Genomic DNA, 72089 nt, shown 5'->3' on the forward strand with positions numbered 1-72089 from the left:
AAAATGTTGTATCTAATAAAGTGGGTATTAGCAAAAATGAACTATTAACAACATGTGTTTTAGAGCCCAAAGGGAAAAAATAAACTCCATAAATTTCCAAAAACAGAATATTTATAGAGAACATTTTCTAGCTCTAAAGCAGGAAATCATAAATTACTAATAAAAGTACTTCTAGGTTATAAGCATTAGAGCTTACTATGGCTCTTTTAAGCAGCAAAGAAATTTATTAGAAGGATCATAGGGAACTTACAGAGTTGATTGGAGGCAGGAGAACCAAGCAAGATGCAAGAAAGCCAGACCAGACACCACAAATCATGGTCAGGGACTAGCTTAGGTGTCATCTTATACACTGATATCATTTGACACTTGATGGCACTCCAATCTTGCTGCTGTTCTCAACACTGAAGACTCTACTGAAACTCACCCAACAGAGGCTTACTTTAAAATCAGATAGGTGGCTGGATGCTTGCTAAGGAGCACAAACAACAAACATCCACTACTAGGGAAAGTAACAATAGAAACAACAACAACAGAAAGAAAATACAAAGAAATGCCCTTTACTATTCACATGAATATTTTTCAAAAAAAAATTCTTTTAAATAACTCATGTGAAAGGAGAAACCAATTTTCAAATGACAATCTATTTGGAAAGAAATGTCCATGTGAGTAAAACACCAAAACTGCCAAAGTAAAAATCAAATTTTTATTTTTATTTTATTTTTATTTTTATTTTTTTGACAGAGTCAGAGAGAGGGACAGATAGGGACAGACACACAGGAAGGGAGAGAGATAAGAAGCATCAATTCTTTGTTGTGGCTTCTTAGTTGTTCGTTGATTGCTTGTTCATTGATTGCTTTCTCATATGTACCTTTACTGGGGGGCTACAGTAGACCGAGTGATCCCTTGCTCAAGCCAGCAGCACTGCGCTCAAGCTAGCGAGCTTATGCTCAAGGCACTCAAGCCATGATGCCCACACTCAAGTCGGTGACCTGGAGGTTTCTAACCTGGGTTCTCCGCGTCCCAGTCCAATGCTCTATCCACTGCAGCACCACCTGGTCAGGCAGTAAAAATTGAGTTAAAAAATATATATATTAGGAAAAAAATTGACGGTATAGAGTATACTCAATAAGCTAGAAAATAACCAGTGTTTCAATAAGGACAAAATCTAAAGATATTGTTAATGAAAGGAAAACAAATCGAGCATAAATCTTCTGTCTAAATAAAGCAATAGGACTACATTATTGAAATGAATTTTACCAAGTCTTGAAGAGGTAAGCATTTCTACTTGAATTGTTCAAACAGAAAAAGATGAGAAGTTCTCTAAGTCTTAGGTGGTTACAGAATCTTCATGAGATTAACGGGACAAAAAGAACATAAGGAAAACTATAGATCAGTTTCACTTGTGTGCATTAATGCAAAAAATATGTGTATGGTATTTTCAAATTAGATACAGCAATGAAATAATAGATTAACCACATTCTAAGCATTGTTTATCTCAAGTTTGTAAGAATGATTCAACAATTGGAATCTGTTACTCTAAATTAACATATTTATTGAAAAAAACAACACATTATATTATCTTCTCAACAGATGCCCCAAGAATTTTGATATCATTTAACATTTTTTCCTAATTTTAAAAGGCCTCATAAAGCTAAGAACAGAAAAAAGCTTCTTCAGGCTGATAAAACTATCAGCAAATTACTGCATTTATCCTAATAATTTCTAAAACATTAAACACATCCCCTAGAAAGTCAGTGTGGCAGACATTTGTTGATTGTCTATCCATTATCCATTCCTCCCTTTTTATTTTCTTACTAACAAAATATTGACATTCTTTCTGGGATCTAAGGTGCCCAGTTAAATACTTGTTTTCTAATTCTCTCTTATAGAGGTCATAGAATCAAGTTCTGTCCACTCAGTTGTATATGGAAGTGCCTATGCATTTCAAGAAAGCCTCTTTTGCTTTCTTTTTTTTTTTTTAAATAAATTTTTATTTTAATGGGGTGACATCAATAAATCAGGGTACATACATTCAAAGAAAACATTTCCAGGTTATCTTGTCATTTAGTTCTGTTGCATACCCATCACCCGAAGAGAGATCATCCTCCGCCACCCTCCATCCAGTTCTCTCTGTACCCCTCCCCCTCCCCCTCTCCCTCCTTCCCTCCCCCCACCCCCTGTAACCACCACACTCCCGTCCATGCCTCTTAGTCTCGCTTCTATGTCCCACCAATGTATGAAATCCTGCAGTTCCTGTTTTTTTCTGATTCGCCCCTTTCACCCCACACAATGCTACCAAGTCTCCACCATTCCGCTGCAAGTGATCCGATGTCATCATTTCTCCTAGCTCATTTCTCAGACCCAGGATCCTTCTTTTGCTTTCTTGATAAAGGTATCAGACTGTCTACATTCACTCCTCATATTTTTGCCTTGATTGTGGGAATAAGCCATTTTGCAACCTATAAATAGTGAACCTAAGGAAAACCCAATGTATTAAGGAAGATGCAAAGAAAGATATAAAGAGCATGACTTCCTGTTAGCACTCCCTTGAGCAGCTGTACCACCACCCCAACAACCTGTGACCTCCTCACTTTTGAAGAACAGAGAAAATCTTTCTTTTTTTTTCTTTTTTTTTTTTTGCATTTTTCTGAAGTGAGGAGCCGGGAGGCAGAGAAACAGACTCCCGCATGCAGCTGACTGGGTTCCACCCAGCAAGCCCACTAGGGGGCGATGCTCTGCCCTACTGGGGCCATTGTTCTGTTGCAACCAGAGCCAGTTTTTAGCACCTGAGGCAGAGGCCATGGAGCCATCCTCAGTACTTGGGGAAGAGAGCGATAGAGAGAAATGAGAGGGGGAAGGGTGGAGAAGCAGATGGGTGCTTCTTCTGTGTGCCCTGGCCAGGAATCAAACCCAGGACTTCTGCACGCCAGGCTGACACTCTACCACTGAGCCAACTGGCCAGGGCAAGAACAGAGAAATTTTATTTTACTTATTCATGGATGAACACATTTCTAAATGAAACAGTCAGAAATAAGACAAGAATGTCCACTATAGCCAATTATTTAATGGTGTATTGGAGCTTATAGCCAATGTAAGTAAGATGAGAAGAATATAACTTCACTTACATGTGAAATCTAATGAACAAAATTAACTAGCAAACACAATAGAAACAGACTCATAGATATAGAGAACAGACTGACAGCTGTCAGAAGAGAGGGGTTTTGGGGGCTGGGTGGAAAAGGTGGAAGAATTAAGTAGGAAAAACAAAACTTATAGACAACAGTATGGTGATTATGGGAGATAAAGGTGGATGGGGGAGGTAGAAGAAGGTGAAGAGGGGACCAATGACAATGCAGGAAGTGAATGTGTGATACAGTGTACTGATGATGTGCTATGGAATGGTATCATATATCTGATACATAAGTAATTTTATTAATTAATGTCACTCCAATAAATTTAATTAAAAATTTAAGCAATAATAATAAGACAATTTTCCACCATTGAAAGACAGTATATCTTCCAGGAAAATTCAAAAGAGTAAAAATAAAAACTACTAGGACAAAAGAGAATAATGAAATGGCTGATTATAGTATCAACTGCAATGATTAATAACTTTCTTAATCAGTATTTACAATCTACTAGAAAATATAATAAACAGTCCCATCCATAATGGTAACAAAACCATAAAATAGTTAACAGAAAATGCACCCGATCTATTGTAAGACAACATTAAAACTTTGCTGAAGAACAAAATAAAGACAGGAACATGCCATGTTCTTGGATAGAATGAGTCAATATTGTAAAGATGCCAATTATTGCAAAACTATTTTAAAAATGTGATGAAACATCAAGTTGAAATATTTAACAGGATATTTTATTAAACTCAATAAGCACTTTTTAAAGTTTTACAAAGAGGTAAAATGTACAAAAAAGGCAGGTATATTTGAAAACAACATGAAAATATGAGTGGATATACCCCATCATATGCCAGTGAATTACAAGGCTATAATAATGAAAATAAGGTGGAATTGTCACAGTAATAAATTAAAAGAATAAATGATGTCAAGAAATAGACTTATGTTTATGATAAAGGTGTGTGGTGTGTGTGTGTGTACATATGTATGTGTGCTAAACTCTTCCATGCCTGAGGTAAAGGATAACATACAACTTTGGAGAATGTTTTCTTTATTAAAGGAAAAATTATTTAGATGGACTACATTAGCTATGCAACTGTCAGTGACCTATAACCCTGGTAGAAGGTTATGAAAGGTGCTAGTCAGAATACTGTTAAATTAATTAACATATGGGAGGGAAAGTCAGACCTCCAACACTTTTTTCTTGTGGTCCAGTGTTGTTATAACCTATCTGATGTCTTGAAATAGTCCCACTCAAATCTATTTGACTCAAAAGACACCAAGAAGGAATAGCATGTGTGTGTGTGTGTGTGTGTGTGTGTGTGTGTGTGTGTGTCAGTAGGGTGGGGGATTCCCTGCATGGGCCAACAGAGCTCCGCAGCAGAGCTGGATTGCCAAAAGGGGTGGGAAGCTATTTTTCCCACCACCTGTGGCTGTGGGGAACCTGCTTCAAGCTCTTCCACTTTGACAAAGTGCTGTGGTTTGAAGGTGAGAATTGAGTAGTGAGTGGGCATCCACAGAATGACACCCTTGGAGGACAAAGTAACAGCCACCACAACCTTGGCAACATCTGAGCCAGGGAAGGCACAAACACAAGAGTGGACATGTGTGTGTGTCGGTCATTGTGTAAGAGCGATGCTGATAGCAAGGACAAAAGTGATGCTACTGGTGGATTGATCAGCTTTTCTAGTGCTCTTTCTCTGCCTGGTGTTGGATGTAGGCTTGAGGAAGACCTCCCAGATTTCTATGAAATTTAAAGTTAGGAAGGTGAGAAGCCTCGCAGGAAGATACTGAATTTTCTACTGGTAGGACAGTTAAGTTTTGGCGATTGGAACAATAAACTAATTATAACTAGTATATATAACTATATATGTTTCCCAAACTGATGAAAATATTTACAATGGTGCAATAGATGAAAGTTGTATTTTCTCTTTAAAATTCCAAATAAAATTACAGTAGAAACATATTGTTATAAAATTTAACTTTTCACGCCATATATATCTTAGACTTTTTCTATATTGATACACATAGGTATAATCAATTCTTTTGAAGTGCTTTCTAAATCTTATTATAAAGATATACAGAAATGTACCTATTTTTTCCCCTATTGATGAATATGTAGATTTCTTCTAGGTTTTTGCTCTTATAAAATGCAGCAAAGAATATTCTTGTAAATACATCTTTGTAGGAAGAATTTCTAGAAGTAAAACTGCTTGATCAAAGTGTATGCATAAAAACAATATTAAAGCTACTGCCAAACTGCAAATTTTGTTTCAGTTTATAGTCATCAAAACAACTTTTGAGTGGCATTTCTCTACAGCAAACATTGAATATTCTCAATCAGCTTTGCCAATCATATATGGAAAACTGCATCTTTATCATCTTCTTATAAATTTCTTGACAGATGAGTGGCTGAGAATTTTTTTTGATTCATAGGCCATTTGTAATTTCTTTATACATGGGCTGCCTGAACTACTCTTTGAGCTGAATATTGAGTTAGTATTAATATTACCATTTTTATTTCTTTTTATTTTATTTCACTGATATGTATTTTCCAGATTTTATTTTTAACCTTTGTATGCCTTCCTGTTTTATATATTTCCCTTGGAAATAATAATGAGCTATTTTTTTAACCTGATATTATCTTCTAGATTTTTAACACAAATTAAAATTATTCATATGTAGTATAGCTTCTGATCTGTTTGGTCCTTTATAAGGCATCTTATTTTATTTTACTTCTGCACATTGTGCTTTTTAAATTTAATGTCCTTTCACTTAGCATTTAACTTAGTGAGTTTAATACATTTTCTGTTTCTGCTTTGTTCCTCAGTGGTCCGTGAATAGTCTAGTGATAGTTTTGTGTACATTTTTTAACAGACTCTTTTGAATTACCTATCAAAATGAAGAATGATAGTATCAGTAGCCTTCCCTCTGTGAACATAATAGATTCTAACTTCCTTGTTTTGCTTATCACCTTTTCTTAAGAAATAATCTAAGATTTTAGTTTCAGTTTGTTATTCTTTTTCTTTTTCCTCTTCCTCTTCCTTTCCTCCTCCTCCTCCTCCTCCTCCTCCTCCTCCTCCTCCTCTTCTGTCTTCTTCTTCTTCTTCTTTCTCCTCCTCCTCCTCCTCCTCCTCATCCTATTCTTATACTTATTCTTTTTTTTTTAACAGGGACAGAGAGAGAGAGAGACAGAGAGAGGGATAGATAGGTACAGTAACAGAGAGAGATGAGAAGCATCAATCATCAGTTTTTCGTTGTGACACCTTAGTTGTTCATTGATTGTTTTCTCATATGTGCCTTGACCGCGGACCTTCAGCAGACTGAGTAACCCCTTGCTCGAGCCAGCGACAATGGGTCCAAGCTAGTGAGCTTTTTGCTCAAGCCAGATGAGCCAGCGCTTAAGCTGGCGACTTCGGGGTCTCGAACCTAGGTCCTTTTGCATCCCAGTCCAATGCTCTATCCACTGTGCCACCGCCTGGTCAGGCTTATTCTTATTCTTATTCTTATTCTTATTCTTATTCTTATTCTTATTCTTATTCTTATTCTTCTTCAATGCTTTATAGTTCCCAATTGTATTTGAATAGTTCTTTGTCTAATTATAACAGTTAATTTCACAACATCATCAAAAATTGTTTGACTTATAACTTACCATTATTTTGGCTATAGCATGTATTCTACCTTTTTGAAATGTTGCTCAGATTTAATTTTGCTTATTTAGTACACTTCAACTATTTCCCCCCAAAATATATGTAGATAGTATTCTTTTGAGTTTTATATATCTAAAAATATCTTTATTTTCCACTCACATGGCAAAAGAATCAAATTTTCCTGTTTATAGCTTTTAAATGTCACAATCCTTGAACTGAGTGTTGAGGAACGAGTTTGAGTTTGTCTCTATGTCAATGGAAAGAGAAGGGGACATTCCAGACAAAAGGAATGACATTTGGAGAAATATTAGGAATCTAATTTTTATTAGAGTTATCTTTGGATCCAAAGAATGAAGAAACGGAATATATTAAAAATAAAAATGTAGTTAGCAAAGAAAACTAATGGAATGGTTTGGGAAGTAGAGGCAAAACCATAAATGTAATGTTTTATGACATCTTAGAGTTAAAGAAATTGGTGAAAGTTGTTAGATTGCACAGTAAGAAGACAGGCTGTATAAATAGGAGCCAAGATCAAAGAGAAGCATTAAGAGTAGTTCAAGAGATCAGAAGATATAAGAAAGATTCAGACTTATAAAACTGAAAGGTGGATAGGTAACAGATAGAAAGAATTGAATTTAGCTAGCAAGACTTAATTAGTGGTCCAAAGAAAACAGTGATGAACATGGATACTATACAATGTCTGTTTGAGAAACTTGGTTTACAAGAAGGAGTGGTTTAGACTAGTTGAAAATCAATCTTCATGCTGAAATAGTGAAATGACTGTGATTGTCTTGTTCTCCACAATGTGTGGGTGAGTCTGGAAATAGGTCTAACGTTGGACTCTATCTACTCTTCCAAACAATTCTTCTCTCTCTTGACCTAAAATTTATATTTCATTCTATTTTTACTTTTCTGGTGAATTCTCAGAAAGGTATAAATTCTACTATTTGGGAAATATCCCAGACTGGAGCACCAGTTTTGGTCTTATTGTTGCACCGATTGCTAGCACAGGTCAAGCCTGCTCTGAGAGGCCTCTCTTGTTAACTCTATTGACCGTATGCATTTTTTTCTAGAGCAAAATAATTACTGGGAATGAAGACTCTTGTCAATAAATTTCCTATGGCATTCTTTGAGCGACCTTGGTTTACCTCTACATGAGAAATTTTCAAGAATTCCTCAGAGACTGGGATTAACATAGCTCAGATTATCTGTCCTTGGTAGTAAAAAATATTTTCTCTCTATTTGGATGCTTAGATTCTGCCTCATGGGCTTTCTCTTAGATAAAACAAGGACATCAGGCTTAGTTACAGCTGGGGTCTCCCCAGCTGTTGGCTTAGCTTATCTAAAATTGCTCAGGGATATAGTAAATGTCATTGAGCTGGTAAAAGCCAAGAGGTCCATCAGCAACACTGTGAGTGTGCTATCTGGTTTTATGTATCAGGCATTGCAAAACAATTAAGCCATCTTAAGTAAACTATTTTCCTCCATTTTCAAAGAAAAACCAAGTAATGCAAATGATGAGATATTCATTCTAAGAATAGGTATTCTAACTTTGAGGTTTACTTCATGAGACAGAGTTAATGAAATCTCTTCTTATCCTGCTCCCTTAAACTCTTGGCACAAATATCTTGTCACTGGCCAAACAAGTGGGTCATATTGGAAACATTTTCTCCTGTCCTAGGGTAACATTTCTCATTGGCCAGATATCCTTCCCATCTCATTATCACACCCCCTTTGTAAAGCAGTATAAATGCAAATGAGGTTGAGTGATTTACAGTTCTTTGCACTCATAAAACTGGAAAAAATTGCTTTTTTACAGAGCTGAGTCTCACTTAGTACCCTTACATATTTTCTGATTTTTCCATAAGCAGGTTACACTGACCAGAAAGAGAGGTAGGACATAATCCTTCATTACTGACAGCAGAAAATCATTTGACAAATCATAGCATCTCAACTCCAGGCATTGTGTGAGAGGTGACCCTGTGTCTTTACAGGGAAACCGGGAATGAGAGAAGGTGTTGTTTTTCCTGAATGAAAGCTAGAAGAAAAAGACACATTATATCAAAAACTGTATCAAATGCTTCCATTTTGCCATTAGTTATTACATTAACATTCTGTGAAGTATGAAGTAGTATTCTCAATTTTGAAGATGAGGAAACTGAGGCACAGGAAGTTTAAGATTTTTGCTAAGGCTACATGGTGACGTTCTTTGACCTACAACAGCCGCTTATAGTTCAGAATAGTGCACCTGATTGTCTACTGGTGAATGCTATTGGAAGCAAGAAGTGTTGGACTAATTCAGACTGATAATGCTCCTTTGTTTCAAAAATAGTCAAGAAAAGTTTTAAAAGCTTCTTCCACCTCATAATCACACAGTAAACACTCCTCAAGGTCAATGAGCTTTAAACATGTCTTAAAAACTCATTTTATATTGTGAGCCATAACCCCACACCTGTTGTCCATTTCATTAGAAAAATGCAGGTTGATATACCACTAAACAGATTTCATGATTGCTTCTATGGTGAGCTGCCATTCCAAAACCACTCTCTAAACCACAAAAATGGAAAAAAAAGTTCAATTCCTACCCTCATCCAATCTTTTAAATTATTTCTTCAACTTTTTCTGGCCTCCCACTAATGCTCCTTGTCTCAAGATCCAACTACTCAATCCACTTTTTCCTTCACACTGTTCTGTTTCACTGGAGATCTTTGACCACCTTGGGTAAATTTGGTCAAAGTTAAATCCTGACTTTCCCTAAAGAAAGAACAAGATTTGAACTCAGAGCCATACTTTAAATCTTAACAAAAGGTATAGGCATTTGGTTTGTTTCACTTTGTGGACTCCATTTGTTTGAATCTTGAACCATATAGTATACTCTGATACTTTGGAAGATGTTGTGGAATTCAAATTTGAAAATATCTCATGAATGTTCTGCAGTTGATAGGAAGGCCTGCAACTGGAACAGAAGTTTAACTTATGTGGCTTGAATGATGGTCTCTCGAAGCTGTATCATTATGAAAAGCCACAGGGGTACCTAGTGCTCCTGGGTACAAACTTTGGAATTCATGATTATGCCATGAGGCTCATTGTGAGGCAGAAGGCTCAAGAGGTCACCTTATTGCCTTTTATTTTGAAATGAGTTATGAGCAGGCTTTGACACTGGCCTCATCATTCTGTTTCCTTTGTTTGCAAAGTGAGTTTGATAATTAAGAATAGATGTGAAGTGTAAGGCAGAACCATCCTGGATAAATGTTAGTATAAACATGTGGCCTTCTTTGCTCAACTGTCCTAGACGAAGTTTTAGAGCCAAAAAGAATTTGCAGTCTTTCTGTTGCTGGTGGGGCAGGGGTCTCTAGGACTGCTCATTTTGTACCCTGTCTCTGGGAGCCACGGACAGAAGCCCATGTGCCTCAGTGGGAGGGGCTTATCATCAGGCTCTGCTGGACTCCTGTCTGCTTCTTTGCACCGAATTCCATGCAATTTACGAATTCAACAAATAAATATATATTTATAAATATATTAAGGAGTTAGGTTTTATAAGCAAATTTTAAAAAGGGGTCTTCATTTTGATGAATATTTAATAAGAGACAGGCATTGAGATGTGAGTTGAGAGGTACTTTCTTTCAATTTCTGCCTGAAGTTAATTGTCCAAAAAAATCTCATTAACATTTTGTTTCTATTTTCCAGGGGTTCTCAAAATTTCCTGAACTGTCATCCCCTCACTTCATTCAAATATTTATAAAATTCATTGATTAATTTTAATTATATATTATTTTTGGATTCCAGATATTATGCTAGGGACTACCTAGGAAAGGACTTTTGAACACAGTCTCTTGTACAAGTAATTTAGAGTATATGAGGAAATATAAAAATAACTCTATTTTCTTTCTTTTTAAATTCATTCATCCTTTTAAAATTTTTATTTATTTATTTTATTAATTTTAATGGGGTGACATTGATCAATCAGGGTACATAGGTTCAGAGAAAACATCTCCAGGTTATTTTGACATTTGATTATGTTGCATACCCCTCACCCAAAGTCAAATAGTCTTCCGTCACCTTCTATCTGGTTTTCTTTGTGCCCCTCCTCTCCCCCAACCCCTACCTCCCCCACCCCCCATAACCACCACACTCTTGTCCATGTCTCTGAGTCTCATTTTTATGTCCCACCTATGTGTGGGATCATATAGTTTTTAGTTTTTTCTGATTTACTTGTTTCACTCAGTATAATGTTATCAAGGTCCATCCATGTTGTTGTAAATGATCCGATGTCATCATTTCTTATGGCTCAGTAGTATTCCATAGTGTATATGTACCACATCTTTTTTATTCAACCATCTATTGAAGGGTTTTTTGGTTGTTTCCATGTCTTGGCCACTGTGAAAAATGCTACAATGAACATGGGGCTGCATAAGTCTTTACGTACCAGTGTTTTTGAGTTATGGGGGTATATATCCAGTAGAGGGATTGCTGGGTCATATTTTTAATTTTTTAAATTAAAAATGGTGGCTCCATTTTTAATTTTTTGAGGAACAACCATACTTTCTTCCATAGTGGTTGTATTACTTTACATGAATGAGGGTTCCTTTTTCTCCACAGCCTCTCCAACACTTGCTATTACCTGTTTTGTTGGTAATAGCTAATCTAACAGGTGTGAGGTGGTATTTCATTGTAGTTTTGATTTGCATTTTTCTAATAGCTAATGAAGATGAGCATCTTTTCATATATCTGTTGGCCATTTGTATTTCTTCCTGGGAGAAGTGTCTGTCCTCTTCCCATTTTTTTATTGGATTGTTTGCTTGTTTGTTGTTGAGTTTTATGAGTTCTTTGTATATTTTGGATATTAGGCCCTTATATATGCTGTTGTTTGAAAATATCATCTCCCATTTAGTTGGCTGTCTGTTTTGTTGTCATTTCTTTTGCTGTGCATAAACTTCTTAGTCTGATGTAGTCCCATTCATTTATTTTTGCCCTCACTTCCCTTGCCTTTGGAGTCAAATTCATAAAGAGCTTTTTGTAACCAAGGTCCATAAGTTTAGTACCTATGTTTTCTTCTATGTAATTTATTGTTTCAGATCTTATATTTAGGTCTTTGATCTATTTTGAATTAATTTTAGTACAAGGGGACAAACTGTAGTAAAGTTTCATTCTTTTGCATTTGGCTTTCCAGTTTTCCTAGCACCATTTGTTGAAGAGGCTTTCTTTTCTCCATTGTGTGTTGTTGGCCCCTTTATCAAAAATTATTTAACCATATACATGTGGTTTTATTTCTGGGCTTTCTATTCTGTTCCATTGGTCTGAGTGTCTATTTTTCTGCCAATACCATGCTGTTTTGATTATCATGGCTCTATAATATAACTTGAAGTCTGGCATTGTATGACTTTGTTTTTTTTCCTTAGGATTGCTGTGGCTATTCGAGGTTTTATATAGTTCCATATAAACCTGATGATTTTTTGTTTCATTTCTTTAAAACATGACATTGGAATTTTGATGAGAATTTCATTAAATTTATATATCACTTTGGGTAATATGTTTATTTTTACTATATTTATTCTTCTTATCCAAGAACAAAGAATATTTTTCCATTTCATTATATCTTTTTTTGATTTCCCTTAACAATGCTTTGTAGCTTTTATTCTATAGGTCCTTTACATTATTTGTTATGTTTATTCCTAGGTATTTTATTTTTTGTTGAAACCATGAAGGGGATTGTTTTTTTGAGCTTGTTTTCTGATGTTTCATTGTTAGCATATAGGAAGGCAATGGACTTTTGTATATAAATTTGTATCCTGAGAACTTACTGTATTGGTTTATTGCTTCTATTAGTCTTTTTGTGGAGTCTTTGGGGTTTTCGATGTATAGGATCATATCATCTGCAAAAAGTGAGACCTTTACTTCTTCTTTCCCAATATGAATGCCTTTTATTTCTTTCTCTTGTCTGTTTGCTCTGGTAAACTTCCAGCACTACATTGAATAAGAGTGGAGAGAGTGGACAACCTTGTCTCGTTCCTGATTTTAGGGAAAAGTCCTTAGTTTTATGCCATTTAATATGATGTTAGCTGATAGTTTATCATAGGTGGCCTTTATTATGTTGAGATATTTTCCTTCTATACCCATTTTGTTGAGTGTTTTAAACATAAAATGTATTTTATTGAATGCCTTTTCTGCAACTATTGATAGGATCATATGATTTTTGTTCTTTGTTTTGTTGATACGATGTATTATGTTAACTGTTTTATGTATGTGAACCATCCTTGTGATTCTGGGATGAATCCCACTTGATCATGATGAATTATTATTTTAATGTGTTGTTGTATTCAATTTGCTAGTATTTTGTTTAGTATTTTAGCATCTGTATTCATTAGTGATATTGGCCTGTAGTTTTCTTTTTTAGTGTTGTCCTTGCCAGATTTTGGTATAAGGGTTATGTTGGCCTCATAAAATGTGTTTGGAAGTATTACTTCTTCAATTTTTTGGAAGACTTTGAGTAGAATAGGAACCAAGTCTTCCTTGAATGTTTGATAGAATTCACTAGTATAGCCATCTGGGCCTGGAATTTTATTTTTGGGGAGGTTTTTAATAGTTGTTTCTATTTCCTCCCTGCTTATGGGTCTATTTAGGCTTTCTGCTTCTTCATAACTCAGTCTAGGAAGATTGTATTGTTCTAGGAATTTATCTATTTCTTCTAGATTGTTGAATTTGGTGGCATATACTTTTTCATAATATTCTATGATAATTCTTTGTATATCTATGATATCTGTGGTGATTTCTCTTCTTTTATTTTAGATTTTGTTTATATGAGTCCTTTCTCCTTTTTCCTTGGTAAGTCTTGCCAAGGGTTTGTCAATTTTGTTTATCTTCTCAAAGAACCAGCTTCTTGTTTTATTAATTTTTTTCTATAGTTTTATTGTTTTCTATTTCATTTATTTCTTCTCTGATTTTTATTATTTTCTTTCTTCTGCTGGTTTTGGGTTGTCTTTGTTCTTCTTTTCTTGTTCCTTAAGGTGTGAAGTTAAGTGGTTTACTTGGGCTCTCTGTTGTTTGCACATATAGGCCTGTACTGACATAAACTTCCCTCTTATTACTGCTTTTCCTGTACCCCAGGGATTATGATATGTTGTATTGTTATTTTCGTTTGCCTGTATGTATCTTTTGATCTCTGCGCTTATTTACTCTTTGACTCACTCCTTTTATAAAAGTATGTTGTTTAGTTTCCACAGTTTGTGGGTTTGTTTACCTCTTTTTTGCCGTTGAATTCTAGTTTCAAGGCTTTATGATCAGAAAATATGCTTAGTATAATTTCAATCTTTTTGAATTTGTTGGTGTTATTTTTGTAGCCCAACATATGGTCAATTTTTGAGAATGTTCCATGTACACTAGAGAAAAATGTATACTCTGGCACTTCGGGATGAAATGTCCTGTAGATGTCTATCATATCCAATTGCTCTAGTGTTTCATTTAAGGCCAATAATTCTTTATTGATTTTCTGTTTGGATGAATGATCTAGAGCCATCAGCAGTGTATTGAGTTCTCTAAGTATGATTGTATTTTTGTCAGTTTTTGTTTTTATGTCAGTCAGTAGCTGTCATATATTTTGGTGCTCCTTGGTTTGGTGCATATATATTAAGAAATATTATGTCTTCTTGATTCAGTGTCCCCTTTATCATTATGAAATGACTGTTTTTGTTTGATTACCTTTGCTGCCTTGTAATCAGCATTGTTGGATATAAGTATTGCTACACCTGCTTTTTTTTGAATGTTATTTGCTTGGAGTATTGTTTTCCAACCTTTTGCTTTGAATTTGTTTTTATCCTTGTAGCTTAGATGTGTTTTTGTAGGCAGCATGCAGTTGGATTTTTTTAATCCATTCTGCTACTCTGTATATTTTTATTGGTGAGTTCAATTCATTTATGATTAGTGTAATTATTGACATTTGAGGGTTTCCTATTGTCATTTTACATATTGCATTCTGATAGTTTTGTACCTTGTTTGATTCTTCTCTTTTGTTTTTCTATCATTTGTTTTTGTTTGGTTGTAATCCATACTTTTTTTCTCTGTTACTTCTTTTTTCAAGCCATGTGCTTTTTGTGGTGTTTTTTTCAGGGGTGGTTACCATTAAGTAATGGAAAGGATACATATCATGGTCATTGTAGTACATTATCTCATGAGTGCTTCTGCACTTCATCCTCCTTTTCTACTCTTAATCTTTGTCCTCTCCCCTTTTTTGTTTCTTTGTCACAGATTAATCTTGTTTTTATTTGGATCTTGATGGAGCTTTTACTTGTAGTTTTCTTTTGTTTTGTTCTTTGTGCCTGGTCAGAAAACCCTCTTTAGTATTTCCTGAAGTGGGCATTTTCTGGTGATAAATTCCCTCATCTTTTCTGTATTTGTGAATGTTTTTATTTCCCCTTCATATTTGAAGGATAGCTTTTGGCTGGAAGTTCCTCTCTTCAGAACTTGATATATTGAGGTCCACTCTATTCTAGCTCATAGAGTTTCTGCTAAGAAATCTGATGATAGCCTAATGGGCGTTCCTTTATATGTTGTATTCTTCTTTTCTCTGACTGCCCTGAGAATTTTTTCTTTGTCATTGGTTTGTGCCAATTTCATTATGATGTGCCTTGGAGTAGATTTGTTAGGGTTAAGATAATTCAGTGTTCTATTTGCTTCTTGAATTCAAGGCTTTGGTTCTTTCAACAGGCTTGGGAAGTTCTTATTGATTATTTGTTTGAATATGTTCTCCATTTCATTTTCTCTCTCTTCTCCTTCTGATATACCCATTATTCTTATGTTGCTGTTTATGATGGAGTCAGACAATTACTGTAGAGATATCTTTTTTTTTTTTTTAATTCATGAGTCTCTCTCCTCTTCTCTCTGTAGTGCCTCTAGTTGCCTGTCTTCTATGTCACTAATTCTCTACTCTATCTGGTCTGTTCTATTGGCTAAGGTTATTACCTCATTTTTCAGTTCAGGAATTGAGTTTTTTATCTCTGTTTGATTTGTTTACATAGTTTCAATTTCCTTGGTAAAGTGTTCTTTCTATTCATTGAATTGTTTTTTCAGCTCTCTAAATTTCCTTTCTGTGCTTTCTTGTATATCCCTGAGTATTTTTAGGACTTTAATTTTAAATTATCTGTCAATTAACTGTCATTTAAGGTTTCTAAACTATTGAAATTTTTTCTATGGATTTTTTCTCATCTATCTGAGCTACATCTCTGTCTTTTGTATCCATGATATTTGATTTCTTTTTCTTTAATAGCTTTTGGGAGTGGTATTGTTAATAACACTAATAAGAGTTGATAAAATTTTTTTTTTGAGAAAATGCAATGAAAAACTGAAAATTCTATTGTGCTAAGTGGAACAAAAATACATAGAATGGAGGGCCTGGGTCGGGGGGGGGGGAGTGACAAAGAGGCAAAAAATGAGGCAAGAACCTACACAATGCCACAAGGAAAAAATCTGGATTAGAATAAAATAATTTGTTTGTAAATGATGTTGAATGAGAGAAATAGTATAAGACGAAAAAGAGAAAAGAAAAAGATAAAAAAGAAAAAATACAGTGAAAAATGAAAATTCTATTGTATTAAGTGGCACAAAAACTATAGAATGGAGTTCCGGAGTTGGGGGAAATGCTAAAGAGATAAAAAGCAAAGTAAAAAGCACACAAAATGCCACAAAGAAAAATTTGAATCCAGAATAAAATAATTTTTTTGTGGGTGAGATTCAAATGAGAGAAAAAGTGAAAAAGGAAAAAAAAAGAAACAAAAAGAGAGACAGAAAAAGAAATTGAGTTAAGTATTTTGGAATGTGACACTCATAGGTAAAAAAATTGAAAATGTAACACCTATGGGTAGTAAAGTTCAAAATGAAAAGAAAAGAATAAAACAAAAAGAGGATAAAATGATGAAGGTGGAAGAAAAAAAAGATAAAAAATACAAAAAAATGGAAAAAGTTATAAAGACTGTGGTTTTTTTATGGTTTTGAGAAGTTATCTTCTTTCTTTTTCTTTCTCTCTTTTTTTGGCCGGTGGCACTGTACCCCAGGTTCTGCCCCTGTGGCACTCTTAGGCAGAGATTTGCTGGTGTGTCGCTATGGTGATGACATAAACTAGGCCTCAGTCCCATTGGTAGGCGGAGCTTGTTAACATTTGCAGGCTCCAACAATGGGAGAGTTCGTTTTCCAGAGCCTTTTCCCAAATCTCTCCTTCCTGAACCAACAGTCTGGGGACCCAGTTGTGAAGTTGTCCCAGCCACTGCCTGGGAAGCAAGAGGCTCTAAGAGCTGCCAAATCCCACCCTCTATCCCCACTCAACACAGGGTTTTGGGTAAGACTTTGCCAAGCCAGAGCCGCCAGCGTAATCAGGCAGAGCTGGGAGCTGATCCCCTTTCAGGTGTCTTTCTATGAGCCTCCAGGCTTGTCTAGTATGCCTCAGCAGTCCGCCAGCTGCTCTCCAGGGGCTGTCTGCAAGCTACCTGCGCACCCTTCCCCTCACCACTTGCACAGTTCTCTTTCCCAGCAATGTGCTTTGTTAGCCTGTATGGCTGGTGGAGGTGCCGTGCCCAGACAGGTCCGGGTGTAGGGAAGCCGACTTTTGTGCACTTCTCGTGCACTGTTGTTTGGGAAGCCAGGATTATTCAGAAACTCTGGTCACAGCCCATACAGAGGGCCACTACTGACAGTCTCTGACCCAGCCCCTCCACCCGGGAACATGGGCACTTAAGCCCGAAGCACCTGGTGGATCCACTTGCACACTGCCTGTGCTCGCCAACCAGGATACTGGGAGTAAATAAGGCAACTGCTCACCCACCTCTGCCAGGGTCTGTTGCTGGCGTTAGCTTCATGTGGGCTGAGCCGCGGGTACATTCTCTCCTTGGCTTAAATGTCTCTGCCCTAGCCCAGCTTTTTCTCTCAGTCCTAGCCCTCCCTTTCTCTCAGTTCCAAGTGAAAGCAGTCCTTCCTCAGATCAGTGAGGAAAACAGAATACTTCATTCTCCGTCTTATTACCTTCAGAGTGGATTATATATTCAGCCACCTTTTCACCCAATCATACTTTTGTTTGATGTATGTGTATTTCAGATGCTTCTGAGATTGTTTTTCTGTCTCTAATTGTTGAATTTGTTGAAGTTTCATGGAGAGGTATCGGGAGCACTCCTGATGGCGCCATTTCTCTGACATCACTTCTACTCTATTTTCAAAGTAGCATCTGTATAAGCAAAAATCTGTAAAGAAATTATGAGAAAAGCAGAACCCAGGAATACCTGCAGGAGACTTGATACCTTTATGGGGACAGATATTCAACAGAACTCTCAAGCATGTAACATTTACCTGCCTGCTTATTTCCCAGGAACAGGACAAATATAAGCTGTTATTAGTCTTCTAAAGACTGGGACCACTGGAGTAGTGCTTAAATACTAATCATAAAGAATATGGGGCAGGTAACTCTGTGCTGTGAAGTGTAATGCAGATGCAAACTAAATGCCTAAGTGACTTTTATTATTAACAAAACCATCACTGGCTATTTCAAAACTGATCAGCTGTTTTGTGGAAATCTTCCTCCTAAAAGACAGAAGGCATAAAACAGGTCTGTCAATGTTCCATCTCCATTTTTTTAACTTGAAGCAGAGAAATCTACCTAGGCTTGGATGTCTTTCTCACATTGTTTTTTTTTTTTTACATACTACAAGCCTTAATTTATTAACCAGAAAATTGCAAAAAAACTTGTTTGCTACTGAAATATATTTTGTTTTGTTGCCTTGGAAATAGATTAATTTCTAATGCAAGTAAAAGCTCTCTTAAAACTAATTTCTCTTTTTGAATTGAGAGAGATAAGTTGGTTGGAAAAAATATCATGCTATAGGAAGAGATATATGACTCAAGACTTGATTAAATGTGAGCCCTGCCCCCACCAAGAATTGGTATCTTTGCTTTGTTCACTGATGTATCTCAACCACCTAGAGCCTTGTCTGACATATAATTGATGCTCAAAATAATGTGTTACATCATTTGCTAACCTGTGAATCTTCAAAAGTCTAGTTGAATATTTCTCAGGAGCATGACAAAATGAAATCTAGATCTGCAAATGAAATTAATCATACAGTGGGAATTTAGGAAACATCTCATAGGTATGCATTCCACAGCATGAAAAAAAAAGTTTGTAGAGAGAAAAGGCATTGAGATTGCCCTCAGTTAAAATATGGAATAAAAGTGTTTTTTTCACATCTCTTAGATTCTATTTATCTGCTTCTGTCTAGAGTGATCACCCTGTTACTCATTATTCTTTCTTCTGTTTAAAGAACATGTAGATCGATCATTTACTTAATAGTTTGAAGTTAGGTGAAAAAAAGTAATGAATGGAAATATCTAACTAAGTAGGTCTAGATAAGCATGTATTTCTCAGCTCTAGCATCACTGCCATTTTGGACTAGATACTTTTGTTTTAAGGTTCATCCTGTGCATAGTAGGATGTTTAGCAGCATCTCTGGCCTTTGCCTACTAGATGCCAGTAGCACTTATATTCATTCCACTCCCTCTTTCCCTGTTTGCCAAGCAAAAATGTTCCCAGACCTTGCAGATGTCTCCTATGTGACTGGATCACAGTATCCTCCTGGTTGAAGACTAAAGCTTTAGAGAAATGTGTGATTTCTCCAAGGATTTTCAAATCTGAGTTTCTGCTACAGGAATTTCAAGAAACTGCAATAGCTATAATAGGGAGATATTTGTTAGAAGGTACTTTGAAATGCTTTGAAGGTGAATACTTATTTAATGTACCTTTTAGCACAGCTCTGATTCAGACTTTTATGCTGTTGGCCCTGGGGCAGAGGTTGAGTAATAAAGCACCTGTGGTAACTTATCTGAGGACTTTATGGACTGGATCTTGCCCTCATCCTCATCTTCAGTGACTCTGCCCTGTTTGTAGGATTGTTGGGATATATTATTTTCCTGTACTTGATAATACTATAGTTATGATCTAATTATGATACTATCATAATTTTAATAATATCATTAGTGAGTGCTTTAACTGTGTTAACTGCTTTATATAAAATAACTTAACCCTTTCAGCAACCCACTGTGATGGATGATGATAACTGGGTAGCAGGTAGGGGAGCTTATATGCTAATAGTTGTCATTATTAATACCTGATTGCAGAAAACTTCCTGAACAGTTGATATGGGCAGACTATTCTTGGAAATAAAAGGAATTTTATCACATATTGGCTGTCTTTAAATAGTTGTTGAGATGGTTTGCTGAATTATTCACCCTTTGGCATTGTAACAGCTTGTATACACGTTCGTCTCTCTCCACTAGACTTTTAAACCACTTGTGAAGGTTTGAATTACTGCTGCTGGTATCCCCCATGCTTGCACATAACAAGTACTTTATTACGTTAAATGTCTAAAGAAATGGGGAAGCAGGCCCTGGCCGGTTGGCTCAGTGGTAGAGCGTCAGCCTGGCATGCGGGAGTCCCGGGTTTGATTCCTGGCCAGGGCACACAGGAAAGGTGCCCATCTGCTTCTCCACCCTTCCCCCTCTCCTTCCTCTCTGTCTCTCTCTTCCCTAACCGCAGCCAAGGCTCCACTGGAGCAAAGTTTGCCTGGGTGCTGAGGATGGCTCTGTGGCCTCTGCCTCAGGTGCTAGAATGGCTCTGATTGCAGCAGAGCGACACACCCAAGATGGGCGGAGCATCGCCCCCTGGTGGGCATGCCGGGTGGATCCCAGTTGGGTGCATGCAGGAGTCTGTCTGACTGCCTCCCCGTTTCCAGCTTCAGAAAAATACAAAAAAAAAAAAAAAAAAAAAGAAATAGGGAAGCAAATGGAGGATGTGCAGTGTTCAAGGAAGCAACCAAGTTAAGGGAATTCTACTGGCTGGCTATTTCCAGATTAATTTGGCTCAGACATCAAGGCTCTTAAAAAGTACTCTCTTCCCTGCCTCTTGTGGGGATAGAAAGTTCTTAAAGACTTACTTTATAATGCCATACTTGTAAACTTGTGAGTCAGAATGAAAGGGCGACATATCTGCATCACCCATTCTGTGTTAAGAACATCCTCAGATGTTATTTTTTCCTTGCACGGTCCCAGATATTTCCATCAGTTTAAAGATTAAACAAGCAAGGCTCAGAGAAGCTGTTAAATTTCTTTTGTTTCAGACTGATAAGTATCCTTAGAGGGGATTTCACTTACAATTAATTCTTTTTTTTTTTAAACATTGATTTTTAGAGAGCAAGAGAGAGAAAGAAAGTGAGAAACATTGACTTACTTGTTCCACTTATTCATGCCACAATTTGTTGATTCTCTCCATTTAAAATTTTTTTCCATTGATTGGAGAGAGAGAGAAAAAAGGGGGGTCAAGAGAGATAGAGAGAGAAGCATCAACTAATTGTTCTACTTTAGTTGTACACTCATTGGTTGCTTCTCATATATGTCCTGACCAGGGTTGAAACTGTGACATCAGCATGTCAAAATGACTAACCAACTAAGCTACTTGATGAGGGCCTAAATTCTTTATTTATGCACATTGATCTGACCTTTATTATTCCCCTAGAACACTCTGTCATATAAAATAACCAGATTTCATTATTGCTTATTTTTATTTTACTTACTGTGGGATTCTGGTGTCTCATTTTTCTCATCCTTAAAACATGCATTGTTCATGTTCATGTTTTATCATCAGATCATGCCAGTGATCTGAGGTCCTTCAATGAAAGGCTCTATGTACACAACAAACATGGTATGACAGTGGCAGTGAACAATATAGAGAAAGTAATGTGGGGCTTAAGTGTCAAGCTGAATCATTTAAATCTTTTTATCTCCAAACAGAGCCAGGGTGGGTACATCTTTCCCCAAACTTCCCAAGAACCACTCGCCAAAGAATTGGGAATTCTGTTTGTTCTAAAGATAAAGAGCTAAGTAAATTGCATCAGGATTCTAGCCTGTAGCTCCAAGGAGTCTAGGTACAACAAACACATGTCCAGACCACTGAGCCATGCCCTCCAGTTGTCCTAAGAAAACATTTTTTTAGAATAAGAATGAACATCTTATGTGTCATCATTGAGCTGCATGCAGCTTTCAGCAAAGGGAAGGCTGGTACTACTTTTAATTTATTTTGCTTACGTTAAACTTGGTTTATTCTTATGGTCTACTGGACTTGTGTATGTGTGAGAGAAAGGCTTTAAAAACCCACATATTTGCTCTCTATCTTTCTTTTGATATTTTCTTGAGGACAGTCTAATTGAGGACAATTGGGGATTTGCCCATTAGTCAGTAAAAGTCATGAGACTGTTTTCTTGTTTTCTAGTAAAGAGGATAAGGCTCAGCAATGGCTTCCTTCTCAAAATGTTCAATATGTAGTAATTTCTGGGCCCAGTTTTTTTTGGATGTTATCTTCAGCATTGTAGAAAATATCATTTTTGTCCTTGAGCCATCCAGAACACCTCCACCTTTTGCTCTTCTGTCCTCATGCTGACTGAAGCTTCACCAGTAGAAAGATGAAACAGCTGGAGCACGGCATTAATAAAAAGCAGAAAAGACATCTGAATTCACTTATCTTTTGGACAGCTGCCTTTTTTCTTGTGTCTAATCCAGCATGCATGCGTTTTGGGTACCAGGTTAGAGGATAGAATGTCCTAGGACATTGGTGTCTAAGATATTTTCCTTCTTCATGATATTAGAAAACATGAAATCATCTGAAAAGCATTTTCCCCCTCTTTCAACTAGCAACTGTGCAATAGAAATTAGGTTAAGTTCCAAACCAGTGCTTTGCTAAAGCTGATGCCCAACAAAATAAATGGGGTAGGTATAATTCCCCTCCACCCACCCCTTTCAGATGGCAGTTTTGACAATGGAAACGTTGTTACCTTAGAAATATGCACCATTGCGTAAAAGCCTTTTATCTTGGGACCAAAATAAATGCCTTTGTGGTTATAAATACACTAAAAGAAACCTCAAGAAAAGCTGGAGCAAATTAGTCAATTGATGTCAAAATGACAGGGCTGGTATACTTGCCTTCTCACTGTCACAGCCTGGCTGCAACCTTCTGAGTTCCTTTCCGTTAGCTTTCCTCCTCGTAACTTACAGTAGTTAATGCATTTTTATTTTTAAATGCGAGGTATTGTTTACTTCCATCCTTTGGCAGACCATCTCGTTATATGATTTTTTGTTCCAAAAATGACATAAAAGGAAGAACTATGCCCTTTCATGTTAAATCCTAAGATTTTTCAGAAAGTAAAACAGAACTTCAGTAATACACACTTAAGGGAAGTCAGCATCCCTGCTTAGAAAAACCTATGTTTTGCCGCATCTTTGAATCTTTCAACATCCTTTGTCTGGCATCAAGTCAGGCAAACTTGTGCTGGTATTTGAGACCCAGGAAGCCCCCTTCCATTTCAAAAGTGGGTGACATTGTAATACTTTCCCTTGCCAGCTCATCTGAAATGAGTTTTGGATGTTACTGATGGCCTCAAAGTGCCCATGTGGGGAAATTCATAACTGGAGACAAATATCTCTAAGGAATGCTTTCTCAAAATGACTTGACTTAAGCCAGACTTTTTTGAGAAACAGCATGGTACTGGTGTGCTGCATGAGGCCCCCATCACATTTTCCTGGTTTTCTGCCCTCTCACATGTCTCACTCTGCCTCCCACTGTTCTTCCATTCTTTATTTAGACCACATGGAAATGTGTGGCCTTTTAGTTCGTCTTGTGATTTGGAAATAGGACAAACACCAGAAACCTTAAAACTCTTCAATTATGGGCAATGACAACTTTCAATAAAATGAACATGGAAGTTTAATAAACACATTTCACTGCTGAAACTTGCCTCCTCAAACTTCTTTTTTTTACCTCTTCTCACCATCCTGAATCATTCATTGGTTTCACATTTTATTTGGCGGGGAGGCTACCGTTGCTCATGAAAATCTGAGACATGCCATTATTTTGGTATGGTATACACGGTGACAGAATTCAGGTAAGTATCCTTGTTGGGGAAGAGGGCTGTGACTTTTCCATCATTGCACTGACCAGCACTAAGCTTCATTAGAATATTAGCAATAAGCTGACCCATTAGGTTTCTTTATTAACATGTATAAGATCATTATTATAATCTCATCTAAAGCATTATGGTCTATAGAGCACACAGCAAAGAGCAATTTAATAAGATCCATCACTTCTATATGAGCTTATGCTCACTGATGCACTTCAACTTGATCTGGTGGAGGTAAAGGTTGAATTAGAAATTATAGCCCAATTCTTCTTGCCTTTGTTTACCCATTCAAGAAATATTTAATGAAAAAAACAGCCCCATGTGGCAGTATCTTAGAGCACATTATTATAGATACAGAAGTGTGATGTAGAAACTGTCAAGTCTCTTAAGTTAGACCAATGGGATATGCAAAAAATGCAAACAAACAAAAATTACAAGAAGATGATATGAAAGTCACAGCATCAACAATCTTTCTGCCAAGTGTTTCTAAATGAATTTTGGGAGGTATAAAATAATGAACTTAACTAAATAGAAAATATAGGGGGAAACTGCAGAATTCTTTATATATTATAAAATCACATTGTTGACCAGGAGTAATTATATCAAGATTGTGCACACTAAAAGGCAGAAACATTCAAGGTGCTTCAATCTCTGAATGTAAAGAAGTTTAGGCACAAGTCTTTGGATGTGGAAAAAGTTAAATTTATTTATATAAATAAATATTTGTTATTACCGGTCTCATCTATTGTATATGCCTATTCTAAATGTAGTGTTTCTTCTCTCCAAAAAACTTATTTAAATTGGAAGTAAGAAAGTTTGAGGGTAAATTAAAAAAAGAAAACAAATATTTAATATAAATTCTGAGGGTATGACAGTGATAAAAGTCCCTGTTCTCATGGAGTTAATCTGATTAGAAAAAAAACAAGAGAAAAACCTCACCTTCATAGAGGCTATTTATGGCTTAATAAGTAATAAACTATACAGAAATAAATTGACTTGACTTGGTAATACATGCTGTGGGATAAATTAACCAGGCTGTCAAGTAAGCTATTTTATCTCTTTAAGCCTCAGCCTCCTCATCTGTAAAAATGAAGGTATTGATTTGCCTGTTCTTTAAGCTTACCTCCAGCTCTAACAGTCTCAAAATCTGTTGGATGCATATATTAATAAAATATAAAAGCTCATATAAATTTAAAAAGATGCATAAAATCATTACAATTGCATTTGATGTAGTCAGAGAAGTGGTTACTGTCCAGTGTTCATGGGAAATTTAGCACTGTGAGGATCAGCACCACTTCTACACCCAGACTTTGAGGAGAAGCTGCAAACTCAGAGATAGTTAGAATACTTGCTCAGAACTAATGCATTGGTATAGAGTGAGCAGGTGTTGTAGACTGAATGTTTGTATCACTCACAAATTTATATGTCAAATCTCTAAACCTCAATAAGATGGTATTTAGAGGTGGGACCTTTTGAGATATAATTAGATTTAGATGATGTCATGAGATGGGAAGCTCATGATGGGGTTGGTGTCTTTACAGAAGAGGAAGAAAGACCAGAGCTCCCTCTCTCTGTGAACAAGCCAACGAGCCCACACTCAAGCCAAGGAACCTGCTCTCTAGCAGGTAACCTCAGGGTTTCAAACTGGTGACATCAGCATTTGGAATCAACACTCTTCGCTGAGCAACCGCCCATCAGGTGTGATCATGAGTTCTTAACTGTGGACCACTGGGTGTGCTGATGACAACTTCTCTGCTTTCCCACAGCTTTACTTTGTTAACTGTTATCTCTGCTGTCCTCAGGTCTTGGATAATAGATCATTCTTCCTAGGAGGCTTTCTCTGACCTCTTGGACTAAATGAGAAATCTAGTACCTCTTGTGTTGTCCTGTAGCAACCTTTAGTTCATCTTTCGTGGAACTCATATTGACACATAGTAGGTTTTCAGTAAGTGACAACTATTATGTTGACTATGAAGTGTTCTTGAGAACTCTAAACAGAAATATCAAGTAGAAAATTGGATATATGAACCTAAACCTCAGAAGAAAAAGTTAATTGGAGGTAAAATTGAGACATGTGGGCAAAACAGCTAGTAAAACCCATAAGAAGAGAGTATGAAATATAAGGAAGCCCAGGATGGAGCCTCAGGGACCACAGCATTCAGTGACCCTGTAGCAGATTTCCCATTCTGTCCTATCCCCACAAATGTGTGGCCTCCCGCATTAGCAACCTCTCTCATCAGAGTACATTTGTTACCAAGTATGAACCAACATTGACACACCATAATCACACAATGTTGTCCATAGTTTACCCTGGAGTTTACCATTGGTGACGTACATTCTATGGGTTTGGACAAATGTATAATGACATACAGTTATCATTATAATATCATACAGAGTATTTTCACTGTGGTGAATAGTCTTTGTGATCTGCCTATTCATTCTTTACCCTCACTCAGAAACCACTAATCTTTTCATTGTCTCTATAGTTTTGCTTTATCCAGATTATCATATGATTGAAATCATATAGTACGTGTGGCTTCTCTCACTTAGTAATATGCATTTAAGTTTCCTCCATTTGTTTTCCCATGACTTGTAGTGCTAAATAGTATCCTATTGTCAGGATGTACTTCAGTTTATATATCCATTCACCCACTGAAGGGCATCTAGAAGTTCTAAGTTCTGGAAAATATAAATAAAACTTTTATAAACATAGGTGTACCAATTTTTGTGTGGACATACATGAAGGACTTAACTCCTTTTAGTAAATACAAAGTTACATGATTGTTGAATCAGTGCACTTCTTTTTCAACTAGAACTTGAATTATTAATGTTACCAATCCCCACAATGAGTCTTTATGTAATTATTTAAATTTAGTTTATAAATCTTATTTTGCTATTTATTTATATTTTATTACAACATTTTTATTATGGTTAAAAAACACATAATTGAAATCTACCCTCTCAAAATATTGTATGTGTATACTACAGCAGCAGTTTTTAAGTGCATATAGACTCTATAATCATTGCATCTATAATCTCCATGCAACATCAGAGTGGTTAACTCTTTCACAAACCAGCACGAAGTTTCTGGTATGCTGATACCAGTCTTTGTACCAGCATTTGAAAAACACTACAATACAGTGCTATTAATCATATGCATATTGTTATACAGTAGATCTCCAAACATTTTCATCATGTAAGATTAATACTCCATAGTCACTGAACAGCAGCTCCCCATTTACCCCTCTCCCGAGCTCCTGGCAACTACAGTTTAACTTTTTGTTTTTATAAATTTGGCTACTTTAGGTACTTCATATAAGTGGAATCATGGAGTATTTGCCCTCTTGTGATTGGATTATTTCATTTAGCATAATATCCATGCATATTGTAGCATATTACAGGATTTCTTTGTTTTTCAAGACTGATAACTATTCCACGTATGTATGTATTATATTTTTTTAATCCATTCATCTATTAACATCAGGGTGTTTTCAGCTTTTGGAAATTATGACTAATACTGCAGTAAAAACAGGAGTACAAATATCTTGGAGAGACTAATTTTGATACTTAGGGATAGATTTCCAGAAGTGCAATAGGCAGATCTTATAGTAGTCTTATTTTTAATTTTTTTAAAAAAACTTCATACTGTTTTTCATAGTGGTTGTACTATTTTACATTCCTACTAACTACACACAGGGTTCCAATTACTCCACATCCTTAACACTTGTTGTTGTTTTTTTCTTTTTTTCTTCACTCCTTTTTCTCCCTCTTTTTCCCCTCCTCCCTCCTTCTTCCTCCCTCCCTTCCTTTCTTCCTTCTGTCCATCCATCATGGACATTCTAAGAAATATGAAGTAATCTCATTTTGGTTTTGATTTATATTTCTCTGATGATTAGTGATGTTGAGAATCTTTTCATATACTTTTTGGCCATTTATGTATCTTTGGAAAAATGTCTATTCAAATCTTTTGCACTTGTTTAAGTATGGTTATTTGGTTTTTGCTACTGTCTTGTATGGATTCCATATATATTTTAGATATTAACCCTTAAATGGATATATGGTTTGCAAATATTTTCCTCCATTCTGTAGGTTACCTTTGCAATGTTTTGATTATTTCCTTGGCAGAATGTTTTGTTTGACGTCACACTTATCTGTTTTGTTTTTTTTTCTTTTGGCTTTTGTTGCCTGCTTTGGGATCATACCTAAAAAATCATCTTCAAAACCGATGCTATAGAACTTTCCCCCTTTGTCATCTTATAGGAGTTTTATGGTTTCAGTTTTTGTGTTGAAGTCCTTAATTTCTTAATCCATTTTGAGTTGATATTTGTGTGTGATGTAAATTAAGAGATCAATTTTATTCTTGTGTATGTGGACATCCAGTTTCCCTAACACCATTTGTTAAAGAGAATATTTTTTCCTCTTTATGTATGTAGACTTGGCACCATTGTAGAAGATGATTTGACCACATATGTCTGGGTTTATTTGTAGGCTCTCTATTCTGTTTTATTGATCTGTATGACTGTCTTTATGCCAGTATCAGACTGTTTTGATTATTGTAGCTTTTTAATATGTCTTTGAAGCCAAGAAATGTGATACTCCAGATTTGTTCTTCTTTCTCATGATTGTTTTAACTATTCAGGGTCCTTAGTGGAGCCATATAAATTGAGCCCTAGCAGGCTAGCTCAGTTGGTTAGAGAGAGTATTGTCTCAAAATGGCAAGGTTGCAGGTTTGATTCCCGGTCAGGACACACATGGGAAACAACCAAAGAGTGCACAACTGAATGAAATAAATGAATATTTTCCTTCCCCTCCTCTTTCTCCCTTCATATCTCTCTCTCTCTCTCTCTTTCTCTCTCCACACACACACACACACACACACATACACACACACACACACACACACACACAAATTAAGCCATGGCTGGACAGCTCGGTTCATTGGAGCATCATCCCAAGGTGTAGAGGTTGGGTTGTTGGTGTGATTCCTCGTCAGGACACATACAAGAACAGCTCAATGTTCCTGTCTTTCTGTCTCTCTTTCTCTGCCTTTCTCAAACAAACAAAGAAAACATAACAAAAATATTTATAAATTGTTTTCTTCTATTCTTAAAAAAATGCCATTGAAATATACCATCCTACTTTCTTTTTATTTTATTATTTATTTATGATTTTAATTTATTGTGCTTACATAGATTCAAGTGTTCCACCGAATACATCTCCCCTTACCCCTGTGTTCCCCTCTGCCCCCCCTTTTGCCCCCTCCCCCAATGCCTTCCCCCCTTTCCTCCAGAATTTGCTGTCCTGTTCTCTATAATGCTGTGTTATGTATATATAATTTCACTAATCTCTTTCCCTTCTCTGATCCCATATTCTCTTCCATTTTCTCTCTGACTGCTTTCACTCTGGTCCCTTTGATCCTGCCTCTGTCTCTGTTCCGTTCCTCAGTTCACATTTTTCATTATATTCCTCAAATGAGTGAGGTCATATGATATTTTTCTTTCTCTGCCTGGCTTATTTCACTTAGTGTGATAGTTTCCAGGTTCATCCATGTTGTCGCAAAAGGTAAGATTTCCTTCTTCCTCACGGCCGTGTAGTATTTGATTGTGTATATGTACCACAGTTTTTTAATCTACTCATCCACTGAAGGACACTTGGGCTGTTTTCAGATCTTGGCTATTGTAACAATGCTGCAGTAACCATGGGGGTACATTTCTCCTTTTGAATCATTGATTTGGTATACATAGGATAAAGGGCAGTTCCATTTTTAATTTTTTGAGAAACTCCATACTGTTTTCCACAGTGGCTACACCAGTCTGCATTCCCACCAGCAGTTCAGGAGAGTTCCCTTTTCTCCACATCCTCACCAGCACTTATTGTGTGTTGTTTTGTTATTTAGCACCATTCTGACTGGTGTGAGGTGGTATCTCATTGTAGTTTTAATTTTCATTTCTCTAATCATTAATGATGTTGAACATTTTTCATCTGCCCATTGGCCATTTGTATGTCCTCTTTGGAGAAGTGTCTATTCATTCCTTTTGCCCATTATTTGATTGGATTGTTTACCTTTCTGGTGTTGAGTTTTACAAGTTCGTTATAAATTTTGGTTATTAACCCCTTATCAGACATATTGGCGAATATAGTCTCATTGTGTGGGTTGTTTATATTTTTTTAATGATGTCTTTTGCTGTGCAAAAGCTTTTTAGTTTCATATAGTCCCATTTGTTCATCCTGTCCTATATTTCACTTGCCTGTGGGGATAAATCTGCAAAAATATTGCTACAAGAGCTATCGGAGAGTTTACTGCCTATGTTTTCTTTCAATATGTTTATGGTTTTACAACTTACATTTAAGTCTTTATCTATTTTGAGTTGATTTTTGTGAATGGTGTAAGTTGATGATCCAGTTTCATTTTTTTGCAGGTAGCTGTCCAATTTTCCCAACACCATTGGTGAAAGAGACTGTCTTTACTCTATTGTATGCTCTTACATCTTTTATCAAATATCAATTGTCCATATAGGTGTGGGTTTATTTCTGTGTTCTGTGTTCTGTTCCATTGATTTGTATGCCTGTTCTTATGCCAGTAACAAGCTGTTTTGAATACAATGGCCTTGTAGTATAACTCGTTTTCAGGAAGTGTGATACCTCCCACTTTATTCTTCTTTTTCAGGATTGCTGAGGCTATTTGTGTTCTTTTGTGTTCCATATAAATTTTTGGAATATTTGTTCTATATCTTTGAAGTATGAAATTGCTATTTTAATAGGAATTGCATTGAATTTATAGATTGCTTTGGGTAATACAGACATTTTAATGATGTTTATTTTTCCTATCAATGAACATGGTATATGCTTCCAGTGTTTGTATCTTTCTTGTTTTCTTTTATCAATGTTTTATAATTTTCCAAGTACAAATCTTTAACCCTTTTGGTTAAATTTACTCCTAGATGCTTTATATTTTTGTTGCACTAATCAAGGGGATTGTTTCTTTAATTTCTCTTTAAGACAGTTTATTGCTGGTATATAAAAATGCTTCTGATTTCTGAGTATTAATTTTATATCCTGCCACCTTGCTGAATTTATTTACCAGGTCCAGTAGTTTTTTGACTGAGACTTTAGGGTTTTCTATGTACAGTATCATATCATCAGCAACTAATGATACTTTTACTTCTTTTCCAATTTGAATGCTTTTTATTTCTTCTTCTTGTCTCATTCCTGTGACTAGGACTTCCAGAACTATGTTGAATAAGAGTGGTAAAAGGGGGCACCCATGCCTTCTTCCTGATCTTAAGGGAATTGCTTTTAATTTTTGTCCATTGATTATGATGTTGGCTGTGTGTTTGTCATAGATGGCCTTTATCATGTTGAGGCCTGATTCCTGTATTCCCACTTTGCTGAGAGTTTTTATCATAAATGGGTACTATATTTTATCAAATGCTTTTTCTATATCTATTGATATTATCATGTGATATTTATCCTTTCTTTTGTTTATGTGTTGAATCACATTGATTGATTTGCAAATATTGTACCAGCCTTATTTCCCCAGAATAAATCCCATTTGATCATGATGTATGATTTTTTTTCATGTATTGCTGGATCCGGTTTACTAATATTTTGTTGAGAATTTTAGCATCTAAGTTCATCAGGAATATAGGTTAATAGTTTTCTTTCTTTGTATTGTCTTTGCCTGGTTTTGGAATCAGAATTGTGCTTGCCTTATAAAAGGAGTTTGAGGCCCTGGCTGGTTGGCTCAATGGTAGAGCGTCGGCCTGGTGTGCAAAAGTCCCAGGTTCAATTCCCGGCTAGGGCACACAGGAGAAGTGCCCATCTGCTTCTCCACCCCTCCCCCTCTCCTTCCTCTCTGTCTCTCTCTTCCCGTCCCGCAGCTGAGGCTCCATTGGAGCAAAGTTTGGGTGCTGAGAATGGCTCTGTGGCCTCTGCCTCGGGTACTAGAATGGCTCTGATTGCGGCAGAGCAATGCCCCAATATGGGCAGAGCATTGCCCCCTGGTGGGCATGCCGGTGGATCCCAGTTGGGTGCATGCGGGAGTCTGTCTGACTGCCTCCCTGTTTCCAACTTCGGAAAAATACAAAAAAATAAAAATTAAAAATAAAATAAAAGAAGTTTGAAAGTTTTCCCTCCTCTTGAATTTTTTGAAATAGCTTGACAAGGATAGGAGTTAGTTCTCCTTTGACTATTTGGTAAAATTTGCCTGTGAAACCATCTGACCCAAGACTTGTTTTTTGGTAACTGTTTCAATATCATGTGATGAAATCAGTCTGTTTAGGTTTTCTGATTCTTCTATATTGATTTTTGAAAGATTATATGTTTTAAGGAATTTGTTTATTTAGCCTAGGATTTCTAATTTTATGGCATACAGTTCTTCATATTATTTTCTTACAACCCTTTGAATTTCTGCTGGATCAGTTGTTACTTCTCCTCTCTCATTTCTAATTTTATCTGAATCCTCTCTTTTTCTTGGTGAGTCTGGTTAAAGGTTTATCAATCTTATTTACCTTTTCAAAGACCCAGCTCTTGGTTTCATTGATCCTCTGTACTTTTTTTTAACCTCTATGTCATTTATTTCCTCTCTGATCTTTATTATTTCCTTCCTTCTACTTCCTCAGAGCCTTACTTGCTGTTCTTTTTCTAGTTCTTTTAGATGCAAGGTTAAGTTGTTGATTTCAGCTTTTTCTAGCTTCCTAAGGTATGTCTGTAATGCTATGAACTTTCTTCTCGGGACTGCTTTTGCTGTGTCCCATAAATTTTGAGTTGTTTTATGTTCATTTTCATTTCTTTCAAGGAAATATTTTATTTCTTTCTTGATCTCATTGTTGACCCATTTGCTATTTAGTTTCCAATAGTTTGAATGTTTTTCAGTTTTTCTATTGTAGTTAATTTCTAGTTTCATGCCATTGTTATCTGAGAAGATGCTTGATATGATTCCAATCTTCTTAAATTTGTTGAGACTTGCTTTGTGTACTAACATGTGGTCTATCCTAGAGAATGTACCATGAGCACTTGAAAAGAATGTATATTCTTCTGCTTTAGAGTGAAAGGTTCTGAAAATATCTATTAAATCCAGTTAATCTAGTGTGTCCTTGAAGTTTCTTTGTTAATTTTCTTTCTTGAGGATCTATCCAGTGATGTTAGTGGAGTATTTAAATCCCTTACTATTATAGTGTTGCTGTTGATCTTGCCCTTTATGTCCATCAAAATCTGCTTTATATATTTAGGTGCTCCTACATTAGCTGCATAGATATTTATAATGGTTATATCTTCCTGTTGAATTGCTCTCTTTATCATTATTTAGTGACTTTCTTTATCCGTTACTATAGCCTTTGTTTTAAAGTCTATTTTTGCTACTCTAGCTTTTTTTTCATTTCCATATGTATGAAATATTTTTTTCCATTTCTTTACTTTCAGTCTATGTGTATCTTTTGTTTTAAGGTGGGTCTCTTGTAGACAGCATATGTACAGGTCTTGTTTTTTTTATCCATGCAGCTACCCTATGTCTTTTGATTGGAGCATTTAATACATTTACATTTAAGGTTACTACTGATATGTAGTTGTTTATTGCCTTTTTATTCTATGATTCTACATTCCTCTTTTACTAGATTTTTTCCCTTTCTGTTCTATTTATAGCAGGCTCCTTAACATTTCTTGTAATATTGGTTTAGTTGTAATGAATTCTTTGAGGTTTTTTTTTGGGGGGGTGTTTTTGGTCTGGGAAGCTTTTTATTTCTCTTTCAATTTTAAATTATAGCCTTGCTAGATAGAGAAGCCTTGTTGTAAGCTCTTGTTTTGCATTACTTTGAATATTTCTTGCCATTCCCTTCTGGCCTCAAGTGTTTCTGTTGAAAAGTCAGATATCATCCTTATGGGGGCTCCTCTGTAGATAATTGACTGCTTTTCTCTTGCAGCTTTTAGTATTCTTTCTTTATCTCTTAATTTTTGTATTTTAATTATGATATGTCCTGGTGTAGGCCTCTTTGGGTTCATCTTTAATGAAACTCTCTGTGCTTCTTGAACTTGTGTGACTTTTTCCTTCATCAATTTAGGGAAGTTTTCAGCATGATTTTTTCAATCAGGTTCTCTATCCCTTGTTCTTTCTCTTTTCTTTCAGGAACCCCTATGATGCAGACGTTGTTTCTCTTTATGTTGTCACAGAGCTCTCTTAGAGTTTCCTTAGGCTTTTTAAGCCTGTTTTTTGTGCTTTTTTTTTGCTGCTCCCTTTCTGTGCTTTCATTTATCTTGTCCTCTAAATTGCTGATTCATACCTCAGCTTCATCCATCCTGCTTTTAATTCCTTCTAGTGTGGTCATCATTTCTGATATTGTATTTGTCATTTCTGACTGGTTCTTTTTTATGATTTCATTGTTTTTTGTTTGTTTGTTTGTTTGTTTGTTTTTTGATGCTTGCTATCTCTTTATATAGGTGCTCATTATGTCCATCCATTGTTGCTCTAAGATCTTTTAGCATCTTAACAATCATTATTTTAAACTTTGCATCTGGTAATTTGGTTATTTACATCTCATTCAGATAATTTTTCTGGGGATTTCTCTTGTTGATTCATTTGGGTTGCATTTCTCTGCCTTTTTATTTTGTCTGTGTATTGACTCCTCCTTTGGATGAGTTTTTTGTGTAGCTCGCTGAGTCTACGGTTGGTATTGTCTGCCTCCAGTTTCCAGTTGTGTTGTTTCTAGAACTTCTTGGATTGGCATCAGCTGCTGTTTATAAACTGCTGTGGGCTATTTGTCTGATCACTGTTCTTTTTGCTGTTTGTATTGGCATCTTTTATGTCTTAACTGAGTCAGGTGTAAGGAACCCTTCCTTAAGATGTCACTCTAACAAGGGTTGTTAGGTCCTGAACTGATGCTCTCCATATCTGGCTTCTGAATATGCCCTCCCTGGACTTTTTTGGCTGGAGCCTAGCACAGGCCAGTGAAGGTCACTGCCTATGACTGGCCCTTATCTATCTTTTTGGAGCGACAGATGATCCAGATCCTGTGGCTGCCTGTGCTGGTCCCAGGTGCTGTTGTTAATATCAACTTTGGCTGGCTTTTTATCTACTTTTGGCCTGGATGATGATTGTTTAAATGTTCAGGTTCCCTGAGATCCACTTTCTGCTGCCTCTTATTGGTGGCTACTTGGGCTCAGTACTATAAATCAGGAGTTAGGTAAGGTATTGGATGTGGCTTGCCCCTTAACCTCAAGTTTTGTTCTATCCAACTGTCTTTTTTCTTTTCTTTTATATTTTTCCTCTTTTTAAGCCTTCGGAAGGGTGTGGCCACAGGAGTCCAATGGGTTTGGCCTCTGTGTTCCCGAGGTGTGGTCTGTCCACAGGCCTGCCATCACTGCTGTTGCTGCCTCGGGCATTTGGGCAAGGGTATTGCCCACGCCGGCCTGCCGCTGTGGTTGTGGTGGCTTCTGCCTTGCCTCCATGGGTGGGACTGCATTCACGTGCCAGGCACAAGCCTCAGCCAGTTCCCCGAATTCCACCCTGCCACCACAGACGAGACTGCACTCGGGCACCAGAGCCTCAAACCTCGGCTGCTTCCCTGGTCTCCACCCCACCCCCATGGGCAGGACTGTGCTGCGTGCCAGTGCGGCAAGCCTTGGCTGGTTCCCTGGCCTTTGCCTCTCCCCTGGGGGTGGGGCTGAGCTTTTGCTCCAGGACAGCAAGCCTCAGCTGGTTCCCTGGCCTGCGCCTTGCCCCTATGGGTGGGACTGCAGGTGGGATCACTTTTGCATGCCCCGTCTGCAGCCCCATCTGGCCCCTGGCTTCCGCCCCTTTGGCCAGGACTACGCTCCTGCGTCCCACTGTTTCTGCCCTCCAGTGAGCACTCAGTCATGTGAGGGTGGCGATGTACCTCAGCACTCCACACTGTTTCCCTGATGACTCCCTGCTTCTAAGTGATTCTTTGCTCTGAGTGCAGCAGGAGAGCTTCCCTTTGGCTGGTGACCTGCTTCCCTTTGCTGGTATTGCTGGTTCCAAAAAAAATATTCACTTTAGATTTGGAGAGTGACTCTGCCCAGGGGTTAGTGTGGCTGTCCCTCAAAATGTTTCTCCCTGTGCCTCCAAGATTACACTCTCTTCCTGTTACTCTGGTCCTCTCAGCTCTCCCTGTCCCCTGGAGTCTGGGTGAGTGTTTGAAAGAGGTTTCTGTGTGGTCCCTTAAAGACAAATCCTGGGTCTAAGAAATCTGTCTCTTTCTTGCAAACAATATCCTAGCTTGTTTTGCAGCTAAATACTGTCCATACGCCTCTTCTAGGCTCCAGGGCTGCAGGCTCAGGCTTCGGTCCTAGGGCCCAGGACCCTCCCCTCTTGAAATGCTCCACCTACCATGTGAGTTTGTCCAGGCCGCTGCTTGTGCCCGGGAGCTGGGCAGCCCTCTCCGTGTTTCCACTTTTCCTGCCAGTTTCAGTGTGGCTTCTTTAGTGATCTTTGGTTATCAATTCCTCTTAGTTTGGCCCAAAGTTGGATTTTCCAGATGATTGTTCTTAAAATTAAGTTGTAATCCACTTTGGTTCTGGGAGGTGGAAGTTGGAAGTTGGAACATCTGCCTACTCCATCGTCATCTTGCTGCTTTACCTATCCTACTTTCTTTTGAACTGAAAGGTTTCTGCTGACAATTTCTTTGATCTAATGGAGGCTCCTTTGTATGTGATTAGTTGTTTTCCTCTTGTTTCTTTCAAAATTCTCTCCCTGTCTTTGACTTTTTAAAAATTTAATTACAATGTGTCTGGGAGTAAGCTCTTGATTCATCTTTGGGCTACTTGATTCAATTTATAGGACTACTTGAAAATGGACATATGTTTTCTTACCCAACTTTGGGATGTTGGGATGTTTTTGGAAAATATTTCTTTAAATATGCTTTCTTTCTCTTTTTTTCCTTTCTCTTCCTCCTCCTTCTCCTCCATTGCCCCCTTGGAATTGCATAATGCGTATATTGGTCTATTTGCTGGTGTGCCATAAGTCCTTCAGGCATTCTTTGCCACCTCTTGCATTGATTCATTTGTTCATTCATTAATTCTTTTTTTCCTACTCTAATTTTTAGTGATCTGTATTCTATCCCATTGATTCTTTATTCATCTTGATTAAGTCAGATGTTTAACCTCTCTAGGGAATATTTCAACTCAGTTATTTTATTCTCCAGCTCCAAATTTCCATTTTTCTTTGTTTGTTTTTTATTTTTCAGAAGTTAGAAGTGGGGAGGCAGTCAGACGCCCACATGCTCCCAACTGGATCCACCCAGCATGTCCACCAGGGGGGGATGCTCTGCCCATCTGGGACATTACTTTATTGTGGCCGAAACCATTCTAGCCCTGAGGTGGAGGCCACGGAGCTGTCCTCAGTGCCTGGGCCAAATTTACTTCAATGGAGCTTTGGCTGCAGGAGGGGAAGAGAGAGAGAGGAAGGAGAGGGGGAGGGGTGGAAAAGCAGATGGGCACTTCTCCTGTGTGCCCTGGCTGGGAAATGAACCCAGGACTTCCACACGCCAGGCCAATGATCTACTACTGAGCCAACCAGCCAGGACCTGTTTGGTTATTTTTAATATTTTCTACTTATTTGTATATATTCTCATTTTTCAATGTTTTGTTTTTTCCTGAAATTTTTGAGCATCTTTATGAAAGTGATGTTGAATTATTTTTTAGATAATTTATAAACAGTCATGTGCCACATAAATATATTTTGGTCAAAAATATAAGATTGTGGTCCCAAAAGATTATAAAGGACCTGGGCAATTCTTGTCACCTGGTGACATCATAGCCATTGTAACATTATTGTGCAACACATTACTCCTGTTTGTGATGATGCTGTTGTAAACAAACCTACTACACTAATGGTTTTATAGAAGTAGAGCACATACAGTTATGTATAGTACAAAATACTTGATAATAATAATAAGCAACTATGTTAGTGGTTTATGTATTTACTATGTGATATTTTTTATCGTTATTTTAGACCAGTAGTCCCAACCTTTTTTGTGACATGGACCGGTTTAATGTCAGAAAATATTTTCACAGACTGGCCTTTAGGGTGGGATGGATAAATGCACAAAATAAAATTATGCAACCAGTGTAAAAACTGTGGTATTTTTAAATATAATTGTTAAACTTATGATATTTATTGGGCTAAGTTAAAGGAAGAACAAGGATGTCCTCATTATTCAGGCTGTATTTAAATTTGTTATTCTGACAACATTTCATGTCTGATATCAATATATAATATGATAGGTTCAGGCTCACTACCAATCATGAACCTACAACAATAAAAATAAACATAAATCCACTCGGTACTCGTATGCAACTTTATTAGAAGCGTCCTTTTAACATTGCACTAACAACATAACATGAGTAACATCCTCTCTGCCTCCAAACACTTTCCAGTTGCAATGGTAACATTTAAACATGCCTTAAAAATAAGATACAACACAAAAATAAATATAAAGTGCATGAAAAATACAACTCACCATTGTTATGAATATTGTAAGCTAAGGGTTATTTATTATTATGTTTATATAGAATGAGAGATAATAGCCTATCTCTCAACAACCAGAATGCTAAATCAGTGGGAGCCCTGAGCTTGTTTCTCTGCAATGAGACGGTCCCATCTAGGGGTGATGGGAGACAGTGACACCCAAAGTGTGTTGCTTATGTCCAGTCTACTCTAATTTTGTTTTGGTTGCTGTCACTGCAGAAAATCCTGCTTCACACAAATAGGATGTTGGAAATGGCAACAGGGTTTTTAGTGCTTTTGTGGAGATCTCGGGGTATTCTGCCATGACTACAACACCAGCAGAGTTATAGTCTTGAACATATTTTTAAGGCCACCATCATTTGTGATCTCCAGTAGTTGATCTTCTTCTTGCATAGACACGCTGGATTCACCTGGTTTGTTGACAAATGCATTGCAGATCCATTCCTTGGCAATTCGTGGGTCTTTTGTGGTTGAGAAGTAGCATTCAAACTCTTTTAAAAGCAAATACACGTGATCGTGCACCAACTGGGACAATGAAGGCTTGGGCTCAGTCTCTTCCAAAATTCCCACGAATGTTTAAAACATGTCAAATATACCCCTGTTCACGCATCGTCCCCACAAATCCAGTTTGGCTTTAAATACAGCTACTTTATATGCCAACTTGAAGACAGTTGTCATTTTCCCCTGAAGTGACCAATTGAGTTCATTGAGGAGGTTAAATATGTCACACAAGTAAGTGAGTTTTGTGACCCATTCCTCATCACTGAAATGTGCTGCTAGTGGTGACTTTTTTTTCTGAGAGAAATCTCTGCAGCAGCTCTCATAATTCAAACACTCTGGCCAGGGACCTCCTTCGGGATAACCATCTTATTTCTGTGTATAAGAGAAGGTGTCAGCCCTGGCTGGTTGGCTCAGTGGTAGAGTGTTGGCCTGGCGTGCAGGAGTCCCAGGTTCGATTCCCGGCCAGGGCACACATGCGAAGTGCCCATCTGCTTCTCCACTTCTCCCTGTCTCCTTCCTCTCTGTGTCTCTCTTCCTCTCCCGCAGTCAGGGCTCCATTGGAGCAAGATTGGCCCCGGGCGCTGAGCATGGCTCTATGGCCTCTGCCTCAGGCGCTAAAATGTCTCTGGATGCAACGGAGCAATGCCCCAAATTGGCAGATCATCGCCCCCTGGTGGGCATGCCGGGTGGATCCTGGTTGGGCGCATGCGGGAGTATGTCTTACTGCCTCCTCATTTCCAACTTCAGAAAAATACAAAAAAAAAAAAAAAAAGAAAGAAAGAAAGAAAAAAAGAGAAGGTGTCTGTGCTCTGTGTTCATTTCCTCACAAAGCTGCTCAAACAGGCGCGAGTGAAGGGCTTGTGCTTTGATGTGGTTAATAACTTTAATGACATCATTCAATACACTGTTAAGTTCCAGTAGTATATTTCAGCTAGTCAGCATTTCCCTGTGAATGACACAATGTGTGGACTTGCATTCGAGTGCAACCTCCTTAATCCGAGTAGTTAAACCAGACATCCTTCCGGTCATGGCAGCAGCTCCATCTGTGCATATGCCAACACAAAAAGACCATTTCAGTTTTTCAGATATATAGTCATCCAGCAATTTAAATAGTTCTGCGGTTGTGATTTTGGTTGGCAATGATAGTACACATAACATATACTCATGCACATCCTCTTGATAAAGATAATGCACGTAAACAAGTAGCATTGCCTTGTCAATATCTGTAGATTCGTCAACCTGGAGAGCGTACCACAGTGATTTATTAATCCTTTCCAACAATTGTGATTCAATGTCCTCTGCTATTTCCTCAATGCGCCGTGTGACGGTGGTAGCCGAAAGAGCCATCTGTGCTATCTTTTTAACCTCAGCCTCTCCTAGAAGTTCACAACAAATGTCTTTAGTGATTGGAAGGATCAATTCTTCACCAATGGTGAATGGCTTCTTAGCCTTAGCAATACAATTAGCCACCAAGTATGATGCTCTCAGTGCACTCGCATTTATTGATGTAGTGGCCACCAGTAATTGTTTCTGTCCTTCTTGTTCATGCTTTTTTCTTTCGAAATACTCAGAAGGCTTGTCTTTTAAAGTAGGGTGCTTGGTCTCCAAGTGGCGAAGCAGTTTTGAAGGCTTCATTGCCTCATTACTTAGCCGGTCGCCACATATTATGCACAGTGGCCTTGGTGCGTGAGAATCACCAGCTGCAATAAATCCATACTTCAAGTAGGACTCCTGGTATTGTCTGTTAAATGAGGCTTTCTTTTTCTTCAAGGTCGTAGGTTCTTCTTCTGTCTCCTCCCTGGCCCTTTTCCACTTTGCAAAAAAACTTTCAATGAAATTTTGTTTTTCACTCATTTTGCTAGTTTATGCGTTTAATTTTAGTGGCAACGTATCATGTGACCGAGACAAGCATCAGAAGTGAGTCTTAGACAGATGTAACAGAGGGATTCTGGTCATTTTATAAAAATAAAACATTGTTCAGACTTAAATATAAATAAAATGGAAATAATGTAAGTCATTTATTCTTTCTCTGTGGACTGGTACCAAATGGCCCATGGACCAATACCGGTCTGCGGCCCGGGAGTTGGGGACCACTGTTTTAGACTGTACTCTTTCTAGTTATAAAAACAATTTGCTGTAAAACAGCAGATTTTCACATCTCATGTTTACTGTCTCCTTGACTACATAATTTTCTCTTGCGCTCGATTCAATCCAGTGTTGTTTTTTTGCAGTGACATGCTGTATACTTGTAGCCTGGGAGCAGTAGTCTACCATATATCCCAGTTGTATAGTAGGCTATGTCATCTAGGTTTGTGTAAGTTCTCTCTATGATGTTTGCACAATAACAAAATTGCCTTGTGACACATTTCTTATAAATTGTTCCCATAATTAAGTGGCTCATAACTATAGTTCAGTTTTTTTCTTAGAGTTGTGTTTTGGAGATTTATTATTATTATTTTTAAAGAATCATGTTTTCTTGTTTCTTTATGCATCTTGTAAGTTTGTGTTGGGATCTCCAGATTTGAAAAAACTATCACCTCTCACAAACTGTATAGATTGGTTTCACCAATTACCTTGGCTAGAAATAATGGGAGCCTCCTGCACTTTTCCTGTGGATGTGTCTTCCCTGGACTTGTGTGTGCAAATTCCCAATTTGAGGAAATTGCTGACTCCTTTCAGAAATTTGTAATCTCTTGCTCCCTCTTATGTCTGTCCATAGTATTGCAGGTTTTCTGGAGCTGCTGCAAGACTCCCAGCATTCTTTTGTTCCAGCAGCCCCTAGCTTCTCCAGTATGCCAGGTCCCACCAGTGCTCCAGATTTGTGAGAAAGGAACTGGTTTCTCACACAACCCTTGGGAAAACTAGAATGTTGGATACATGCTACAATTCTTTCACACCCCATGTAGAAACTTGGAGTTAGCAGGTTTCTTCTGCTTATTCTGAGCTGAACTGGGAGGAAGGTGTAGAATGTCACCTTTATTTTCAGTGACTGCAACCTAGAACCCATGTCTCTCAGCACTGGGATTCAGACATGACAGAAGCCAGTCAGTCTCTCACATAACACCTCCAAAATTTCGAAATGTTAACTGTATGTTCTAGTGTTTTTTTTTTTAAACCTCGTGGAGAAGCCAGAAGTTTCTCCTAAATCCCATTGTACTGTGCTGATGAGAGGAACTGCGATAAGGGAGTGTCAAGATTTTTTTCTACCAGTTTTTTTTTATAAATTTTTATTAATTTTAATGGAGTGACATTAATAAATCAGGGTACATATGTTCAAAGAAAACATCTCCAAGTTATCGTGTCATTCAATTAGGTTGCATACTGGTCACCCAAAGTCAAATTGTTCTCTGTCACCTTCTATCTGGTTTTCTTTGTGCTTCTCCCCTCCCCCCTCTCCCTGCCTCTCCTCCCTTCCCAACCCTGGTAACCACCATACTCTTTTCCATGTCTCTTAGTCTCGTTTTTATGTCCCACCTATGTATGGAATCATGCAGTTCTTAGTTTTTTCTGATTTATTGATTTCACTCTGTATAATGTTATCAAGATCCATCCAGTTTGTTGTAAATGATCCGATGTCATCATTTCTTATGGCTCAGTAGTATTCCATAGTACATATGTGCCACATCTTCTTTATTCAGTCATCTATTGGAAGGCTTTTTGGTTGTTTCCATGTCTTGGCCACTGTGAACAATGCTGCAATGAACATGGGGATGCATGTGTCTTTACGTAGCAATGTTTTTGAGTTTTGGGGGTATATACCCAGTAGAGGGATTGCTGGGTCATATGGTAGTTCTATTTTTAGTTTTTTGAGGAACAACCATACTTTCTTCCATAATGTTGTGTTACTTTACATTCTTACCAACAGTGAATGAGGGTTCCTTTTTCTCCACAGCCTCTCCAACACTTGATATTACCTGTTTTGTTGATAATAGCTAATCTAAGAGGTGTGAGGTAGTATCTTGTAGTTTTGATTTGCATTTCTCTAATAACTAATGAAGATGATCATCTTTTCATATATCTGTTGGCCATTTGTATTTCTTCCTGGGAGAAGTTTCTGTTCATGTCCTCTTCCCAGTTTTTTATTGGATTGTTTGTTTGTTTGTTGTTGAGTTTTATGAGTTCTTTGTATATTTTGGATATTAGGCCCTTATCTGAGCTGTTGTTTGAAAATATCTTCTCCCATTTAGTTGGCTCTCTGTTTATTTTCTTGTCAGTTTCTCTTGCTGAGCAAAAACTTCTTAGTCTGATGTAGTCCTATTCATTTATCTTTGCCTTCACTTCCCTTGCCTTTGGAGTCAAGTTCATAAAATGCTCTTTAAAACCAAGGTCCATGAGTTTAGTACCTATGTTTTCTTCTATGTACTTTATTGTTTCAGGTCTTATATTTAGGTCTTTAATCCATTTTGAATTAATTTTAGTACAAGGGAACAAACTGTAGTCAAGTTTCATTCTTTTGCATGTGGCTTTCCAGTTTTCCCAGCACCATTTATTGAAGAGGCTTTCTTTTCTCCATTGTGTGTTGTTGGCCCCTTTATCAAAAATTATTTGACCATATATATGTGGTTTTATTTCTGGACTTTCTATTCTATTCCATTGGTTCTGAGTGTTTGTTTTTCTGCCAATACCATACTGTTTCCATTGTCGCAGCTCTATAATATAATTTGAAGTCAGGTATTATATGCCCCCAGCTTCGTTCTTTTTCCTTAGGATTGCTTTGGCTATTCAGGGTTTTTTATAGTTCCATATAAATCAGATGATTTTTTGTTCCATTTCTTTAAAAAATGTCATTGGAATTTTGATGGGAATTGCATTAAATTTGTATATTGCTTTGGATAATATGGTCATTTTGATTATTTTTATTCTTTCTATCCAAGAACAAGGAATATCTTTCCATTTCACTGTATCTTTTTCAATTTCCCTTAACAACGCTTTGTAGTTTTCGTTATATAGGTCTTTTCATTCTTTGTTATGTTTATTCCTAGGTATTTTATTATTTTTTTGTTGCAACTGTGAAGGGGATTATTTTTTTTAGTTTGTTTTCTAATGTTTTGTTGTTGGCATTAGAAAGGCTATGGACTTTTGTATATTAATTTTGTATCCTGCGACCTTACTGTATTGGTTTATTGATTCTAGTAATTTTTTTGTGGAGTCTTTGGGGTTTTCGATGTATAGAATCATATCATTTGCAAAAAGTGAAACCTTTACTTCTTCTTTTTCGATATGGATGCCTTTTATTTTTTTATCTTGTCTGATTGCTCGGGCTAGAACTTCTAGCACCACGTTAAATAAAAGTGGAGAGAGTAGGACAACCCTGTCTTGTTCCTGATTTAAGGGGGCAAGTTTCAGTTTTATGCTATTTAATATGATGTTAGCTGATGGTTTATCATAAATGGCCTTTATCATGTTGAGATATTTTCCTTCTATACCCATTTAGTTGACTGTTTTAAACATAAAATTGTGTTGTATTTTATTGAATGCCTTTTCTGCATCTATTGATAGGATCATCAATGGTTTTTGTTCTTTGTTTTGTTGATATGGTGTATTACATTAACCATTTTACGTATGTGGAACCATCCTTGAGATTCAGGGATGAATCCCACTTGATCATGATGTATTTTTTTTAATATGTTGTTGTATTCAATTAGCTTGTATTTTGTTTAGTATTTTAGCATCTGTATTCATTAGAGATATTAGTCTGTAGTTTTATTTTTTTTGGTCCATCATTGCCAGGTTTCAGTATGAGGGTTATGTTGGCCTCATAAATGTGTTTGGAAGTATTGCTTCTTCTTCAATTTTTTGGAAGACTTTGAGTAAAATAGGAACCAAGTCGTTTTTGCATGTTTGATAGAATTCACTAGTGTAGCCATCTGGGCCTGGAATTTTATTTTTGGGGAGGTTTTTAATAGTTGTTTCTATTTCCTCCCTGCTTATTGTTTAGGCTTTCTGCTTCTTCATGACTCAGTCTAGGAAGGTTGTATTGTTATAGGAATTTATCCATTTCTTCTAGATTGTTGATTTGATGGCATATTGTTTTTCATAGTATTCTACAATAATTCTTTGTATATCTTTGATATCTGTGGTGATTTCTCTTCTTTAATTTTGGATTTTGTTTATATGAATCCTCTTTTTTTCCTTGGTGAGTCTTGCCAAGGGTTTGTCAATTTTGTTGATCTTTTCAAAGAACCAGCTCCTTGTTTTATTAATTTTTTCTATAGTTTTTCTGTTCTCCATTTCATTTATTTCTGCTCTGATTTTTATTATTTCCTTTCTTTGGCTGGTTTTGGGTTGTCTTTGTTCTTCTTTTTCTTGTTCCTTAAGGTGTGAATTTAAGTGGTTTACTTAGGCTCTCTCTTATTTGTTTATATAGGCCTGAAGTGATATGAACTTCCCTCTTATTACTGCTTTTGCTGCATCCTAGAGATTCTGATATGTCATATTGTTATTTTCATTTGTCTGTATATATATTTTGATCTCTGCTTTTATTTCTTCTTTGAGCCACTCATTTTTTAAAAGTATGTTGTTTAGTTTCCACATTTTTGTGGGTTTTTTTTCCTTTTTTTTTGCAGTTGAATTCTAGTTTCAAGGCTTTATGATCAGAAAATATGCTTGGTACAACTTCAATTTTTCTGAATTTGTTGATGTTATTTTTGTAGCCCAACATATGGTCAATTCTTGAGAATGTTTCATGTACACTAGAGAAAAATGTATACTCTGTCACTTTGGGATGAAATGTCCTGTAGATGTCTATCATATCCAATTGCTCTAGTTTTTTGTTTATGGCCAATATGTTTTTATTGATTTTCTGTTTGGATGAATGATCTAGAGCTGTCAGTGGCATATTGAAGTCTCCAAGTATGATTGTATTCTCGTTGGTTTTTGTTTTTCGGTCAGTCAGTAGCTGTCTTATATATTTTGGTGCTCCTTGGTTTGGTGCATATATATTAAGAAGTGTTATGTCTTCTTGATTCAGTGGCCCCTTAATCATTGTGAAATGACCGTTTTGTCTCTGATTAATTTTGTTGTCTTGTTAGATATGAGTATTGCTATAACTGCTTTTTTTTTGGATGTTATTTGCTTGGAGTATTGTTTTCCAGCCTTTCACTTTGAATTTTTTTTTCCTTGTTGCTTAGATGTGTTTCTTCTAGGCAGCATACAGTTGGATTTTCTTTTTTAATCCATTCTGCTACTCTGTGCCTTTTTATTGTTGAGTTTAATCCATTTGCATTTAGTGTAATTATTGACACTTGTGAGTTCCCTATTGCCATTTTACGGATTGCTTTCTCTTAGTTTTGTGTCTTGTTTGATCCTTCTCTTTCATTTTTCTATCTTTTGTTTTTATTTGGTTGTATTCCATACATCTTTCCTCTATTGCTATCTTTTTTAAATCATGTGCTTCTGTGGTGGTTTTTTCAATGGTGGTTACCATTAAGTAATGAAAAGGGTTCCTACCCTGTTCATTGTAGTGCACTATCTTGTGAGTACTTTTGCACTCCATTGTCCTTTGCTACTGTTAATCTTCATCCTCCCCCCCTCCTTTTTTTTTTTTGTTGTTGTCACAGTTTAAATTTGATTTTATTGTGTTCTTCTTGGAGCTTTTACTTGTGGTTTTGTTTTTTTTTGTTCTTTGTATCTTATTGGAGAACCCCATTAGTAATTCCTGGAGTGGGGGTTTTCTGATGATAAATTCCCTCATCTTTTCTGTATCTGTGAATGTTTTTATTTCTCCTTCACATTTTAAGGATAGTTTTGATGGCTATAGTATTCATGGCTGAAAGTTCCTCTCTTTCAGGACTTTAAATATTGGGGTCCACTCTCTTCTAGCTTGTAGAGTTTCTGTTGAGAAATCTGATGATAATCTAATGGGCCTTTCTTTATATGTTGTATTCTTCCTTTCCCTGGCTGCCTTGAGAATTTTTTCTTTGTCGTTGGTTTGTGCCAATTTCATTATGATGTGCCTTGGAGTAGGTTTGTTGGGGTTAAGAAAACTCAGAGTTCTGTTTGCTTTTTGAATTTGAGACTTTAATTCTTTCCACAGGCTTGGGAAGTTTTCATCTATTATTTGTTTGAATATGTTCTCCATTCCATTTTCTCTCTCTTCTCCCTCTGACATACCTATTATTCTTATGTTATTCTTTTTGATGGAGATAATTCCTGTAGGGCTATCTCATTTTTTTTTAATTTTTGAGTCTCTTTCTTCTTCTCTCTGTTGTGCCTCAAGTTGCTAGTCTTCTATTTCACTAATCCTACCTTCTTTCTGGCCTTCTATTAGCTAAGCTTGTTACCTCGTTTTTCAGCTTGTGAATTGAGTTTTTCATCTCTGTTTTATTTGTTTTTATAGTTTCAATTTCCTTGGTAATATATTCTTTGTGTTCGCTGAGTTGTTTTCTGAGCTCCCTAAATTACCTTTCTGTGTTTTCTTGTATATCTCTGAGTATTTTTAGAATTTATATTTTAAATTCTCTGTCATATAGCTCCAAGGTTTCTAATATATTAAATTTTTTCTCCATAGATTTTTCCTCATTTATCTGTGTTACCTCTCTTTCTTTTGTATCCATTATATTTTATTTTCTCTTCCTTAATGGCATCTGAGGGTGGTTTTGTTAATACCACTAGTGAGAATTAATAAAGAATAAAAGGTTAAAAAATAGACAATAATAAAAAAATAATTAAAAAATTATTATTTTTTTCCTTTTTCCTTTCCCTCTTTGAGAAAATACCATGAAAAACTGAGAATTATATTGGAACAAAAACTACCTATAGCAGAGGTCCTGAGTTGGGGAGAGTGATAGAGGGGCAAAAGAGAGGTAAGGACCCACAAAATGCAAAAAAGGAAAAAATTTGTATCAAGAATAAAATAATTTGCTTGTATATGATAGTCAACTGAGAGATATAGTGAAAGGGATAAGCAGAAAACATGAAAAAGAGAAAAAATACTATTGTATTAGGTGGAACAAAAACTACATAGAATGGAGAGCCAGGGTTGGGAGGAATGCAAATTAGTTAAAAAGCAAAATAAAAAGCACAAAGAAAAAATTTGAATTCAAAGTAAAATATTTTTTTTGTGAGTGAGGATCGAATCATAGGAAAGGTAAAGGAGAAAAAAAAACTAAGAGGGAGGGAGAAAAAAGAAAAAGGGAAAAATGAAAAAAGAGAATAAAAAAAAAGCAGAGAGTTAAGGGTTTTGGAGTGTAACCTTTATAGAGAGAAAGAAAAAAGAAAAGAAAAAAAAGGGAAATGTAACACTATGGGTAATGTAGTTCAAGGTGAAGAGAAAAGAATAAGATGAGCAGAGAATAAAAGGACCAAGGTGGAAGAAGAAAAAGAAATAAAGATAAGAAGATGAAAGAAATAAAAAAAAGTGGAAAAAGTTATAAAGACTGTTAAGGACTGTGGATTTTTCTTGATTTTGAGAGATTCTCTTCTTCCTTTTTCTTTCTTCTCCCTCTTCCTGGTCAGTGTACCTCAGGCTCTGCCCCTTTGGCATGGTTAGGTAGAGATTTGCAGTTGATGTTTCTCTATGGTGATGTCATATACTAGGCCTCAGTCTCATTGGTAGTCGGGGCTTGTTAGCATTTGCAGGCTCCAACAATGGGAGAGTTCGTTTTCCCAGAGCCTCTCTCCTAGTCTCTCCTTCCTGAATTAGCAGCCCGATGATCCAACTATGAGGTTGCCGCTGCCACTGCCTGGAGATTAAGAGGCTCAAAGAGCTGGCAGATTCCCCACTCTATCCCCACTCAGCGCAAGGTTCTGGGTAAGGCTCTGTCAGTTAGAGCCGCCAGCATAATCAGGCTGGGCTGCGAGCCAATTGCTCTCAAGGTGTCTTTCTATGAGCCTCCAGGCATGTCTAGTATGCCTCAGCATTCTGTGGGACCACTCTCCCCAGGCTTCTTGCACTTTATAACCTGTATTGACTTCTTGTTCAGTCTGTGGGACTTCCAGATGCTCCAGGGATAGATTTTTCTGTCTCTGGTTGTTGAACTTGTTGAAATTTTGGGGAGAGGTATTGGGAGCACTCCTCATGGCGCCATTTCTCTGATGTCTTTCCTACCAGTTTTGATGCTGGTGGTTTTACACTCACTTAGGGTATAAGTACCTCTTAACCAGAATTTGGATTTGTCACAAGGAGAATTGGATTACGTATTGTTTTTTAGTTGACATCTGTGGCTTCTTATCATACTATCTAGCTGACATTACCTCTTATTTTGATAATTATAAGTTTAGCAAATTCTATCAATCATTTTTTAAGATGCATTTGATTAATGATTGGTACCACATATAAACAGAGTTTTAAAAAATATTTTAAGCTGTACTTATTTTAATATATTTTTACATACTTTAATTTTCTGACAAACCTTCCCAAGTTCTTAAGAGTATTTTATAATCTAATAAATTAATTTTTCTTTAATGGTATCTTAACTTGTAATTATATATTCACTGTAAAAGATTTTGAAACTTAAAATATCTATTATTCAGTTATGCATTGTAAATTTGGAATTCTAAGACTGATTAGTCAAATTCTTTTTATATTGCATCTAAATACTAAATGCTTGTCTTTTAAAACTATCAATTTATAATCCTACTGACAATTTAGAAATAAAAATTGGTTATGTGTGACTCTTTTAAGCAGCTGTTATCAGATATTTTTCTCAGATATTCTGTCCTCTCCCACCCCAAATAGAACCTGTTGCTTTATGAAACTGAGCAAACCTAATATGACTTACGTGGCCTTGATGAAATATGGTGTTTCCTGTTGGGCAACAATTTGTTTCTGTTATCAAGAGATTGGATAGTCTCTTATGTTTGACACTTTGTGGCTTCTCAACTAAGCTGCTCAGATTCCATGTCTCCTTTACCCTGTTGGCCAGAACCAGGGCCACCAATAAGGGTGGAGTTTATTCTGGTAACTGGTAAACATATAGAAGAAGGTCGAGAGCTAAACCTATCAATAAATTTAATGACTTTCATCTGATATAAGAGGATGGTTTTGGTGACTTTGGAGTTTTCAACATCAGTGTTCATAATCTTCTTAGCTCTTTCTAGCACTAAAGAATCCCAAGTTTCTTCTTAGGTAACTGAAAAGGGTAGCCTCCCTTTCCTCTGCCCTTCCAGGGGCAGGTGGAACTCAACCCTTCTCCAGATTAAGATGGACAGAAAAATAGCTCTGGGATACTTTTTATTTCCCTGCTGTGTCCTTTTGAAAATCTCAGCTTATCATTAATGTCCCCATATTATACCATTGTTTCCCTTATTTTTTAAATTTTACTTTGGATGTTTTCATTCCAATATCACAAGCCTTGTTTGAAATGATCACTTTTTCTTAAGATTCTGTTTGGCCTGACCAGGTGGTGGCACAGTGGATAGAGTGTCGGACTGGGATGCCCAGGACCCAGGTTCGAGAACCCAAGGTCGCCAGCTTGAGCACAGGCTTATCTGGTTTGAGCAAAAGTTCACCAGGTTGGACCCAAGGTCGCTGGCTTGAGCAAGGGGTTACTCGGTCTGCTGAAGGCCCATGGTCAAGGCACATATGAGAAAGCAATCAGTGAACAACTAAGGTGCTGCAATGTGCAACAAAAAAAATTTAATGATTGATGCTTCTCATCTCTCCATTCCTGTCTGTCCCTGTCTATCCCTCTCTCTGACTCTCTGTCTCTGTAAAAAAAAAAAAGATTCTGTTTGCCCTCTGTGATGGTTAATTTTATGTGTCAACTCTACTGAGCTAAGGGATGTTCAGGTAGCTAATAAACATGATATGTAGTTGTGCTTTGGAAGAGATTAGCATTTAAATCAGTAGACTGAGTAAAAATCACCCACACCAATGGGGGTGGGCATCATCAAATCTGTTGAGAGCCTAAATAGAACTAAAAGGCCAAACCCTCTTCACTTCTTGGCCTTACCTATTCCTATGGATCACTGGAAGCAGTTTGCTTTCCACCAGCAAGGCCAGGAATGCACCTTTACTGGCCTAACTTGGGAACAGATCAGCTTTCCAGCCCTGTATCATAATTTATTTCTCGAGGTTCTTAATCACTTTCCCTTCTACATGATACCACACTGGCCCATGACATTGATGCTATTTTGACTGGACCTAGTGAGTGAGAAGTAGCAACTGCATAAGACTTATTAGTAAGACATTTGCTTGTCAGAATGTAGAAAATAAATAGAACTAAAATTTAGGGGCCTTTTACATCAGTGAAATTTCTTGAGGATGTAGTTGGGGGCATATTAAGATATCCATTCTAAGGTAAAAGATAAGATATTGCATCTGACACCTTCCACAACCAAGAAAAAAACACAATACCTAGTATTTTTCTTTGAATTTTGGGGGCAAGACAGTCCTCATTTGGAGGTTACTCTTGACATGTTTATCTAGTGACCAGAAATGCTACTGATTTTGAGTGAGGCCCAGTGCAGGAGAAGGCTGTGCAACTGGTCCAGGCTACTGTGCAAGCTGCTGTTTCTTGGGCCAGATGACTCAGCAGTTCCAATAGTGTTTGAAGTGTCGGTGACAAACAGGAATGTGATTTAAGCATTCAGCAGGTCCCCATAAGTGAACTACAGTGCAGGCCTTTAAGGTTCTGAAGAAAGGCCCTACCAACACCTGCAGATAATTATTCTACTTTTAAAAAACAGCCTTTGGTCTGCTCCTGGGCCTTAGTAGAAACTGAATACTTAGCTGTGGACCACCAAGTTACCATGCAAACTGAGCTTCTTTTCATGAACTCCATGCTATCCAACCCACCAAGCATAAAGCTGAACATGTGAGGTAGCACACAGTCATCAAGTAGAAGTGGTGTATAATTAAGCCTGGGAAGACACTAAGTTACATAAAGTGGCCCAAATACCCATGGTCCCACTCTTGCTGCATTGCCTTCTGTCTGCTGGCCTGCACCCATGACTTCCTAGGGAGTGCCCTACAATGAGTTGGCAAAGGAAGAGGAAGACTTGGGTCAGGTTTACATATGTTTCTACATGATACGGAGGCACCACCCTAAAATGGACAGCTTTAGACCTATAAAATCTCTCTGAGACATCCTTGAAGGTCAATTGTGAAGGGAAATCCTCCCAGTAAGCAGAACTTCAGGAAGTGCATCTGATTGTGCACTTTTGCTCAGAAAAAAAGATGAACAGATGTATAATTATCTGCTGACTCATGATCTGTAGCCAATGGTTTGGCTGAATGGTTGAGAACTTAGGAGGAACATGATTGACAAATTGGTGACCAAAAAACTTAGGGAAGAGATATGTGGATAGACATCTCTGAATTGGCAAAATATGTACATAAAGATATCTGTGTCCCATCAAAGAGTGACCTTGGCAGAGGAGGATTTAATAATCAAGAATGCCCATTCTCTGGATTCTAGCCAGCTTCTTTTTTGAGCACCCCTATCATCATCCAATGGTCTCATGAACCTATTGGCCATAGTGGCAAGGGTGGAGTTTATGCATGGACTCTGTAACATTGGGTTACACTCCACCAAGGCTGATCTGGCTGTGGCTATGTTTAAGTGCTCAGTCTGTCAGCAGCAGAGGTCAACAGATCTTCCAATATGGCACCATTCTCCAGGATGATTAGTCAGATACCTGGTGGCAGGTTAGTTACATTGAACCACTTCTAACCCAGAAATGACAGAGTTTGGTTTTTACTTCAATGGATACTCTAGGTATAAGTTTGTCTTTCTCACACACAATGCTTTTCCAAAGTTGCCATCCAAGCAATTGGTTCTGATCAAGGAACTTATTTCACAGCAAAATAAGTACAGCAATGGGACCATGCTGATGGAATGCACTGGTCTTAACCATGTTTTCCTACTTTTCTAAAGCAGCTGTTTTAATAGAATGATTGAATGACCTTTAAACTTGAGACTCAGTTGCAGTGCCAGCTAGGTGACAGTAGTTTGCAGAGCTGAGGTAAAATTCTCCAGAATTATATATATATATATATACACATACACACACATACATTCCAAGTCAGCATCTAATAAATGATGCTATTTCTCCAACAGCCAGGATTGATGGGCCCAGGAATCAATGGGTAGAAATGACAGTGACGCCACTCACTATTACCGCTAGTGATCCACTAGCAAAGGTTCTTCTTTCTGTTTCTATGATTGTATGCTCTGCTGGCCTAGAGACCTTAGCCCCAGAGGGAGAAATTCTTTCAACAAGAGGTGCAACAATGATTCCATTGAACTGGAAGTTCACACTGCCAGCCCACTTCTCATGCCTCTGAATCAACAGGCAACCCAGGAAATTATGATTCTAGCTAGCTTAACTGACCCTAAATTCAAGGAGAAAATTGCAATACAACTCTATAATAGATGTAAGGCAGAGTATATCTGAAATAAATGAGATTTCTAAAGCATTTTTTAGTATTCTTTGCCCTCTGATTAAGGTCAATGGAAAACTACAACTTAATTCCAGAAAGATTAGAAATGGCTCAGACCCTTTAAGAATGAAGGTTTGGATCACCACACCAGGTAAAGAACCATTAAGGTGTTTGCTGAAGGCAAAGGGAATACAAGAATGGGTAGTAAAATAAGATAGTTAAAAGTATCAGCTATGGCCTGACCTGTGGTGGCGTAGTGGATAAAGCGTCAACCTGGAAATGCTGAGGTTGCCGGTTCGAAACCCTGGGCTTGCCTGGTCAAGGCACATATGGGAGTTGATGCTTCCAGCTCCTCCCCCTTTCTCTCTCTCTGTCTCTCTCTCCTCTGTCTCTCTCTCTCCTCTCTAAAAATGAATAAATAAATAAAATAAAATAAAATAAAAGTATCAGCTATGACTATGTGACCAATTATAGAAACAAGGACTGTAATTGTCATATTCTCTCTCTCTCTCTCACTGAGGTTGACATGTAGGGTCTTAGCCAGGAAGCAAGATTCAAGTAGGAAGGTTGGTGAGATTCAAAGAGACAGAACACCTTGTGATGGTGTGGGCAAAACTTGAAGATCTGAAAGCTTAAGGTGAGATCTGAAGAAAGCTGACCTGTTTGGCCAGATTGGGGCATTTGAGGAACAGAGATGATTGGAGTCTTAATGCTTGGAACACTGGAGACTGAATGGCATTGACCTCTGTGAAAAGAAAGTTTGGTGAGTTGGGAGAGCGTGTGGGTAAAGAACCGCCTGGACTTCATGATGTTTAATGTCAGTAGCCTTAAGCCATTCTGTATGAGATAGCTCAGGAACAAGGCAGACTGGAGGAAGGGAGACTGTCTGGGGTTTATCAGTGGACATGCTGTCTATAGGCATTTTTCTAAACTCATTGTTTCTTGCTAGTGTAAACTTTAAAGAAATCTATTGGTCTTCCCTCTCATTTTCATGCTGCTTTGCTGCTCACCTGGAATCTTATGGTGATTTTACAAAAAGCTCAAGTCATACCAGGCATTCCAAGAGCCAGAGATTAATCTGATATTAACTCTGGATTTGGCTTGCATGTAGAGATGAAGAGATGTTCTTGTCCAAGTTTGGCATTTGCCTAGAAGTTGAAGTCTTAATGTTTCAAACTCAGCTCAAAACCCTTTGGTGTGTTTGAAGTTTGTCTCTTGGCAACGCATGATTTCCTGTTTCTAAGAAAAAAGACTCATGAGAGAGCCTACATAAAGCTTCTTGGACATCAAAACATTTTGATGAATTAATTGTAAGTGAATCGGAAACATATGGATTCATTCTCTGGAGACACACATGTGTTTAAAAAGGGGGGAAGTGGTTGTTGCTCAGGACTAAATGTGTTTTGGGTTTTATCAAATACAAAGTGCTTAGGGGGAAAAAAGTGAAAAGGATAAATTGGGATCTCTGCTTTGTCTTCAAATAGACAGGCTCATTTACCACCTTATTTACAGCCACTTTTGTTGTTCCAGAAGAAATTTAGCAGTCATGACTAATCACCACCTGCCAGGTTGGGCAGTTTACAGACCTTGAAGATTTTGTAATTTCAGTTCCAGACCACCATAATAGAGCAAATATTGCAATAAAGTGTGTGACACAACTTTTGGTTTCCCAGCACATAGAAAAGTTGTGCTTACACTATCCTGTAGTTTATTAAGTGTGTAATAGTGTTATGTCTAAAAAATGTGCATACCTTTATTAATAAATATTTTATTGGTCAAAATATGCTAACCATCATCTGAACCTTCAGTGAGGTGTAAATCTTTTGCTGTTGGAAGGTCTTGCTTGATGTTGATGGCTGCTGACTGATCAGGGTGGTGGTTGCTGACGGTTGGGATGGTTGTGGTAATTATCTAAAATAATACAGCAATGATGTTTAACTCACTAATTCATCTCCCCTTTCACAAACAATTTCTCTGTAGCATGTGATGCTATTTGATAGTTTTAACCACAGTAAAACTCTTTTCAAGATTGAGTAAATCTCTTAAACCCTGCCACTGCTTTATCAACTAAATCTAGGAATTATTCTAAGTCCCTTGTTGTCATTTCAGTAATCTTCAGAGCACGTTCACCAGGAGTAGATTTCATCTCAAGAAACCCCTCTCTTAGCTCATTCATAAGAAGAAAATCCTCATTTGTTTGTTTTGTCTTGAGATTTCAGCAATTCAATCCCATCTTCAGGCTCCACATCTGCTTCTAGTTCTCTTGCTATTTCCACCACATCTGCAGGTACTTCCTTCACTGATATGTTGAATCCTTCTGAGTCATCCATGTGAGATGGAATTGCCTTCTTCCAAACTCATAAGTGTTGATATTTTTACCTCCCCCCGCCCCCATGGATTATGAGTGTTCCTAATGGCAGCTAAAATGGTCAATAATTTCCAGGAGGTCTTCAATTTACTTTGCCCAGATCCATCAGAAAAATTATTATCTATAGCAACAATAACCTTACAAAATATATTTCTTAAATAGTGAGACATGAAAGTCAAAATCACTCCTTGATCTGTGAGCTAAAGAATGGATGCTGTGTTAGCAGGTGTGAAAACAACATTAATGGTTTGCATCTCCATCAAAGCTCTTGGAGGTGCTTTGTTAGTGAGCAGTGCTATTTTCAATCCTTCCCCCTCTCCCTGAGCTGTTGGTCTCAACAGTGGGCTTAAAATATTCAGTAAATCATGTTGTAAGCACATGTACTATCATTCAGGTTTTGTTGTCTCATTTATAGAGCACAAGAAGAATAGACTGAACATAATTCTTAAGACTTCTAGGATTTCTGGAATGGTAAATAAGCATTGGCTTCAACTTCAAGTCACCAGCTGTATTAGCCCCTAGTAAAAGAGTAAGCCTATCTTTTAAAGCTTTGAAGACAAACATTGATTATTCCTTTCTAGCTATAAAAGTCCCATATAATGTCATCCACTATGAACCTATTTCATTTACATTGAAAATCTGTTGTTTAGTGTCACCACCTTCATTCATTATCTTAACTATATATATAAGATATATAAAATACTATATAAAATACATTATATTCTTGATGTTTCTTTCCATCTTATGCCTATAAACATTTTATCTTTATATTTTTTAAAAAATGGAAAAAATGTAAGGTTTGTGGATTATATGTTTGACTTATAACTTCTTCCAAAAATATTTTATTTAATTTTTAAAATCTGACTTTAGAGAGAGGAAGGGAGAGATGGGGAGAGAGAGAAAGAGAGAGAGAGAGAGAAACATCAGTTTTTTGCTCCACTTATTTATGCATTCATTGATTGACTCCTGTATGTGCCCTCACCAGGGATCAAATACACAACAGTGGTGTATCTGGACAATGTTCTAACCCACTGAGCTACCTGACTAGGGCCAAAAAGGTTTTGAAGTAATTTACAAATAAGAGAAAGTAAAAAGAGAAAAATAAGTTATGGTAGGATCAAGACTAGTATAAAAAATATGTGTAATAAGTGCTCTATTATTGCTACAGAGAGGTAAAAAATTTGGCTTGGGGCTTCATAATCAATAAAGGAATAAAACGTATATTTGAAGATTCACAGAAATAAATCTTGTTCCAACTGACAAGACGCCTTTTGAAATAAGTGCACTAGAGATCTTAGTTTAGTTTAATTTTACCTTTCATTTGTATTTAATTCAATTTACACAAAAAATGTGTGTGGTACTCTGAAGTGGCTGAAAGACCCATGGCTCACCAACTTAATAGGTGACATGAAAATGAATACAGTCTAAAAATTACCTGGTTCTATTGAGTCATCAGGATTTTTGCTTTTCTTTTTATTCTTTCAACCTCTTTTAATCTTTTTCATTAGTATCTCCCAGAAAGGAAATCAAATAGAATACATAAGAGGAAATAAAACTCATGTTTGTTCATTTTTTTTTTCTGTTTCGTTTATCCTGCTGAAAATATTTAACTCAAGGTTTAAACAACCACATGGCTTTGGGCACCTTCTCTGATCCTAGTTCTGTGATATATTAGCAATTTGGTAGATTAGAGTGGAAATGGCATGAGACTAACACTTAGTTTATGCCAGCACATGGTGTGAGAAGTTACTGGCTTGTCTTTACCTCTTTCTGGTCACCACAGGGAAGGTGAATGGAATAGACTCCTAGGTCCTCCTCAGCTCTGTATGATACAAGTAGTTTCAACTTACTGCTCAAAACAGACCAAAGTACATGGACAAATCTTTGGTGTAGTGTCACCTTTCAATAATCTCTCTGTAATAATCTCTAGCTAAGAAATATTAGTACTAAAACAACTACTTAAAAGTGTTCTGATTGGGAAAGCAGTCCAAGTATGCTTTCTGTAATTGAGAGAACAGGGGCGTTTGTGAAGGTCAGGGAAAGGACCTGAGGAAGTCTTTCTAAGCTGAAAATGACTCCTAAATATATACAATGGCATTTGACTGTTGTTTTGCCTAATTTCCACTCAAGTGTGTGTGGGAAGGAGTTTATGGGAAATGGGGATGGGGGAGATATAATTTATTTTGGGTGTTGTGCATTAGTCATTATTCATTTGCCAAGTCACCACCTAGAAGAAACAGCAATAGACGTCATTCGTAAGCAATACGTTTTCCGAGAGAATTTTGTGGATGTGATTAAGTGCTGTTAAACATCCTATGCCACTGGAACTGGAAGCGTATTCATTGTGTATTCTCACTTGTGAAATGCCACCACTCAGGAAGTACGTGAACTTTAAAAACTATTCTGGCTGGATCCATACATGCTTGGGAACTGGGGAAGGAAGATAAAATCATCTGATCACTCAAGCCTTGATCATTTGGAAATTTAGTTGTAAATTACCCAGATGATTTCTTTATTTTTCTGTGTTCTTTTTGGAAATAGAAGCTGTTGCTTTTGTATCCAAAACAACTTATTTTTTCATTGAACTATAATACTTCAAATTATGTCTGTGGTAATTTATGGGTACCATTTGGAACAATTATTTTGCACTCACTTACAGTAATCCTCCACAATGTTGCTTGTGATGGTCTTAATCTAAAACCAGCGAATAAGATTATTTTTAGTGTAACTTCAGTATTTTGCTAGAAGAGATGCAAAAATCTCTATAGAAAGAAAGGACAAATACCATATGATTTCACTTATATATTGAATCTAGTGAACAATCTAAACAAATAAAACATAAACAGACTCATAGGTACAAAGAACAGACTGACGGTTCTCAGAGGGGAAGGTGAAGGAGGTTGGAGAGCTGAGTGAAAAGATAAGGAGATTAAGCAATACAAATCAGTAGTTACAGAATAGAAACAGATGTAGGTTATAGCACAGGGAATAAAGTTAATAATATTGTAATAACTATGTATGGGGCCAGGTGGGTACTTGAAGCAGTGGGGGGACCACTCTGTAAAGTACTTGATATCTAACCACTTTGCTGTATACTTGAAACTAATACAGAATAATATTGAATGCAAACTGTAATTAAAAAAAAAAAACTCAATAGAAGGACATTCTACAAAATATCTGATTCGTATTTCTCAAAACTGTCAAGGTCACTAAAAACAAAGAAAGTTTGAGAAACTTTCACAGTCAAGGTGAGCACGAGAAGACATGACACCTAACTGCAGCTCTCAAACTGGTATTTCTCTCAGTTCCAGAAACTGTTCCAGTTTCAGGTGCCATTGGTACTCAACCGGCATTTCACACTGGAGCTTTGGAACTCTGTCAGTCTCCTTCTCCAGCTACTGTTGCAGTTCAAGCCGTTGGTGCTCAGTCTGCAGCTCATCCTGGAGCTTTTGACTTTCCATAGCTTCTCGCACAGAGCTTTTGTTTTCTGCTCAAAGAACTGTAAAAAAACATCCAGCTCATGGCCCCCAACAGGAGAGCCACTGGGAACAGCTACTCCTCTATTTCACCCTTCAAGAGTGTCAGTGGCTCTATACCAATCTGATCTGAATCCTGCCCACTATACCAGATGTAATGCTGGTGGCCGAGGCCAGGCAGATTTGCACTGAATTCGGGAAGATGGTAGAGGAACTGCGGAGCTGGAAAGCATTGGACCATTCCCTTTTATCAGTCTCACAATGGCAGATGAACAAACAGGCAAGGGAAATTTGCTCCTCATGGCAGTAGGCAAGCTAACAGCAAAACAGCCCCTTGCAGTGGCAGGCAGGCAATTCACTATCTGCCCTGAGTCAAATCACCCATAAACTTACATAAGCTATGCACACATGGCTCTACCACATGCTCACATACTAATCATGAAAAGTATAAGTGAGCAAGCCTAACACAGCTGTTTTTCCAACAGAGGGCTTCTGAAAAAAGTTCTTTTTACTGCAATGATGGCTAATGCTATAAAAATTTAAGAGGCCACAGATGCCCTGGATTTAAAAGAAAATCAGATATTCATGTCCCAGGAGTTAGCTACACAAAGTAAACGGCCCAAGAAATGGACCTCCTGGTTGAATTTCATCATACTTTAGGGCCCATGGTGTTAACAGCCTTGCATTAAGAATTGGCTGATTAAGGGGGTTGAGGGGCAGGTCTGTACACTTGCTCACACATCTGCCTGAAAAGAATACCAGTTTTTCCAGATAGTCCAAGACAGGTACCATAATGTTGTTCTATCACTAAATGATTAAACAAGTCAAAGTCATCTCCTTTCTGGATCTATTCTCTTTAATTTTTTTATAATTTTTTTTTTCATTTTTCTGAAGCTGGAAACAGGGAGAGACAGTCAGACAGACTCCCGCATGCGCCCGACCGGGATCTACCAAGCACGCCCACCAGGGGCGACGCTCTGCCCACCAGGGGGCGATGCTCTGCCCATCCTGGGCGTCGCCATGTTGCGACCAGAGCCACTCTAGCACCTGGGGCAGAGGCCAAGGAGCCATCCCCAGCGCCCGGGCCATCTTTTTGCTCCAATGGAGCCTTGGCTGTGGGAGGGGAAGAGAGAGACAGAGAGGAAAGCGTGGCGGAGGGGTGGAGAAGCAAATGGGCGCTTCTCCTGTGTGCCCTGGCCGGGGATCGAACCCGGGTCCTCCACACGCTAGGCCGAATCTCCTTAATTTTTTTAACTGGATGAGCAGAATGGCTGCAAATGGACTTTGAAATCCTAGTTTGTGGCCTGATAGGATTCTGGGTCATTAGAATGCTTTATCTCTGGCTCCAAAATTCAGATTTTATAAAGTAACATGCAACTTAGATTGTGAAGCAACATGGTGCCAAAGGACAGATTGTAATATAAATGAGCCTGAAGAGTACTCTCTATTTTGGCCCTGTGTTCAGCCATTGTGGGAGATTTGATGCTATGAGGGAACCTCCCCTTTCTTATACAAACCTGTGCTACCACCAGCTCACGATCTTACCCTTTTCCCTGATCATCCCCCAAATCCCTGAACTCATTACAGAAGAGAAAGTCTGGAGAAGCAGACAAGACTTTCTACTCCTCCTGCTCCCCATCAGCCACTGTCCTCCCTTACACATCAGAGTATCACCAAGGGAGGCTGTCTTCAGTCTCCTGCCTTTCCCCCTGTGTTCATCTCTTAGAGAAACTGAAGCAAATACTCTGAACTGTGTGGCTTTCAGCAAGAGAAAGATTCTCTCACAGTTATGGAGACTAGATGTCTAAGTTAAGGTGTCAGCACAACCATGCTCCTCTGCGTTGCCTCCCTTTCCTCTTCCTTGCCAGCTTCTGGTGTTGCTGTCAATCCTTGGCATTCATTGCTTTCAGCTATGTGGCTCCAGTTTCTGCCCCTGTTATTATCTGGCATTCTCTCTATGCCTCTCTCTCCTCTGCTAAGAAAATCAGTCAAGTTGGTTTAAGAACCCATCCTACTCTGGTATCTCTCCTCATCTTCACTGAATGACTCCATTTCCCAATAAAAGTATACCCTGAGGTTCTGGGGGATATGTCAACATATCTTTTGGAAGGGACACAACTTAGTTCAAAATGTCACTTTCCCGTAAGCACATGGTAAAGACATGTAAAGGGACTTTAGAATGAATATTAACTCCTCTTGTATCTTGGGTTCCCAGTTATTCCAAACTTACCCTTAAGCCTATATTTAGACTTTAATAGTTCATTAGAACTTCAAATTATTTCAATTTATGCACTTGTATTGTGACTCCTCCTCCCATGCTCTGTCACAGATCACACAGTCTTTGTCTGAACAGGCTTCTTGTTGGAATGTAGGTTACTTGGTTGCCTTGGGATTTCAGCTTGGGATGGGCTCAAAACAGTGGTAGTATCATATTTAGATATTTTCATTGTTAGGTTTGATTGCAACACTCCATGCAGCTTTCTACATCCTAAATGAAAGTGAAAGTCATAAACTCTTGATTTCTACTCACCTACCAACGTACCAATCTGCTTCTCCCTCAGGCTTCCACATTTTTGACATTATTCTCTCCCATTTTTTAAATTAAAAATACTTAGGAGCAGTGTTTGATTTAGTACTCCTTATCTTTTCTATCGTAGTAAACCAGTCAACATGCCTCTTCTGTTCTACTTTCATATAATAGAGTATTAAAGAAAAAGAATAAGCTAAGACCTTGAAGTGAAAGAGGTCACCAAATTGAATAGTGAGACACATTGTTGGAAAATTATAACAATATCAAGTTTTCGTTCATTTTAAAGAATAGTGAAAGAGAAGATGAATTTGCTTTTTATGATCTATGAGTCATGCTTTTTAAGTTCAATGTCTTGGTTATGTTCAAAATATATTCTGAGTTTGAATAACACTTCCATTGCTACTTCTCTGGAACAAAGCAGAACGATTCTTTTCTTGAACAACTGCAATAATCTTCTTGCTGTTCTTGTACCTACAAAATACTCTCACCATAATGTCTGCACCCCACATGGCAATTGAAGAAATATTTTTTAAAATATAAGTCAGATAATTTCCCTTTACTTTTAAATCCCTCCAGAGGCTGCTCATGACACTTGTAAAATCTCAGTCTTTGCATTTTTTTCCCCACTTGTGTCCTATCATTTGGCCCTTTGTCCTCTCTGTTGGTGTTAGACTCCTCTTTGCTTTTTCAAACATATCAGTCATGTTCTTACCTCAAGGCCTTGGCACTGGCTGTTGGAATGCTCTTTTCCTGGTTATTTATGTGCCCTTCTTCACCCACTCTACCGAACATAACTTTCCACCTACCCACTCCTTACCCTGCTCTATTTTTTGTTATTGCACTTTAGATATATAGCATGCCTTTGTTTCTTTTTCTATTTCTCATGGAAACATAAGCACTTTAAGGACACTGGCTCAGTTTTATCCACTGTGTCCAGAAAGCCTGACACATGGAAAGAGCTTCAAATATAGTTTTTGGCTGAATGGGCCAGTGCTAAAAATCAATATTCAGCCAAAGGCAAATGTTATTTTCATAGAAAAAAATAGTTCATGATATAAGACTTTGACATTTTATCAACAAATTAATGATTATTATTACTATTTTGTTATTAAATATATAATAGTCAAATTGTATAAGTTTTATGTGGGAGCACAAGAATAATATTTCCCAGTATCTTAATCTACAAGATGTCACCCTACCATGCAGTTACCATGATAAGTAGATGCTTATCTTCAACTGAATTGGGTAGATTAGCTAGAACTTTTACTCATTTTGCTGGTAGAGTGTCCAACAGGTGATGCTGCCCTCAAACTATTAAGGTTTTCATCTTCTATCTCCTGAACTTAATATGTGTTACACAGGCTATTTCTTTAAAGCACTCTCATTAACTAAAGCTTTATGCAGTACTTCAAAAAACATTTTCTGAAAAAAATTTTTTAGTTTTTTTGTTGAGATGAGAGGGAAAGAGAGAGAGAGAGAGAGAAAGAGAAGAAAGAAGAGGGGGGAGAGGGAGAAATACAGAGAGAAGCATGAACTCATTGCTTCACTTAGTTGTCCTACTTAGTTGTGTCCTCACTGATTGCTCCTCCATGCCCAGACCAGAGTTGAACTATGACCTCTGACACACAAGGTTGACATTTTATCCACTGAGCCGCTCAGCCAGGGCTTTCTTAATATTTTCAAAAGCAGGGTTAAGATTGTCACCCTCACTTGCGTATTTTATTTCTAACATGGAAAGAATTACCCTTAAACCGTAGATACAGAAATAAATGAAAGCAATGTAATTGTTAATAAATTTGTCTTTGATTTATTAACTGTATCTCAGATTTTATTTAATTAATATTATTAATTTTAGCATCTTACCTCAGTAGAATAATAGAAGGATCTTTGCAACAGATGAATGTAAGAAACTCATGGATTTTCAAGACACTTCCATTGATTATTTTTTTAGTGGTTTCCATTAAACCCACTATGTTTTCTGTGGCAAGCTCTTTGTTTAATAGTTCATAATAGGTTATTACAATTATCTCTAAATAAATTATTCAGACTTTCAAACCGTTTTGTACATATGTGTTTAAATTAGATAAGGGCAGGCATGACCAAAGAAAGATGATCTTATAATATTGATTTACGCAACTGAATTGAGAATAGCAAGAGTAATTGTTTATTGAGAGAAGTAACTCATTAAAGGATCAGATAGTTGAAGAAATTTATTGTCTCATTTATGTTCTTAGTGATAGATTTGATGAATTACCTTTCTGGTTTTATTTTATTTTTTTTTTTTTTTTTAGCTGTATGTGTTTTCTCAAACTTGATCTTGAACTTAGATAACTGATACATGCCATTATGCATTTGTCAGAGCCCTAATATAAACTATAAACTTTGGGTGATAATTTTGTGTCAGTGTAGGTTTGTTGACTGTATTAAAACAAATGCACCATTGTGGTACAAGGTGTTAATAGTAGTAGAGATCCTATGTGGTGTGTGGGTACAAGGCATAGATGGTAGCTCTCCGTGTCTTCTGTTCAATTTTGCTGGGAGGTAAAACTGCTCTAAAAAAATAAAGTTTATTTTAAAAAAAATCTGGACAATCAATTCTGAAAGCACTTTTTCAAAACATTTCTGGTGTTTTTTATTGTAGTTGTTTTTGTGTTTTCGCTAATTGCTTCTTATTGCCAACTGCTGAAAATAGACGAGTGAAAAAAATATCTTTGAGTTTTTTGGTAAAGACTTTCTTCTTATTTCTTCTCCTCCTCTTTTCCTTCCTTTCTCTTCTTTTTTTCCTTGTGAACGTTTTATACTGGTAGGCTATGGAATGATGGCTTAGCATGCCCTGATTGATTGCACTCGTATCCTGGCTCTACCCCTTATTTGCTGTATGATTTTAGAAAATTTATTTACTCACTCTACACCTTCTAGTTCTCAGGTATACACTTTTAGAGAAAAATGTCTACCTCCTTTGGCTGCTGTGAAGTGTTCTGCTAATTTTTCGTTCCCAGAAGCTACTGTTAATATATTGATGTTACCACTAAGGAAAAAAATGGGATGGCCCTGGAGAAATATGTCTGTTGTATAGACAAGTCTGCTCAAATCCCTGAGAGCTGTCTACTGCTTGGTTGAAGTCACTCTAGAGAGTAATTCTTACTTTTTAGGTTAGACCCCTCAACTATCCCTACAAATTTATCTGTTACATAGAAATTTAGGCTTCTTTTGTGACCCCAGAAGATAAAACAAGAAGAAAGTTGTTTTTCTTTGAACAATAAGGAAAAATGCCACTAGAATAACATACGATTAAATAAATCCTCATTGGTTTTCACAACTTGAGCATTCCTTCAAGCTTTCTGAACTTTAGCTTCTTCATTTATAAAATGGGAATGATGAGACCTATTTTGGAATGTGCTTGTAAAGATTAAATAAGATTTAGAGTGTTATGCTCTGGTTGAAAATATTAGCTTTCTTTACAAGTGTTTGTGATTTTTTTACCTTTAGCTTATCATAAAAACCAAATCTTAATCTTCTACTTCTCCTAAACACCTACAGTTGTCAAGACATCATATATTTAGCACAAAAAAGCCCTATTTTCACCTTTTTTAATTAAACACCTATTTTAGTATACCTAAGGAAACTATAAATATAGATGCACATATCTGAGGACAGCATGTCGCTAGAAACTTAACCCTTTGAGTAATACAAATATTCATGTACGTCCTCGTGTCTCCTGACCATCCAGAGCATGATCGTACAAAAATTTTTATTTAAAAAATGTGTAAGGCAACATTAAAAAAAAGGCAAATGTATGCACTTCTTGTTTTCATAAAATAGTTATCAAATAAACATGATTTTAAGCTAATAAAACTGTAACTGGAACTAATTACATTTTTTTGAAAAACAAAAAACACCTCACTCCTGGGGGTCAGTGAGCATGAAAAAAAACTCATTACTCAAAGGGTTAAAAATGTTCCAGCATGCCTTATTACATATAATCTTGTTTCTGCCTTTTCATGTGTATATTCCCTATTAAGAAGGGAGACAGTATTACCCTCATGAGAATAAATGGCAAGGCAGTCAATGAATGGATATTTTGAATAGAAAGCAGAATTTCTATGCAGACTTCTTGAGTCTTGTCTGGAATGAAAATATCTCCCTCTTGCTGGTATCAACACGTGTATTTGATATAGTCATTAAGACTATAAATAGCCTGACCAAGTGGTGACACAGTGGATAGAGTGTTGACCTGGGATGCTGAGGACCCAGGTTTGAAACTCTGAGGTAGCTGGTTTGAGTGTGGGCTCATCAGCTTGAGCATGGGGTTGCCAGCTTTAGTGTGGGATCATAGACATGACCCCATTGTCTCTAGCTTGAGCCCAAAGGTCACTGACTTGAACAAGGGGTCACTGGCTCAACTGAAGTACCCTGGGCAAGGCACATATAAGTAACCAATCAATGAACTACAAAAGTGCCGCAACTGTGAGTTGATGCTTCTCATCTCTCTACTTCCCTATATGTCTGTCTCAGTCTCTCTCTTTCTATCTCTCTCTTGTTAATATATATATATGTACACACACACATACACATGTATATATACTGCTTATAAAGTGATAAAAAAAGCATTTGATTTTCTTTTTATTAAACAAGAACATCAGAAAAGCAAATGACAAGTCAAAGAAAGTTGTTCAGTTATGCAAATAAGATGCAAAACCAACTTTTATTTCATTGGTGAAAATGCACTAAACAAAAGGCTAAGAGTACTGAAGTATCTGCTTGTTCCCTAATCCCCTAATTTTCGTGAGCAGTAGATATATACGTTTATATATAGCAAGTTTTCAGTAAAAAAAAACTGGATTAGAATTATTACATTGGCACTGGCACTTACTAGCAATATGACATAAGTAATTTCACATTTGTGAACCTGAATTTCTTCATCAGTGAAAATAAGAATTATACATGCTTTATGATGAGATAATAAATATTTATAAAAAGATAAATGTTTGTGTAACTCTAAATCAAAAAGCTCTGTGTAAGCTTGTCAGAATACACCCTTGTCCGAAAGGGAAAAAAAACATGTCCTCAATTCCTCATTGTTCTAGTCTGCTGCAATGGAAAACCCAACTTTTCTAATCAGCACCAATTAAAGCATGATTAATTCACTTAGTATGAGTAAATAGTTCAAGAATATTAAGTGATTTAGGCTTATACTTTGCATGTCAAGAAGTTCGCTGACAAGTGCAGGTTTATATGATTTCCAAGCAGGTTCTTCATGAGACATAAATTTCATAAAAGCCTATCCAGTCCATGTTCCCAGAAAGTATTAGAAATGTTCATTGAGCCCTGTGTTCTGTCTCCAACTGGGGTGTTTTGTGAGAACACATAATTATCTCTTGGTGTCTATTCTATGAACTTATAGAGTTCCTTATCCTCAGTTTTAAGTCATTAAAAATAGATATGGTTATCTCATTGATTTATTTATCCACATCCCTACCAATCTTCTTTTCTGAAGAAAAGCAGAATTTGTAAAAGATAGAGTAGCACATTTGTATCACATTTGTGATGGCTCTCCTCTTGTGCCCACAGAAGACATCACTAATCAAATACAGAATTCTTATCTCTAAAATCCTTCACAACCCAGTGTTTCAGGTAGCCACTATCAATCTCTATATTTGGGCAGGTTAAATGCAACCTTGGCCCTGGCTAGTTGGCTCAGTAGATAGAGCGTCAGCCCAGCATGTGGACATCCTGGGTTTGATGCCCGGTCAGGGCACGCATGAAAAGTGACCATCTGCTTCTGTTCCCCTCCCTCTCCCCACTCTCTCTCTCTTCTCCTACATTTAGTGGCTCGGTTGATTCGAATATCTGCCCCAGACAGAGGTTACTGGGTGGACCCCGATTGGGGCGCATGCAGGGTTCTGCTTCATCATCTCCCCTCTTTTCACTTAAAAAAAGAAAAGAAAAGAAAGAAACCTATGTGCCACTCTGCTTACAGGGAAAAAGAAAGTGCAGAAGAAGTCAACAGGTTTGCTCTACTCTCAACTTTCTTAGAGATCTTAGACATATGACAAATCCATCCAATGCTTACTTTTTACATCTGTGAAACAATAGAATTTTGGTGGCTTTGTGATGCATCAACATGGCTAGGCTGAATCATATCTCTCTTAGTTTTCCTTCCTATATGTTTTGAGTTAGCATTGACTTGAAGAGAGATTCTTATGAGAGGCTTGGAGGACAGGTAAAGCAGTAGCCACTCTGTAGATCACACACATTCTCACTCATCTGCCAACTCACCTTGTGTAAGGCAGCAGATGGGCCTGACCTGCTCCACCTTGCCAGGGATTCTCTTTCTGTCCAAGTCCTGGGCCAGGTGTGAATTTTTAGCTTTGTGAACAACGTCAGAGGCTTCTGCAGGATATCCTCATTACCAAGTTCAAAGGCAATAAGAACTGACGCAGGTTTTACATCATCCTCAGCTTGCACTTGTGGGTTCCTGCTTGATCTTCCTCGCCCTCATCCCATGCCCATCTTTCCTTCCCAACTACCTGTCCTGTGAGTGTTGGACTCCAGATTTTGACACAAAAATAAAAAACCTTACAATGACCTACAACTATATACATAAGATCAAGTTCCTGTAGCAGATCCATACATATTCTAATGACTCTGCTTCTGTAATTGAATTCTGACTGACACAGAAATTAAAATCACATGTCCAGTTGTGGGATTCAAATAATTTAACAACTGGTTCTCTGCCTAATGACCGTTTTAAATATAAAAAAATGTTATACCAAAAGGTAGTATATTATTTTATGCATTTAATACTTAAATAGGAATGATAAAAGAGGTACACAAAACTAGATTTTTCTATGAGTTTTAAAATATTAATGAAAAAATATTAAATAATACCTGTCAAAAAACATTAAAACTGTTATTTAAGATATTTCCATATTGCTTCTTGATTGACATCCTCACTTGCAATTTGCTTCACTTTTATCTGAGCATCATCAGCTGTGTGATTTATCCTTAACCATCTTTTCACTGTAGGAGTAGGCTCCCATTTCTTTAGAGGTAGGCCAATTAGAATAACAGTCATTGTGTTTGATATATTAGAAACAGGCAACTTCTCTTCTCTGAACATATTACGTTTATCTTTGAAAAACCTCTTTCCATTTCTGCTGAACTTAGAGCAATTGTTCTGACAATATTTTTAGCTCTTTGAAGCAAATGACAGCTTGTCACGCCCTGGTTGTTTGGCACTTTTTCTTTTTACGTTACATGTTTGTTTACTAAAGTAATAAACACGAGGGAATTAAAATGTAGTATTTAATCAAAGGTATAATGAGTTTTATAAAATGAATAAATAAATATTACAAGTATAGTTTCATCAAAATTTTTTCACCTATGGAAGGAATGAACATTACTACGGGCACTTAGAATACACTGTTGCACAGATGAATGTTAAAAAAGAGTAAGAAATGTAAATTTGTGATTTCCACATTGGGTGGCTGCCTGGGTGCCCACCTTAGAGAGATCCCTGATTACAAGTGTTTTAACAACCGGTTCACCAAACTCAACAAAAAATTAGTTATTGATTCTGCCAATATCAGTTCTGCGAACCAGCTAAATCCCACCACTGATTGTAAACTATTAACTATCTTATTCTTGCCTATGTAAAAGGAATTTCAGAATATACATTTTTACTTTTTATCCAATTCCAGAGGTTTCCCCACTTTGCTTTCTCCCATCTCCCTAATCTATCACCAATCAATTTCATGTACATTACTCTCCTAAATTTTTCTCTTTGATTCTACTGTATAAAATAAGTGGTGAAACTGCCATTTTCTGGAGCACTTTCTCAATCCGTTGCGACTTTGCTTCCCTGCAATTGCTGAGGGTTTGATTCAAATAACTCATAAAAATATTCTTACAGGTTTGGAAATTTCTTTCATTGACAGTGGAATATCCTGAGGCTACTGAATTGCTTGAAATGTTAGCAGCTTTAGATTGGTTGAATGATAGAGCCTAACCCTATGACTCTGACTCAGGTGGTGATTAATACTGAGATAAAGGAAGATATGATTCCAAAATGCTTTCATTGCCTACATTATTGGGGGACAAGATAATGTGAGATAAGCTGCCCCAGGTCTCCTTGCTCAGCTACCCTGAGTAGGGTTTAATAATAGGGAAAAAATTAGAATTATTCAGAAACAAGTGAACAATAAGAATACAAGGGACGAAAAAGATAATCCTGGGGACAATGAAACCAGACAGAAATGTTCTATAGTTGATCTAAAAGGACATGAAAAAGGAGGAGATAACTGGAGTAGCCACTAAATGTTAATGAATCACTATAAAAGATTATAAAAGTTTCAACACCAGCTCCTCAGATTATAAAATAACAAAGACAGTTTTACTCAATATTTCCTATTTTTGACAGATTAAAAATTTGATTATTACACACAAAAGAGTCTAAAATCTCTTCAAAGCCTATTACAATCGAAAAAGTGCAAAGCAAAAAAGGGGATTATGACTTCGATGGGAGGGCCCTTGACTCTTATAAAGAAAACCCAGCCAGGCACCCTCTGGGTCAAGTGGCCCATGGGAGATGAAGAAATCTTATCGGGATTGCTGGACATTGGAATGTAAACTTGCTAACGAAGGTTACAAAGCACGGTAATTACATTAGAAGAATATGATGTAGATATTGAAGGCTTGCAAATGAAAATATGGTTGAAAATGAGGATTTATGAATACCAATTGTGGGTCATGGTTTACTCACTCTTGCAATAGATGTGATGTCTGCATGGAGACTCTTCTCTTATCCAAATCATTTGGACAGAGGATTGTTGCCAGTCTGCTCTTCCCCCTTTTTAATTAGGCATGCAAGATAAGAAACCTTTAGAATTACTTGAGTTCTTTTACGTCATTAATATACAACAATATGGGCTAGATACCTTGGAGAGCAATTTCGACCTTAATCATGGATCTGGGATATGCAGTGATATTAGGGCCCACAAATTCCCTTATTTCACAGTCCCATGTGGCCTAGAAGACAAGCTGGAGGCTAACTGTAAATGGTAGAGCTGGGACTGTAAATGGTAAGGTGGTGGGACTGAGGATGTTTCTGTTACTTGCAATGGTGCTGACTGGAGCTCTGGCAAAAGTCTGCTACTGCCACCCAGTGGCAACAGCCAGGATTTTTGGACTGGGACTAATGAACTGATACAGTGAGTGATTTGGAAAAGGGAGTCATAGAGGACTGGAAAATTAAGGGAACCACCCATTTGGGGTGCTCTGTTTTGAAAAACCTAATGGACTAGAAGGGAGGGATTAAAGTGGGACACGTTGATATCTATCAAAAAGCTCCCTTTTGATTTCTAAGGTGTCTTGAACTAAAATGTGAGTGCCCCGTTTGCACTTTGAGGGTGGACTGCATTTAAGTCAGTGGCTGTACAAGACTGTCAAGTAAATCAGTGATGGGCAGCCCAACTATCTCACAGAAGCTTGAAATGTGACTAAACATTGCTTTATTTTCCAACAGGAACATCAGAGATTAATAGAGCTATGGGCCTCATACCAGGGTATTCTGGGCCCACTCATGGCTTGCAGGTAAATTCATGACTCTGTGTGGATTCCAGTGGGTCTTCCCTGAGATAGATATTCCTTCTGGACTTAGATTTGCATTTCTGTTTCTTCAGCTAACAGAACTCCTTGAGGGCTCTGAGGGAGAATCTATCCTCTGCCCTCCTCTCACAATAGAAGCTAGGGGAGAAAATACAATTTCAGTTTGGACTTTTTGCTAATGTGTCACCTGATCAAAGAACTAATTTTATTTCAGGTGCACTGCGACATGACTAAAAAAGCATCGAATAAAAGGAAGTTTACCTTTACAAGGCAGTGGGCTGATGACAATTAGAATGAGCAGTTGAAACACCTGCTTACTAAATTGGGAGTGATAATAGATTGAAGAGATTACCTTCATGACTTAATAAAAGTGTGTTTCAAACTTAATGTGTGTGGAAGTAAAGGGTATTTTCCATTGGATAGATTGCTGAGATATTGTGATGATGATAGGGAAGGGGGACATTGAAACTTATCTACTTTATTGCTATTTTTTTGCATAGTCTACTTCTGTTTTTTTTTTTTTCATTACTTTTTTTTCTTTATCATTACCTGATATTGCAAGTGCCGGGACTTGGATCTCAGAAACATTGATACGTGAAGACACATGTAGCCCCATGTTCATTGCAGCACTGTTCACAGTGGCCAAGACATGGAAACAACCAAAAAGCCCTTCAATAGAAGACTGGATAAAGAAGATGTGGCACATATACACTATGGAATACTACTCAGCCATAAGAAACGATGACATCAGATCATTTACAGCAAAATGGTGGGATCTTGATAACATTATAAGGAGTGAAATAAGTAAATCAGAAAAAAACAAGAACTACATGATTCCATACATTGATGGAACATAAAAATGAGACTAAGAGACATGGACAAGAGTGTGGTGGTTACCAGGGGTGGGGGGAGGGAGGACAGGGGGAGAGTTAGGGGGAGGGGGAGGGGCACAGAGAACTAGATAGAGGGTGGCGAAGGACAATCTGACTTTGGGCGAGGGGTATGCAACATAATTTAATGACAAAATAACCTAGACATGTTTT

Source organism: Saccopteryx leptura, chromosome 1, assembly GCF_036850995.1.
Source record: "Saccopteryx leptura isolate mSacLep1 chromosome 1, mSacLep1_pri_phased_curated, whole genome shotgun sequence".
NCBI lineage: Eukaryota > Metazoa > Chordata > Mammalia > Chiroptera > Emballonuridae > Saccopteryx > Saccopteryx leptura.